Below are 72089 nucleotides of genomic sequence, written 5' to 3' on the forward strand. Positions count from 1 at the left end.
TTTAAAAGCAAATTTGGAATCATTACGCTGTGTATCACATTCATCCCACTTGCCGCTTTCTGAGAGTGTAGTTTTAATGACAATTTGGAAAATGAGAAATATAAATTCTGAAAAAATGTGTTTACTTTTCAAAAAGTTAGATAAGTAAAAAAAAAACTCCAACCCATTACTCAAAGAATTTACAAAGTGTTTTACATACATACAATTTTATGTATTCTTTTTTTTTTTAACCTAATATTATCTCTTTATCACGTTTGAGCTCTCCATAGTGTTAGGTTAGAGTGATGCTTATTCTTTCATTAAGAACATATATTCCAGGGGTGCCTGGGTGGCTCAGTCGGTTGAGTGTCAGACTTCAGCTCAGGTCATGATCTCATGGTTTGTGAGTTCGAGCCCCAAGTCGGGCTCTGTGCCCTCAGTGAGGAGCCTGCTTTGGATCCTCTGTCCCCTCCCTCATTCACACTCTCTCTCCCTCAAAAATAAATAAAACATTTTTTTAAAAAAGAACATATACTCCGATTTACTAAAATATTTCCATACAGTTGGATATTTCATTATTATTTTTAGCCCTCTTTTTTTTTAAGTTTATTTATTAATTTTGAGAGAGACAGAGACAGCATGAGTTGGGGAGGGACAGAGACAGAAGGAGAGAGAGTCCCAAGCAGGCTCCATGCCAGCAGCAGAGCCTGACGTGGGGCTCAAACTCACGAAGCTGCAGGAACATGACCTGAGCTGAAAGCCAAAACCAAGAGCACAATGCTTAATCGACAGAGCCACCCAGGCGCCCCTCGGTGTCTGTTTTTATAAGTGACACTGTAGTGAACACTTAGACACCTTTTTGAGGCATTTGGTGTACGTGGGTGGCATAGGGGCTGCCACCAGCCAGCTCCAAGGGCAGCACTCACACAGGATGTGCTGGCAGTCCCACCCTCCGGAGCTGCTCAGTGCAGAGGGCACCCCTTCCTGGGACTGTCACCCCGAGGCTGGGCAAACCACTTTCCCAAAGGCTGAGCTCATTAGTAAGGCTGCTGTTTCGTGTAAGGCTGGTTTCTCCTACTTTTATCAGCATGCATAATATTAGTTACCATTTTCATTTTGCTAATAATTGTTGTTTTAATTTGCATGTCTTTGTTGCATTACTTTTTATTATTTTTTTAATGCTTATTTATTTTTGAGAGAGAGAGAGAGACTGAGTGCAAGCAGGGGAGGAGCAGAGAGAGAGGGAGACACAGAATCCGAGGCAGGCTCCAGGCTCCGAGCTGTCCGCACAGAGCCCGATGCGGGGCTCAAACTCATGAGCCGTGAGATCGTGAGCTGAGCCGAAGTTGGATGCTTAAGAGACTGAGCCACCCAGGCAGCCCTTCTTTGTTGTTTTAATTTGCATGTCCTTTATGACCAAAGATGTTCCCTGGTTTCCGTAGGTTTACTTACCAGTTCTGTTTCTTCTTTTGTTACTTATATAAATCTAAGGTGAGTCCTTTATGAATTGTTTATGTGCTCTGCCCATTTCTTTATCCAATCAACAAAAACTTGTTGAACTTCTACTAGGTGGCGGGAACCGATGAAGTTACCATTCACAGCAGTGAGTGCCCTTCACTGAGCTCTCAGTCTAGCAGGGGATGCACGATAAATACATAAATAAGCAGAGTACATAATGCCAGACAGTGAAAAAGAGGAAAACAAAGCCAGAGTAGGGGACTGAGAGGGATAGGTGATCAGAGGCCTTTCAGAGGTGTGGCATTTGAGCAGACATCGGAATGAATTGAGGGAATGAGTCTCATGACTCCCAGGGAGAACATTCCAGGCAGGATATTTATTGTGGTCTTAATGTTTTCCTCACTGCTTGATAGGAACTCTACTTAAAGAGATAATGATGTTTAACTAACAAATTGCTGTCATTAAACTACTGTGTGGACCAGAGACCGCTTCCCCTTTCCCCTTTTTATACAGTAATTGGATCCCCAAGTTTTAATTGGGTACATGGCTGCCTAGAATTAATGCAATGTTTTCCAGCATCCTCTGCAGCTAGATGTGGCCAATAGGGTATAGGCAGAAAGGAACGTGCAGCACCTGAGAAGTATCTTTACAGAGAGCAAGCATACCCTTTTCTTTCCCTTTCATCCTTCCTCTGGCTAGGATGAAGATGTGATCCCTGGAGCTGGGGCAGCCATCTTGTATCCTGAGGTAAATGGTCGGACGTAGCAGAGCAAGGGACTAAAAGGAATCTGCATCCTTGATGGTCTTAGAATTGATATACCAGTCAGCTCTGGACTACTTACCTTTATACTTCATTTATGTGAGAAAGAAAAATAAATTTATTTTATGAAGCCAATGTTATCTGGGGTTGTCTACCTCTTGCGTCCAATTCCTAATGAGAGCTCTGTGAATTAGACTCTCCATATTTTAGTTTCTTGTATTGTCTCAGACTATGCCTCACCTGTGCCCAGGATACATCATGGTAGCTTTCACGTCACTGACTTTGACCATATTTCCCCAGCCTGCAGTGTGCCTGTCTGATTCATTACCACCTAATTGGGATCTACTGCTCTTGAGGGTCCAACTTCACCCCATCTCCAAGCAGTCTTCTCCAGTGTACAGCCTTAGTTGCTCTGCCTTTTTTCCTAACTGCCACAGCCGTGCTCACTATCCCACTCTCTGGGACCAAATTGCCTTGTTGTTTCCCAGGTTGAAGATCCGTTTCTGCCCAAGTCTTCCACATCTCTCCATCTGTCCTTCTCTGCTGTTCCACTAGTCTGCGAGACCCTCATCTCTCACATGGAGAACTGTTTGCACCCCCATAACTGATCTCCCGTCCTCTCTTTGACTTCTCGAATCCCTCTTCATGCACTGACTTGTGTGGGGCTTTTACAACAGACCAGAATGTCACCGCCTACCTGAAACTCTCCAACCCAGTAAGGCCCCGAATGGATGGCACCTGCCTCCTTCCGTGGCTCATCCACTGCCCCATTCTGTGGGCCAGACATCCTTCCTTCTCCCTCCGTGTCATGCTCTGGGGCCCACTTTCTTCCCGGACCCCCAGAGTCTGCGCGCACATTGTCTTCTCAGCCTTTGCTGTTCTTTCTGCTTCTTTTCTCTCATTAGGCTCCGCCCACCAAAAAGGCGCCACAGTCTCGGGAAACTCTCTCTCCCCTGGGACCCAGACTAGAGCAGGCCTCCCCATTGGACACTCCCGTGTCTCCCAGGTCTCTTCTTTCGTTTATTCTGCTCTTACACTGATGATGGTTTGTGCTATTACATTCGTGTGATTGCCACACTAGCCTAAAGTTTCACGAACACAAGGACCGTGTCTGTTTTGCACAGTAGTGTAAGCATCCAGGACCATTCCTTGTGAAACCGTAGGAAGTTGTAACTCTGTGTTATTATAATTTCATTTTGCAGAAATTAATACTGAGACCCCAGTAGGGTTGGTGCCAACATATATACTCATTTCTTTTCACCACTACCGCATGAAAACCACCCTAACAACTATCAAGTCTGATGGGATCAGAGACCAGTAACTGGCTGACTCCCTCTCTCAATGGGGTCTCTGTAGAGCTGCCGAGGGGCTTGTGCACCTTTAAGACTCAAGGACTTAGATCTCAGAATGGGATTTTGCAGTGTATGACAGACGCGGGGGGAGATACTTCTGGGCAGAAGTTCTCTGGTAACTTGAGAGTCAGCAGGAAGATACAAATTAGCTCAGAATTTCCCCACTCTCTCTCTCTCTCTCTCTTTAGTTTATTAATTTATTTTGAGAGAGAGAGCGTGAGCACGCAGCAGAAGGGGCAGAGAGAGAGAGGGGAAGAGAGAGAATCGCAAACAGGCCCCACACAATCAGCACAGAGCCTGTCACAGGGCACGAACTCACGAACGGTGAGATCATGATCTGGGCCAAAATCAAGAGTCAGATGCTTAACCGACTGAGCCACCACAGTGCCCCAGAATTTCCCCACTCTGTCTTAGGGCCTCTGAAGACCTCCCAGAACAGGACCTCAGGAGGTGACCTTCATCCCTTCAGTTCTTCATCCATAAAGTAGAAATCATAATATGAAACTCACAGAGTCACGTGAGGATCCCATGGGATACAGCGTTTGTTTGGAAGTTCTGAACGAACTCTAAAGACCTGTGTGAGTGATAAAAGCACCACTCACTTTGAGCACGAATGCTTCTTTCGTGCCTTATCCTGTCTGAAGATCCATCCTGGCCCTTCATCTCCCCTGTGGCGCTCCCCCATCCAAACCTCTTTCTCCTTCCTAAGTGAAAAGGCAAAAGCCCCCTGCATGTGCCTCTCTGGGGGAGGTGGAGGTCTATGTCCCAGCTCTGCTGGCCAAAATGTCCTTCTCACTATTATCGCCTATCATTGTTCAGTAATGGTCCCAGGATGAGGTTGATGCACACGGCTGGGTCACTAAAAACCTGAAGGTCACATGCCTCAGAGGTGTGGGGAGCCAGAAACATCGCTCTTACAGGAACCTTTTAGAGAGTTGTGCCCGGCTAGCATCAGATCCACCCACGTGTCCCCTCACTATTTTGAGATTATAACAGCTACCAAATCCATTAACTGGACTAAAAGTAAAAGCAATTGGAAGCACAAGTGCCTTGAAATGTTTAAGCACCATAATGCCGATCTGGCCTAATTACTGCTGAAAGTACGGTCAGAAGAGAACATTTGATCTCCGCCCCCTTCATGGCCCAGTACATTAAAGGAGAAATGTCAGATTTAAGGATTAAAAAAATATAATGTCTATGCCTATTGATAATAAAAGCTTGAATCTGAAATTCAGTTGTCGTAGGAAGCCACTAACAGGTCACAGAGTAATTATAGCACCTTAACTCCTGGCGTCAGAGCTCAGTCTGCTGCGGTGTCTCCACAGTGGGCTCCGGCTCCGGGGGGGGGGGGGCGGGGGGCAGGGCTCCTGTCACCCTGTTTGTTAGGTAAAAGGATGAACCGATGGGAGGGCTGATGTTTTATCATTCTTAGAGATGGAAGAAAATTTGGTAGGAGTCTGAAATTGTACTATTTTTAGACTGGATGGAATCATCTCCCTAATTTTGCTCCTGATATAACTGTTTTGAGAACTCAAGTCTCTCGAATGAAGTGATCTTTCCAGGCCATCAACAGTAGCAGCAACAATGAAAGTGATAATAATAGCTAATGCCTATTGACTTCTGTCTCAAGAGCTTTATACACACCAGGTCATGTGATCCTCACATTAACCTCATGAGGTACCAACTGCTATGGTCGCCATTTTCCAGAGAAGCTGAGTAACGCTGCCAAGGCCACAACAGAACAGGAACATATTTCATAAAGTGGTTCTTGACCTCCACTTACCACCTGAGAAAAAATGCACACTCCTCGAAGCACATAGTTGTGCACACAGTTTCAGGAACTTCCCAAATTTGCTGAAATCTAACCATAAGCCATAGGTTAAGAACCAGTGTGACCATATCTTTAGGCTCTGTAGTCAGACACACCTTGTTTCTTTCTCTTGCTTTAAGTATTGTTAATTAGAAGTAATACAGGAGTACATTTTCTTTCTTTAAAAAAAAAATGCTTATTTATTTTTAAGAGAGAGACAGCAGGTGGAAGGGGGTGGGGGACAGAGTTTCCAAAGCAGGCTCTGTGTTGACAGCAGAGATTCTGATGCGGGGCTTGAACTCGTGAACCATGAGATCATGAGATCATGACCTGAGCCTAAATTGGATGGTCAACTGACTGAGCCACCCAGGCGCCCCAGGAATACATTTTCTTTAGTGGAAAAACAAAACATTAGAGGTAGTGTCCCTTTGACCAATTCATTCCAAAACACTTCCGGGGTACCTGGATGGCTCAGTCAGTTAAGCGTCCGACTTCAGCTCAGGTCATAAACTCACAGTTCGTGGGTTTGAGCCCTATGTCAGGCTTTGTGCTGACAGCTCAGAGCCTGCACCCTGCTTTGGATTCTGTGTCTCCCTCTCTCTCTGCCTGCCCCCTGCTCATGCTCTGTCTCTCTCTCTCAAAAATAAATAAACATTAAAAAAATTTTTTTTAATTCCAAGACCCTTCCTAGAAATAACTATTGTTACCAGTTCATTTTATATCATTTTTCTATCATTAAATAGCCATCCATGTACCTATGGAAATTTCTTGGTATTGTCTATGTTATTGGGGCATTTATTCAAATGATATGATATTGCATCTTTTTTTCCTCTTGCAACTTGCTTTTTTTTCACTTAAGAATCATCTTCGAGGTTTTTTAGCCTATGTAGATCTGACACATTCTTTTAAACTGCTGCATAGTAATCCATATTATAGATGTGCCATAATTACCATTTGCTTACTAAGTGACTTTAGGTTGTTCCTAAATGTTTGCTCTTGCAGACAAAGCCACAGCCAACACTTTCATGCATACTGCTCAAGCACATGAGCAGATATCTGTCTAGAAGAACACCAAAAGTTGGCATTTCTGGATCACAGAATATGTACATTTTTAAAAACATAAAAGATACTACCACATTTTCCCTGGAAAATGTGGTGCCCATTTGTACTCCCTTCAGCAATGTACCAGACCCATATTTATCCACATTCAACCTTTTCTAGTACCGATCTTTTCAATTATTCCCACTCTGATGAATGAAAAAAGGTACCTTGTATTAGTTTGCACTGAACATCTTTTTGTATTTTATTGATCTTATGCCTTTTCTTTTGTGAATTACCTGCTTATTTATTTTGCTAACTTTTATGCATTTTCTTTTGGTCATTGATTTATGGGCGCTCTACTATATTCTGTTACCGAACAGTTACTAACTCTGTTACAAATATTTTCTCTCCATCTATTTCTTGTGATTGTAATTTATACACCTGGATTGGAGTGCTGGCATTAACATTTTTTCTAGATGACTTGAATACAGCTGACCTTGAACAATGTGGGGCTTAGGGGTATCAACCCCTTGTGCAGTTGAAAATCCAGGTATGTTTTGACTCCTCAAAACTTAACCCTAATAGCCTACCGATTTTTAAAAATTTTTATTTGAGAGAGAGCTGAGCCTGCTATGGGTCAATCCTGTGATCCTGGGATCATGACCTGAGTTGAAATCAAGAGTCAGACACTCAACTGACTGAGCCACCCAGCTGCCCCTAATAGCCTATTACTGACCAAAGTCCTACTGAAAACATAGTCAATTAACACATATTTTGTAGGTTATTTGTGTGTGTGTGTGTGTGTGTGTGTGTGTGTGCACAGTTCAAACTCTTGTTGTTCAGGGGTCACCTGTAAATACTTAGCCCTCCAAGCTATAGAGTCCTTATCTGTAAAATGGAAGTAGCATTCAGTTGTAGGATTATTGTTAGGATTAAATGAGATAATGACTATAAATCTCTTGGTCCTGGCATATAAGTGCTCAAAAGTAATTATTATGATTATTAATTGCTAATCTTTAAAAAAAATATTCTAGGTAGGAGCAAAAATAATGTCTACCTTCAACCTTTGCCCATTGGTTATACATCTATTTTCTACAGGAAAACAAAAATGATAGTGTGAAAGATCTTTTATTTATTTATTTTTTTAATTTTCTTTTTTTTTTTAAATATTTTATTTATTTCTAGAGGAGAGAGGAGACAGCGTGAGCAGGGGAGGGCCAGAGAGAGAGGGAGTCACAGACTGAAACAGGCTCCAGGCTCTGAGCTGGCAGTCAGCACAGAGCCCGACGCGGGGCTCAAACCCACGAACTGCGAGATCATGACCTAAGCGAAAGTTGGACGCTTAACCGACTAAGCCACCCAGGCGCCCCGTGAAAGATCTTTTAGTATGAATAGTAGAAAAAAAATCACATCTGATTTTGGTTTTATAACTTCTACAATAGGTACGTTTTCTTTTCACTTCCAGCCAATGTTGTAGAAATCAAATTGTTAGCACAGCAGGGGAAAGCTTGAATAGAAGTAAAATTCAGGTTTCATTGAAAAAATTTTAAAGCAAATTTACAAAAACATTTTTCAAAACAGCCTGGGAAGACTTCCTGTTTTCTTCTCCCTACTGTAATGTTACCTAGAAAATCTTTATTCTTAAAACTACCCATTTGTTCTGAAACAGTAAAGAGCTTCTTCTGTATCTGAATGATCATAAGACTCTTGTATGACCGTGCTCTGTAGGTCATACATCTTCTTACAAACTTGATTCCCCCCAACAAGCCTCTAGAATGGATGAGGCAGGAAGAACTATTTCTTCCAAACTTCTAAATGAGGAAACAGGGGCACCTGAATGGCTCAGTCGGTTTAGCGTCCAACTTTGGCTCAGGTCATGATCTCATGCTTCGCGGGTTCGAGCCCTGGGTCAGGCTCTGTGCTGAATGCTAGCTCAGAGCCTGGAGCCTGTTTCGGATTCTGTGTCCTTCTCTCTCCGTCCTTCTCCCGCTCATGCTCTGTCTTACTCTGTCTCTCAAAAAGAAATAAATGTAAAAAAAAAAATTTTTTTTTAAATAAATGAGGAAACAGAGGCTCTGAGGGCAAAACCATCTTTGACCTTCCCAGTGTGACTTGGGGTCCCCTCCTAGGTGTCTCCATCCCACCATTGCACATATCTCTATCAAACCAGGTTAAAATAATGCATATAAGCCTTGATTTCCTCCATGGGATGAGTTCATTATGAGCAGAAACTCTGACTTCTGTCTGTGCATTCGTCATAGCTGCCTGGCATGAACACATGGCTGGCTGGCTGATGGGTGATGGGTGAATGGATGAATGAATGTCACCTGAAAAGAAGTGGTACCTAGGTCTCCAAAAGCCATATCAAGCACTCCTTCTTTAGATGTATTAAAGAATTTTTTTTAAAGTCTTAAATCATCATAAAGTACAGTTGATTTGGGGGGGTTGTATATAAAGACTTCTATGAATTTATAAAATTCTATGAATTATATTATTCTATGAATTCTATGAATTATATTCTATGAATTATATTATATATTATATATCATATATATTATATGTATTCTATATATATATATATTCTATGAATTTATTCTATGAATATATATATATATTCCTATAGTCACTGCCATAATCAAGTGATAGAACTGTTCGATCATCACAAAAAACCTCTTTTATGTTGCCTTTAGAGTCACATCCTCCCCTACCCCAACATCTGGCGACCATTGGTTTGTTTGCCATCACTTTCCTTTTGTCTCTTGATAATGTCATAGAAAAGGAATTATACAGGATAAACCTTTGGGGACTCGTGTCTGCCAATCAGTATAATGCATCTGGGGTCCATTCAAGTTGTGTGTATCAGTAGTTTGTTCTTGTTTTTTAAATCACTGAGCAGCTCTCCCTTGCCTGTGCTGTGGGACATGTATGCATTCACCTAGAGAAGACAATTTAGGTTGTTTCTACTTTGGTTCAGTTATGAGTAAAGAATATATGACCACTGACGGACAGGTTTTTGTTTGAACCTAAGTTTTAATTTCTCTAGGGCAAATTCCCAGGAATGGTATTGCTCAATCTTAGGGTAAGCATGAGTTTAACTTTTTAAAAAATTGCCAAACTGTTTTCTAAAGAGGCTATATCAAGCATTCTCACCTTGGTACCAGACAGCCTTCTAAAGAAACCCTCTTGAGATTGGATCTTTCTTCCAGCCTTCCCTGAGCTCTAGGGCAGAGGAGGCAGCCACCCACTGTGGTATGCAGTAAGAAAGCTTCTCCTCATGGCTTTCGAATGCCTTCTCTTTCCCAGAACCAGATTCTATCTTTCATTCTTGTTAAAAACAGAAAACAAAAAAACAGACGATCAGCTTTGGGACCATGCTGGGCTCCTATCAGTCATATTCTCCTTAGAACAAACTACACTGGGGGCTTTCCCAAGTATAGACTTGGTTTAGGAAATGGAGCAACCTGGCGGCAGTTTGCCATCTGGAGAGAATGGGGGGGATAGTAGAGGGGGACCAACCTTGGTTCAATGTCTGGATCCAGTTTTGTTCACTTGCACTCTGACGCTTGGTAATGGGTCTGGGGCAACCTACCCATCATCCCTTCTTTTTTCCTATAGGGTCACTACTACTGGTTCTTTTCATGCAGCCTTTTGTGCTGCTGTGATTAGCACAGAAAAGCTAGATGCTTCTAGATTTAGATTCCATATTGTGGCTTCTTTCTTTAGGTCCAATTATGTATTCTTCCTAATGCACCACAGTGATGTGGGGGCAGGGGGTGCAAGACAGTCCTGATGTAACACAGACCATGAGATGGAAGATGTTTCTGGCCCCTAAAACTTGGGAAGAGGCACCACAGCCACTTAAAATAATCTATGTGTAATATTTCAAGCCTCATGCTCTTTGTTTTATCTGTGATTTTAAACATAGCCCTGGCAATGAAGCATGATTATGTCAGACCTCATGGTCACAAATTGTGATGCTATTTGAGTTGCTTCATTCTCACCGAACTTCATCAACACGGGAGGTGGAAAGAAGAGGCTCACTTTGTCTTTCTCTTTGTGAAATCTCGATACAATGCAGATCCACATTCTTCTAACAGGCCTTGGGCCGCCGCCATGGTGGCATCCGTCAGTGAAGCCCACCCTGGAGTTCCTCTGTGTGAAGCAGGGAGGGCCGCATGGGCCCCCACCTGCTGGTCCTCGTGCCCTGGACCTGGTTTAAGGTAGACCTGCCCCACCGGTCCCATTGTCTCACCCCCTCTGTTGGCCCCGTGCTCCTCCCTGATGGGCCCGCTGAGATGTCTTCATTTCAGGAAGCAAAATGCTGATCGATTTCACAACTCAGAGACTCCTATAGGCTGTGGCCCCTCCTTCCTGGGCCAGTAGGTACCACAAGGGAAGTTCTTTGCCTCACCCACCTCCTTACCTTTACTCTAGGGTTTCTAGACTAGGGAACAATGAGGAGGGAGGGCCAGGGTGTGGGATGGGGAGTGTCAGGAGGCCATGATAAAAAACCCATTATGGGCCAGTGGCCAGCAAGTGCTGACCCCCTGCTCTAGGGGATGACAAATAAGCCAGAGAAAGATTTCTGATCCCTATCATATCAGCTCTGGGTTACTTATATTTAGTCTGTTAGGTGAGAGAGAAACAAGTATCTGTCTTGTTCAGGCAGTTGTATGTGGGCTCTCTTTGTTACAGCCGTCCATCCTCTACTAGCTTGGCTCCTGCCCTTACTTTATTTTAAACTTGCACTTGAATGCCACCTTCTGAGAGGGAGCTTCCCTGACCACCTCATCTCAAATAGCACCTTCCCGCATCTCTGGCCCCTTGGCCTACTTGTTTGTTCCTATTACTGTGTAACATTAAACATTATATCTATATGATGCATATAGATATATAAAAGATATATCTGTATCTCCCAGTAAGTTCTATGACAATAAGGAAATTCTCCATCATAATGTTGTATTCCCACACCTGGAACAGAGGCATCCCATAGTAAGCACTCAATGAATATTTGATGAGTGAAAGATTGAAAAAACAGAATAACCTTAAAGGATCTGGAAAACTTGAAATATGAGGGACTAAAATTGATATCCAAACTTTTCTTCAAGAACTTTTTTTTGAAGTTTATTTATTTATTTTGAGACAGAGACAGAGAGAACACAAGTGGGAGAGGGAAGAAAGAGAGGGAGAGAGAAAATCCCAAACAATGTCCGTACTGTCAGCATAGAGCCCGCTGTGGGGCTCAAACCCATGAACCATGAGATCATGACCCAAGCTGAAATCAAGACTTCGACATTTAATTGACTGAGCTACTCAGGTGCCCCTCCAAACTTTTCTCATCTCTCTTTTGGGCAGTACTCTCAATGTAGGTCTATTTATTTTCTTATAAATTATGTAGGAATTTTAAAAAGATAAGATTAAAAAAAAAGAAATAGGACTTCCTAGCCATGAGCCATGAATTGTCTCTGTCCCTACTTTGGAGTCCACTGAATTCGAGGTGGTGATAAGAGAAAAAAGCTGAGATAAAAGTTGACACTGGGGATGGAGGGGAAAGACAGTTACCAACAGTGATTTATTGGCTCACCCGAAAGATCTCTGAAGGCATTGTCTTGCCTCAGATCTTTGCTGATGCTACCTCTCACCTGGGTGAATGGTTCAAGGAGTCAACTGTTCTTAACAATCAATGTAGAATCTGGGGGATTACCTCAGCCACAAAACAGCGAAAGCATATGCACAGGTTTTAGAACCAACAGGAACAATTTTATACTTTTCTTTAGTGGAGGAGCTTGAGGGTGAGGGTGTTCTTTTCTTTAATTTTCAAACTGTTTAGAGTGCACTGATGCTACTTTTCTTTTGAATAGACTGGCTCTCATTTATTTATTCAATACCAATCACATGCCAAGCACTGTGTTAAGCTGGAGGTTAAAATTAAAAAACAGACTGATGGTTGCCATAAGGGAGGGGGAGGGACGGGGAATGTGCAAAATGGGGGGAGGGGAGTGGGAGAGACAGGCTTCCAGTCATGGCGTGAATAAGTCACAGGGATAAATTCACAACATAAGGAGTACAGTCAGTGGTCTTGCGATAGTGCTGAATGGTGGCAGACGGTGGCTGTACTTGAGTTGAGCGCAGCATAATGTGTAAACTTGTCATGTCACTATGTCGTACACCTGAAACTGATGTGCCACTGTGTGTCAACTATACTCCAAAAAAAAAAAAAAACCCAAAACAAAACAAAACAAAACAAAAAGCAAGGGTCTCAAAACCTTGGAAGCATCATCTTCCTTAGGAATGGGGAGGGGGGAAGCCAGAGAAAAGCACAGATATGGAATGATTCTCGTTGCTTACAGAGCATTTTACAGGGCACGGAACATTCTAGAGCCTGACCTCGGTATTATTAGCATTATGGGAGTGATGAGCAGCTTCTTCCTTGAGTATTTGTCTTGCTATCCCCTTGGCCTCTTCCAGCTCCTGTGTTATTGGCAATTTGCCTCTCTTGCAGGAATCCAGCCTGCCCTTGCTTCTCGTAGCACTAAGAGGGGCTTTGTGATTAACATTTTCCACACTGTGTCGATGCTCTGGATGTCTTTCCTCTTCGCTTTATTAACACTGGATATACTAACACTGGGTGTTTTTATCTGCATTAATATATTGAGAAACAGAGTGTTACTATACTTCTTTCTTCCAGGACTCAGGTACGAGTCCCAGGGGGCTGGGTCAGAAGGCAGACTGTGGAAGTGATTATGGAATCCCATGCCGGGCTCCAGCCCTCCCTCCATGGCAACCCTGATGAGCTTGGATCACATCTGCACCCTTCACTCTAGTCTGGGGTGAGTGTTTTCCCAAGAGGATCCTCATTCCTCATGTAAATAGGATCTTGATGTGATTTTTCCCTACTCTACCAGGTGCATCTGAATCCTAGAGTAAACATCCATGGGAGCCTTCACAAACACATTTGTACACACAGAGTGTACTCTGTTTGGTTGAAATAGCATGGGCTTTGCAGTCTTCAAGATCTGGAATTGAAAGTGATTTCATCATGTTCTTGGTGTATGACCTAGGCCAAGTTACTCAAACTTCCTGAGCCTTGGGTTTCTTATCTTCATGTGACAGAGAAAGAAGTAAAGATATTAGATTATTAATATTAGCACTCTTCTACACACACACACACACACACGCACATACACATGCACACTCCACATTACAACACACTTGAAATGAGCAAGGACCATTGCCTGCTTAAATCAGGGCTCTGGATGGGTTCCATCAGGGTGAGAGATAGAGAGAAGAATTAAAGAAATCAACCAAGGGAGGCCAGATTATTTAAGACAGATACGAAGGGACACTGGTGAGCCGGAAAAAAGCAAATGGGAGGCTTTTTCATGGCCAATTACAAGGACACAGGAGCTTTGGGGTTGGGCCTTGGAAAAGGTGTCGTTTGGATCTTCCATGAAGTGGACACCAAAATGGAATTCAAAGTACAGGAGTTTACTGGGCGGAAACATGTGTAGACTAAAAAGGATAGGAAGCAGGAAGAGCCTCACATCTGTGAGAAAAGAGGGAAGGAAGGAGGATTGAATAAGAAGAGCTTCAGTCAGCAGTGCAGCTCTGCGGAAGTCTTGGCCAGGCTGATGGGGAGCCCAGGTCAAAGACTGCCCATGAGAAGAGTCCCCAGTTGGGCAGGAATGGCTGGCCGCTAGGACACCGGCCATGCTCAATCGTTGGCTGGGAGCAGCCCAGGGAGGAAGTGTCCACGCTGTAAATGTGATGGATCTTATAGGTGCAGCCCCTCAAAGCTGTCAGCTGTTACACTCACCACATATCACAGTAGGTTGTCTCCTGAAGCAAGATTAGAGAGGCGCACTCCACGTCTGCCACAGATGATGATGTAAAGATGGCTTCACCCTATACGTCATCGTGACTGCAGGATTGGTGGTCACCATTGCTTTGTTAGTATTCTATTACTGCCATTACAATTACTGTGCACTTAGTGCCTTAAGACAACACAAACCTATTACCTTATAATTCTGTAGGTGAGAAGTCAGATGAGAGTCTCACTGGACTTAAAAGCAAGTGTCAATAAGGCTATTTTTTTTTTTTTTCCTGGAGACTCTAGGGGAGAATCTTTGCCCTTCCAAGGTTCTGGAGGCTTATGGCCCCTTTCTTCCATCTTCAAACCTGGCAACATCAGACAGGGTTCTCTCTTTCTCTCTTTTTTTTAATACCTTTCAATGTTTATTTGTTTTTGAGAGAGAGATAGAGCGTGAGCAGGGGAGGGGCAGAGAGAGGGAGACACAATCTCTGAAGCAGGCTTCAGGTTCTGAGCCATCAGCACAAGGCCTAACATGGGGCTTGAACCCACGAACCATGAGATCATGACCTGAGCCAAAGTCAACCACTTAAACCACCGAGCCACCCAGGCACCCTAACAGCAGACAGAGTTCTTACATTTGATCATGTGGACCTTCCTTCTTTGGTCCCATCTCCCTCCTTGTCTCTCCATTTCTGTCTCTCTCTTCCACTTTTAAGGACCTTGTGATTATGTTGGGCCCACTCAAATAATTCAGGATAATCTCTCCACTACAAGGTCTTTAATGTAATCACATCGGCAAAATCCCATTTGCTGTGTGAGGTGACATCTTGGCAGGTTCCATGAAGCAGGGCATGGACCTCTTTAGGGAGCCATTATTCTACCTATCACAGTGGCTGTGGGTTTTCAGTTCTGATCACATGTCCCATCAGAAACACATTCCACAGAGCCAGCCATCTATAGAGAGGGAAGTGATCTGTGCAGCAAAGAGGTAAACTCCAAAATTGTTTTTTTTTTTTTATCAACTTGTACATTATACAGGAAGTTAATGATGGAAAATCTTTCAAGTCATTTCCTACAGATTGGTTTCCTTAGTCAAAAACTGGAAGGGGGGGTGATCAGTTTGAAGGCAGAGGTAGCTATAATGAAACTCCTTCTACGAAAAGAACAGAAATGTACCAAGTTTAGGGGAGTCTCTCATCTGAAGTTAGTTTTTTCTGTCCAACCCCTTTCTCCCACAGGGAGAACGCATAACTACCATCCACCAGAAACATATTTATGATGAAAGCTAAAGGTACTTATGCGAGAAGGACAATCTGGAAATGTAGTGAGCTTGACAAGGATTTAATTGTTTTGCTTCAGAGTAGTAATTTCATTCTGTGGGGAAATTCACGGATAGTCAGGATTGTGCCATGGTCCTCATCAATGTTCACAGTTTTATCAGCATCACAGAATTCATAATGGAATGCAAAGCTGTAAATGGGACACATGAAGAGAGATTTTTTTATCCCTGGCTTGCATCTCAGTCAACATCAAGGAATTTTTGCTGGGGGGCGGGGGAGGGGAAATGCTTTAGATATAAGAAATGTGAGAGGCTTTTTAGCCAGTGTTCAGCGTTTACAATCTACGGAGGAATTCATGCTGTGGTTAAAGCCTATGAATATAATGGATATAGAAAGGCTTTTAGCAAATCCTCAGACCTTACTGGGCACCAAAGAATTCATAATGAAGATGAAGCCTCTGAGTAGAATCTGGAAGGCCAGGCCTTCCACCAGGACACTAGCTTAGTGTAGAGTGACAGAATGCATATTGCAGAAGGGTCTGTGAATGTGACGGTTGTGAGACGTTCTTCAGACAGAGTGCAAACATCCAACAACATCACAGGATTCCATGTCAGTAATGAATGCAGAGATGCCTTTAATCGACATTGGCAATTCATACACTGAATAAACCCTAATAAATACAAAGAAGGTGGGCACTCCGTTAGCCAATGCCACTCCTCACTCATATCAGAGAATTCGGACGGAAGAATGAAAATGGAACTTATCTGAGTTATAAATGTCACTGACATAACATCAGAAAATTCACAGTGACAGGGACCATCTGAGTTCAGCACTGTCTTTTGCCGTAGCTCACGTTTATTGACAAGTAAAGAATTCTTACTGGAGAGATGTCCAAATCACAGAACGAGTGAGTAATTTGAAGACCTAGGCAGAAAACATGTGAAATGAGAGGAAATTCACTTATCTATGTGAAAACATGGCTTTCATTTTCATTTCACAGTAAATATTGGTAATATTTTGTCTTGGATTAAAAATTAATTGAGACAGGGGTTGAAAACAGACCTCAGTTCCCGCCTCAACAAGCAGAGAGGCAATTTCTTTGTTATAAGGAAAGCCTATCACATATGTCTTTAAAGGCTTTGACTTTCAATAACTTCTATGGTAGGAATCATTGATTAGTTCATTTTTCATAGATAAAGTTACGAGTCTGTATTTTAAGTGGCTCTGAAGAGACATCGAAGAACCAATCACTCCAGAATTTAACGTTTCCAGATGAGTGAAGGGAGAGGCTGCCATTTCCTGATGAGGAAGGGAAAAAGGAAGATGTGGGATGAGCCTGGAAGAGCCTGGTGACTTCAGAGCAGATGGTAGTCACAGTGGTGGTGAGAATTGGTTCATGGGGAGAAAAAATAAGGATAAGGGTCGAGATGGAGGTCTGTGGAATCTCCGGGAAATGTTTCCTTCAGTGTCAGAACCCACATAAAGAAGCTAGTGAGGCCACGGCAAATGGAAAGGAAAGGCCAAGGTCCTCAGGGGAAGACTGTAGTAAGATTTGTACACAATCCACAATGAACCTAGGGGTTTGAGGTTATGTGATTGCCTCCCTTGATGCTAATTTAATATACTGTATAAGGAAAAATAATTTTTGTTGAAAAATTGGAAAATTTTCTACAAGGGGGGTAAGATTTGAGAGTGAAGAGGAGAGCGGACCAGGGAGTTTCAGGTGGCTGAGAAGGTTTGGTGTTGCAGAGAGGGAGGAGAAGAAAGAGGTACGTGGGCAGGACTGAGGGGTAGGATTCTGAGTTAGAAAGAGGATGTGTGCAATGTAGTTCCTCCCTAGCATCATGTCCCTCCACGTCTTGCTCTCATCCCAATACAATGTTCCGTGAGGATTCATGTTGCCTTTGGTGCCATCAGGTTGGATTTATGCTTCTTGTTTTTTTTTTTTTTTTTAATTTTTAATGTTTTATTTATTTCTGAAAGAAAGAGAGACAGCATGAGCAGGGGAGGGTCAGAGAGAGAGGGAGACACAGAATCTGAAGCAGGCTCCTGGCTCTGAGCTAGCTGTCACCACAGAGCCCGACACAGGGCTCAAACCCACAATCTGTGAGATCATGACCTGAGCTGAAGTCGGCCACCCAACCAACTGAGCCACCCAGGTGCCCCGGATTTGTGCTTCTTTTAAGGTGGCCGCACTTTATTTGGGTTATGTGTAAAGTGGCAATACATCTACCTTTCGGTAGTAAAATGAATAAGTAAAACAAATCATATGGAATTGAATGACATACAACATATTGAGCACTTGATGCATACCTGACACTATTCAATGTTGTTGGAACAAAGCAATAAACAGAATATGTAGAATCCTGGCCCTCATGGATCTTATCACAAGATTTTATAAGTTATAAATATAGTTAAAATTATAGAAGTTCTCATTTTCCTTATCTGCCTTTTCTCAATCTCAGGGGGCATATCATGCAACCAAAAGGAAATGTTTGATCTCATTGCCAGCCGGATTTCACACCTGCTCAGATGAGCATTCTTCTTGATTGACATAATGATATTGACTAGTTATGATAATACTAATCTTGACTAATATTTGTCGCACGTACTTTAGTGTCCATGTGTTAATAATGTGCTGAATCCTCACAGCATACCTATAAAGCAAGTATCTGGGTTACCCCCATTCTAGAGATAAGATAATAAAGGCACCGAGGTCTTGTTTTGGCAGAAGTGAGATTTAAACCAGATGTTGGCCTTCAAAGCTGCTATTCTACCAAGACATCACTCTACCACGGGATTGAAAAGTCCCATTCCCTCCAGAGAAATAAGCATTATCTAATGACCCTGCGCAGGGAGCCCTTAATAAGTTAAATGTTGGACAAATGTTTGCTTTTCATAAAACAAACCTTAATGCCTTTATCTTTCCAAATGTGTGTAGTGCCGACTCAAGGCCATTCAGGGAGCCAGGGAACAGAGGCAGGCCGAGTAAGCCTTTATTTACATTTTGAGAAGAGTTCAGCATTTTTCTTGTCTACAGAATAATGCTAACACCTGTCTTCAGGGCTCATTTTGGGTACTCACTGCTGTTTGCTACTGCTGTTCCCAGTCCTTGGATGCCAAGGCCAAGTACTCCCCTTCATCTCAGAACGCTGAGACTTCCCTGGCTCCCAGTTCCAGACCGATATTTCTTTCCTCTGTTGATGTCAGGAGTAATTCTTCAACAAATTGTCATGTTGATACTTCATTTTTAAGTTTGTGGCCCGGGTTGATTTTTTCTACTGCCATATTAATTTCTCTTGTATGTGACATCCCTTTTTCTGGATTCATTTTTTTTCTTTTGCTTAGTTTTTTTTTCTTCCCATTACTCAAGGTCAATAGTGCCATTAATATCTTATATTAGAATAGTGCTCTCTGAATTACAAGTGTTTTCATTTATATAACTTTAATCATCTCGACGGCTTCATGAGATGTGTTTTTGCACATATAACGCAGACGAGAAAACTGAGCCTTGGGTATTTTTGGTGCTTTGTCTTATGTGACTGTAGTGGACATTTGTGGCTCCTTTAGCATCACTCCCTTTTCCTAACACCACCCCGACTTATGTTGGAGTCAACCTCCCCAATCCCAGCACGTGAGGTCCTTGTGAAGCTGAGTCAGCCAGTGGTTCCACAAGTGGACATGAGACTAATATACCACTGAAGCATCACTGAAAATTGGTCAGTGACCCCCTCAGAGCCAACCAACTTCGTCCTGGGAGCACCCTGCAGAATGGCCTTCTCTTTACTCGTCCCTAACTTTTGGGTGGGGCCACAGGAGATGAGAGGTGATGGAAAACGGAGTGGATGCATAAATGGGGACAGTCAGCTTAATAATTGGATCCAGCTCGAAGTTTCAGTTGAGAGGCCAGTACTCCTGGCTTACGCCAGTAAGCTGGGTTTCTGTGGCAATGTTCTGGTCATAACCCCCGTGCTCACTCAGCTCACTTGATAGTGTGACTAGTGTGTTTGCCCTGCTCAGAGCCACCTTCAGAGGCCCAGCTGTTCTGCCCCTCGGAATGCGCCTGGCAAGTCTGACTGGGTCACTGGGCCACTTTATTATGAAGTTACCCCCTCTGCCCCCACCTCCCCCAAGAACTTCCTGTTTATCCCAGCAGCTGCCTTTCTACTTGGCTAAGGATCTTCTCTAATATATTTCCAATGATAAAAAGCAGAGTTTAAAATGTCCAGCCTGAAAACCCAAGGTCATCCTTTTTTCATTTTGAGGAGAAGGGTGATTTTTCTCATTTTCGAAAACTTCCTTTATCCTTCCTAAGAACGAACAAATAATAGCTGATGGCTTTGCAGTCACATCTCCCCATTCCCTGAGTACCTTAGAATCAATGCCGTCCAGCTTGATTGATTAGAGTACATTCAAGTCTCTAAATACTCTCTGCCATTCTTTCTATTTGTAGATCCGAAGATCAAAGAGAAAACCGTAAAAGCTGCCGACCTTAAGATGATATTTTTTGTGGATTTCATTTGCCTTTTGTTTTTTTCTCTGACTTTTATTATAAAATTCATATAAATTTCTGCACCAATTTCAAATAAAGAACATAAAATTAAAAACATACTCTCACTCTCCATTAACCCACCTTTCCCAGCCCAACTCTCCAGAAATCATTGCTGTTAACAAGTTGTATTTGAATCTTTCCTGATTTTTGTATGCATTTCAAACATATTCTCTGAACAAAAGTGTGTGTGTGTGTGTGTGTGTGTGTGTGTGTATAAAAAATATTCTCTTTTCTCATTCAAAATTTCTGCTTCCTTAGGGTAGCAGTTGGGATTATTTTATACTGTTCTGCAATAGTTTTGATTTTTACTTAAAAATATGTGATGGACACTTTCTAGACCAGCATAAACAGGTCTACCTCGTTCTTTCCAAAGACTGCCTAATAGCTTATAGTCTATTTATACCATAGTTTATTTACCCATTCTCCAATTGATGAGCACTTATATCTTGTCTATTTTTTTATGATTGTAAACAATAAAGCAACAAATATCCTCCTATCCATATCTTTACACATTCATGCAACGACTTCTAGAGGTTCACCTCTAAAAGTGGGATATCTGAGTTATGGATTAAACACATATGTTTTTGATAGATATTATGAAATAATGGTCAAAAAAGCTTTATCAGATTATACTGCCATCAAGTGTACAAAAGTGCCTGTTTCTTAACATCCTTGTCAACACAGAGGTAATCAAGTTTTTCATGTTTTTGCCAGGTAATAGGTGGATAATGGGGCCTTGTTGCTATTTTAAATACTCTTCTTTAACTATTAGTAGGAATTTGCTCCTTTTTAATATTTACTACCCATTAATATTTCTTTAGTGGATTTCCTTAATATATCATTTGATCATATTTTTTTGAGTTGTTTGACTTTTTCTTAGTGATTTTGTAGAAACTCTTTATATATTTTTGTTCCTTTGTTTATGTCACATCCCTGAAAGATTTCAGAGTATTGGAGTATTTCTATCATGACCTATGATAACTCATTGTTTTCTAATTTGCCAAATAGAAGATTGTCTCCCATTTTTATGCAGTCAAATATGTCAGTTTTTCCTGATAGAGTGATCTTCTTGGTTTCATTTCATCATGAAGAAAATCAACTCAATCCATAAATGATTTTTCTCTGATGTATTTGCAACACTTTTTAGTTAATTTTTATTTTATATGATGTGAGGTAGGAACTTAATTTTAATTTAATAAATTGGTCCCCAGTTATTACAACATATTCTATTAAATACCAGTTCATCTTTTTTCTTTTGGCTTGAAATACCGTCTTTATCATATTTCCTAAGTCTGTCTTTATTTTATTTCTGGATTCCCTGCTCTGCCCCAGCACTAAAGTACTTGTGTATTCTGAACCAGCATTACATCACACCTATGCTCTAAGCTATTCAATATGTATACTATGTAGTTAAAAACAGGCTCTGAAATCAGACTGCCTGTGTCCAAATCCTGACTATACAACTTACTAGTTCCATGACTTTGGGCAAGTTACTAAATCTTTCTTGGTCACACTTTCCTCATCTGGAAAATGCGAGCAATAATAGTATCAGCTTCATACTGTTGTCATGGTTAAATGAGACAAGACAAGACAAGGCATGTTTGCCTGGCTCATTAAAAGTCCTGTGTTTCCAGGGAATTTCAACTCTGAGAGCTACCATATGTGATGTGTTCCTTTTGTGGATATATGTTTTTAAATCTCCATTTGTAAAACATAAATAAAATTCAGAAATATTAAGAAATTTGCATCATGTGTGATGTGGAGGAATCGTGGTTCTGAATTGTGTCTCATTATAAGACATGGGCTCTCTCCACTATATTTTCCTCCTTTTATACAGGCACTGTGCAATACTGATACTTGGTGGACTCATTTTCTTACGTTTTCTGGCCACGATATTCTTACTTTCAGTCCTCAGTGTCGGAAATCAGTTTTCCTCCCAAACCATTGCCTTTTACTCTCCCTTGAGCTCTCTGGCTTCTATGCTGAGGAAGGGTGCTTGTGTCAATGTTAGTTCTCCTGAAGAACTTCTTACCTACTAAAAATGTGGGGAAAAAATGAAACTCTAAAACATAGTAATTCAGGGGCACCTGGGTGCCTCAGTTGGTTATATGTCCAGCTTTGGCTCAGATCCCGGTCTTATCATTCATGGGTTTCAGCCCCACATTGGGCTTTCTGCTGTCAGTGCAGAGCCTGCTTCAGAGCCTCTGTTCCCCCCCTCTCTCTGTCCCTCCCCCACTTGTGTGCATGCATGCTCTCTCTTTCTCTCTCAAAAATAAGTAAACATTAAAAACATAAAACAGGGGCACCTGGGTGGCTTAGTCAGTTAAGCATCCGACTTTAGCTCAGGTCATGATCTCACGGTTCGTGGGTTTGAGCCCCGCATTGGGCTCTGTGCTGACAGCTAGCTCAGAGCCTGGAGGCTGCTTCGGATTCTGTGTCTCGCTTTCTCTTTGACCATTCCCTGCTCATGCTGCCTCTCTCTCTCTCTCTCTCAGAAATAAATAAAAAACATTAAATAAAAACAATTTTTAAAAATGTAAAATATAGTGATGCACTTTCTATTCTGGTGATTTTCATAACTGTATTATCAAAAAGAATGTTCACCATAGGCTATTGGCCACAGTTTAAAATTATTTTAATTCCACTGAATTTGAAAACGAGAGATTCCCAGAAATAGACTTGGTCAACATGATCTTGATTTGCTGTCTGCTCTGAGTTCCCAGGACATCCTATACCCTGCCACCCTATGCACTCTGGAAATTTGTTGGACATTCTCTTCATTTAGTTCCGGCACTTTTGAGATTGTTCCTTCCTAGATCAAGGATTCTACATATTAAAAACTCACCATGCAGAGACTGGTTAGATGTTCGCCAATCCAATTTTTCTTCCCAGACACATGGGAAGATTATATTCCCTGGCTTTCCTTATGGGTATGAGTTACACCCACAAGGTATATGTGGGTGGCGGCCAGTGAAATGTGGTTAGAGGTAATACATACTAATACGACTTCTAGGTCTAACAATGAAGTATACTGTGCATGATTGTTAATTTTATGTGTCAACCTGATTGGGCTGAAATGCCCAGATACGGTCAAATGTTATTGTGGATGTTTCTGTGAAGGTTGTTTTGGATGACATTAACATTTAAATGGATAGATTTTGAGTAAAGCAGATTGCATTCCATAAGAGTGGGCCTCAACCAATAAGTTGAAGAACCGAAGCTCCCTCAGGCAAGAGGGAATTCTGTAGCAGTTGGCCTCCAGACTTGAACCTAACCATTGGCTCTTCCTTGGCCTCCAGACTGGCTGCCTACTGTCCAGAGTTTGAGATTCCCAGCCTCCAGAGTTTGGGATTTCCAGCTTCCATAATTGCATGAGCCATTTCCTTAAATCTTTTTTGTTTGTTTGTTTGTTTGTTCATTTGGTTTTTTGCAATACACACACACATCATCTTGGCTCTGTTTTTTTCTGGAGAATCCTGACTAATACACTTTGCCAGGTTCCATGCTATTTTGTTCCTTAGCTGCATGGCTAGAGGCAAAGGTCTCTAAAGATGATGGAGCCATTTGATAAAAGGACTTTGGATCCCTGAGTCACCATTGAAGGCATTCTGCCCAGTAGCATCACCTGACCTCTATCAGACTTTATATGAGCTAGAAATAAATGTTCTTCCGTGAAGCCACTGAGATGTGTTACAGCAGCTAGAGTTACTTGTCCTGATTTAAACACTTATATCATTGTTGTCTAAAAAATCCAATGAGGGGCGCCTGGGTGGCTTAGTTGGTTAAGCGTCCGACTTTCGCTTGGGTCATGATCTCGCGGTTCGTGGGTTCGAGCCCCGCGTCGGGCTCTCTGCTGACTGCCAGCTCAGAGCCTGGAGCCTGTTTCAGAGTCTGTGTCTCCCTCTCTCTCTGACCCTCCCCTGCTCACACTGTCTCTCTCTATCCTAGAAATAAAATAAAAATATTTAAAAAAAAAAAAAAACCAATGAAAATGGCTAACTTTTCTGATGCCCTTTCTTGAAACTAGGAATTTTGCTTGAAAGATACCCTGGCTCTGAAGAACTACCACACTTGAATGATAATCTTAGGGCTAAATTGTATAATCTTAATAATCTTGTCATAGTAATTGTCATTTTCTACAATTACCTAATTGTCATTTTCTACATTGCCTAATTAAGTGATTTACAAAATTATTTTATGAAATTATTTAATAAGTATTTACAGAGTATCTACCAGATTCTAGGAACTGTTGAGTCTAGTGATCTTGTTCAAACATGAACAAGATATACAGAATGACTGCCCTGTAGAATATATAATATAGTGGGGGATTTAGGTCTCACAAAACCTGCAAATTCACATTATAATCTCTACTTGACAGATGAGCAAAATGAAGTATACAGAGGTTAGATGATGTTAAGTTCTTTCTTGTTAAGGAGACTTTTCTCTTTAACTCACTGAGCCGCCCTGGATGTGGGCCTCCAGTGAACAGTATGTATTTCTGGTTTCAGCTTCAAGTAGGATTTGATTCAGGAGGAAAGCATTGTTTACCACTGCTGGTACTTGTTTATTACTAAGCCCCTCCCCTTTCCATGCAAAATTTAGGACCCAGCACACTGTGGAAACTACAGGTTCCATTGCACTGATGTGCACATCCAAATGTACCATGAGGGCTTTTGTTTGTAAGCAACAGAAATTGAGTTTGGTAAACCAGGCAAAAAAGGGAGTCATTAGAAAGATGTTTTACTTCTAACAGAAATGATGGAAGATTTAGACAGCCAGTCAGAAAAAGTGGCAGGAAGCTAGGTTAGCACAAACATAGCTGTAACCACAGCTCGGGAACTACCTGGCTAGGCTACCACTGTACCCACTGGATTCAAAATTGCCAATTCTGGGATGCCTGGGTGGTTCAGTCAGTTAAACCTCTGACTTCAGCTCAGGTCTTGATCTCACAGTTGGTGAGTTCAAGCCCCACGTCAGGCTCTGTGCTGACAGCTCAGGGCCTGGAGCCTGCTTCAGATTCTGTCTCCCTCTTTCTCTGCCCTTCCCCCACTGGTGCTCTGTCACACACTCTCTCTGAAAAATAAATACACATTAAAAATTTTTTTAAAAACCAAAATTTCCATTCCTGTTATGCACACTGTCCCTATGTCTTTGTATCACCTTCTGGATGGAATAATTGAGTCTCAAAATCTGGGCCAGGTGTCCATGCTATAGTAGCCAGGAATCAGGGAAGGGAATTCCTTTGAATAGAAGGGGCAAGGTGTGCAGATATCTGGGTAATCAAAAGTAATGGATGCTCACCCCCATTGAGGAAGCCCCAGGTGATAGCGAGGTACAGGGTAAAGACAGTCACAGGAAACTCTGGGCATTGGTGACCCCAGAAGCCAGGCACTGGAGGACTTTAATTCTGGGGTAGAGGGGATTCATCAAGTTTGGGGCAGGTAGTAATCAGGATTCTGGGCTTCCAGAAATTTAAAACAAACTCCAATTGTCCTAAGCAAAACAAACAAACAAACAAACAAACAAACACTTGCCTAATGTAATTGCAATGTTCAAGAGTATTTTGGCTTTACATATGTCTTGATCCAGAGATTCAATTGATGATGCTAAATCCAGTCTTTGCATCTCTAAGTAATACTCTTCTGTGTGTTTGCTCTTCCTCGGGCTCTGCTTGGCAGCAGGATGGCTACCAGCAGCTCCAGGCCCACACTCTCCCGGGTTCATAATCAGCAGTAAGGAGTGGGTGCTCCTCTCCAGAAAGTTCCAGCAGAAACCTAATTATGTCTCATTGTCTTGTACTGGGTGACATGCCCATCCCTTAACTCATCGCTACGGTCAGGAGAATATCTAACTATAAAATACCAAGCACACGCCCACCCTAGAGCTGGAGAAGAAGTTAAGTTACCCATGGCACAAGGACAAAAAGTGAGGAGGGAATTGGTCCTTCAGAGAAAATCCAGAAGACGGCAAATGCATGTTAGGAGCAAAAGCTCGTCTGGAACAGGAACCCAGGCAGTTGTGGAACATGTTGGCTAGAGTGTCTCACCTCACAAATAAGCAGGGGTTTGGTCCAAGTGGGGCTCCCTTCTGAAAATCAAGGTGGTGATGCAGAAGGGACCGGGGAATAGAGCGAGCACACAGGGGGCTTACGGACCAGAAGCTGATCTGACAAGCCAGAGCAAAACAAATACTTCTCCTCCAAAACAAATTTCAGACTCCAGCTGCAGGTGGGTATCAGCTGACCGCCTTGTGAGCTATCAGCTCAGGGGCTGCATAGAAATGAACAACTTGGCTGCTGTGGACCTGGAGAGGCTGAGACCCAATCCAGTTCACTTGGAATTAATCCTCGCAGACATGGGAGGGCAGTGCAGGTAGCTCCATTGGCAGCAGTAGCAAACTATCTCTTCTGCCCAACCTCCCTGGTCATTTTGGTTATGTTCAGACTTCTCCAAATACCTCTGTCCTTCTGATTAATCTTGCAAATATCCTCATTTCTCCATCTTGCCATTTTTCTCTGTGGTGAGCTGGGTTTCTTGCTCCCCTCATTGAGCCCCATGGTTCTGACCATCACTTGTGTTGGCTCCCAGGCAACCAAATCTGAATGCAGGAATAAAGCACCAACCTCAGCCAGGATCTCACCTTTCATCTTTACTCACTCCTTATAATGGATTGCGTAGTATGTCCCCCCTCGACCAACCATGTCTACCCAGAACCTCAGAATGTGACTTTATTTGAAAACAGGGTCTTGGCGGATTCAGTTATATTAAGGGTTTCAAAGTGGCTCCATCTTGGATTTAGGGTAGGCCCTACATCTAATGACAGATGCCCTTATAAGATCTGGAGAGGACACAGAGACACACAGCAAAGAAGGTGATGTGGAAACAGAAGCAGAGATTGGAGGGGTGTGTCTATCCACCAAGGAGCACCAAGGATTACAGGCCACAACTAGAGACTAGGAGAGAAGCATGGAATAGATTCTCCCTTAGAACCTCCAGAACAAATCAACATTGCTTGCACCGTCATTTCAGATATCTGATCTCTAGAACTGTGAGAAAATATATTTTGGTTGTTTCAAGCCACGCAGAGGTAATGATTTGTTTAGGCAGCCCTAGAAAATTAGTTCAGACCCTGCTGTTGCTGTCATTCTGCATACAGATCCTGGGGCCCAACACCATGCAGCCAGTTAGTGGTAGAATGGGATTTGAATCTCGGTCCTTACAATGTCCAAATTAAGACTCTTCCCTTTACTTCTCTAGCTTGAAGCTATGGGGGGAGTGTGTGTGGGAACACCTGACGGAGGAAAAAAAAAATGAGGCAGCAGGGAGCAAAGAGCCTCTGATGCCATCCACTCTGCGCATAGACTTACTAGTTCAGTACACTTCTATGCTTCAGTATATTTCTACACTTCCTGCAAGGAAAAAAAGAGAGCTGTCTCCACCACCTGTTACACACAATGAAATGGAAAAATTCTGTGCATCACTCAAATTTTTACTTACTAGCCCCAAACAGCTAGGTAGCAGAATCCTCTAACGGCCATCAGGAGGTTTGTTTGGCACAGGTGTGCCCAGGGTTAGAGCAGTTGGCTTTGTGGAAGGAAAAAAAAATTAAGAGTGGTGTCTCAGAATGTAAAAAATCATATTACGTTAAATGATATGAATAGCAGTCAAGGCAAGAACACAATTATCTGTAGGTAGAATCACAAAGCAGAGACACACTGTCACTGTCTATATCAGGGTTTGTGGTTGTCTGCTCTCCTTCCTTTTCCAGGCAATTTAGCTGACTGTTGATCAGTCAAACACAATCGAGAGCACAGATGCTGACCCCGGCGTATTTAAGGAAAAAAAGTCGTGTCTTATACTGCTTGGGCCAGGCTGCTGCAGCAGAATACCATTGACTGAGAAGCTTATAAACTGTAGAAGTTTCTCTCTCACTGTGTTGGAGGCTGGGAAGTCTAAGACCAATTGTCAGCAGATCTGGTGTCTGGTGAAAACCCCCTTCCTGGTTCATAGATAGTTGTTTTCTCCATGTCCTCACAAGGTGGAATGGGTGAGGGCAATTTTGGGCGTACATTTTTAGGGGCACGAATCCTATTCATGAGAGCTTTACCCTCTTGACCTGAGCACTTCCCAAAAGGCCTGCCTCCATATAGCATCACGCTGAGGATTTGGATTTCAGGATATGAGTTTTAGGAACTGGCAATCATTTAGTCTATAGAAGATGGCATTTCAAATTAGTTGGGGGGAAATAGATTATTGTTACAATTCAACAATTCATATAGGAGAAACTAATTATATATTTCAAAAAAATTAAGTTCTATTCTTACCTTACAGCATACTTGAATCCGTGTTCTCGGTTAAAGAAAACAGGACATGTTTTAGCTAGTTTAAGCAGAAAAGGAAATTATTAAAAGATATTAAGCAGCCCCTAGACTCTCTAAGAAGGTCAAGAATCAGTTCTGAGGATTACCCAAAGTACAACACAGGAATAACCCAAAGTACAACACAGGGCAGCTGTAGAGGAGATCCCCGCCCCCCACCCCGCCCTCCACATTTGGGTACGAACCTCCAGACCTTAACGCTGTAGCCAGGAAGAAGCTGGCACCACCAGAACGTCTGCCATCACTACGGTTGAGATCCGGAGCTCTGTGCCACCACCTCTCCAGAATGGAATTGTGGAGGTAGGTCCCTACTCTGCTCATCACTGTTTTTTAAATTGAAATTCCACGTGGATGTTAGAGTGTGGGTCACATGCCTGTGCCCTATTTGCAAAAGCAGCTGAGCATCAAGTTTCTGGCTTCTACCGTAGGGAAGGAACAAACACATAAGGTGGAAACACTCTTCCCCCCTCAACAAATACACACACACGAAGGTTGTGTCCAAGTTGCTGGTCAGCCAAATATGTAATACATGGTCACTATACTACTTTAGAATAAATTCCAGGAATTAAAGGGTTAATGTAAAAAAGAGAGCCCTAAAAGGACTGGAAGAAGATATAGGCAAATATTAAACCAATCTTGGAATAAGGAAGGACTTTCTGAGCATGAAAGCAATAGAAGAAATCACAAAGGGACACATCAATAGATTCAATGACTTCAAAATCCAATCCTTACATCAAACAAACTATGAACAATTTGACTGATCCCCTCACGGTGTGTGCCTCTTTTAAAATATGTACATGCATGAGGCCAAAGTCATCTAAATAAAATATGTTTGGAAGGTTATCAGAAATCACATAATTTGAATCCAGATGAAACTGTTTCAGACCTCTCAGGATTGCCTAAAAACTAGCTCTGTTCTACTCCAGAAAATCATTCAGATTTCTAAGGAAGAAGCTTTTGTTTTCCCCAGTCTCTTAAGAATTGCTCTTACATATTTGGAAAGATTAATTATTTTTATTGTCCAAATTACTTTCTGTCTTTTAGAGGAATTTAAGTTAATCCATGTCTAGACTTATGAGATTCTTTTAATTAGTAAGAGGAATGACTTGGGTCACAATCTAGACTTTTCCTGTAGTTCCCTCAGCAATGTTTACAAGGTTATTGCTGAATGTATTACTGCTAAAGTGGAGGCTGACGTGGGGCAGTTAAAAAGAATCCTCTTTATTTCTTTTCATTACAGCTACTGGAGAATGTTTGGACTCGGCTCTTATGGCTAGCTACGTTCTGACAATTGCTTTTTACTGGCAACATAAAATATATTGCTTTTTTGATTTCCTGTCAGATTTTAAATGTACCATTCAGATGATAATAAACTTAATCTGCAAAGAAAATGAAGAGAGGAAGAGGAACACATCAGGGTGTTGACACAAAGATGTGCTGATGTGTGTAATGCTAGTAACCTGAGCCTGAAACCAGCACAGACATAGGGGCCATACCCCCCAGTCTGTTCATATCTTCCCCCCTCTGGGGTGGGTGAGGGGATGAACAGTACTCCAGAGCTAGCAGGGAGACAAAGAAGTCTGATCAATATGATCTTAATTGTTTTGGACTTTGTGTTCTAAGGTTAAGCAAAAGAGGGTTCTTGTAAGCAGATATGAAAATTAAGGTCTATTCCTAGTCAGTGCCTTTCATTTTTTGCATTCTCACTCTTGTAAACCTACTGATACACCCATTTCATTGAGAGAAATGAAAAAAGTCAGCACTTCATTCTGGCACTTATATGCCGAACACTTTGAATGGGTAACAGGAAAATAATTTTGCTATTGACAACCCTTTTTCAAGATGATGGGTGTGGTAGATGAAAGATGGTACAGATTCTTTGCCCCCCCTCCCCTAATGTGGTTAGCTCTAGCTTTACCAGTAGAAAGTAGTGGACATTTTTCTGTAGAACATATAAGCCTGTGCCTTAAGAGAGCTTCAGCTTCTGCTTCCAAGTGCTGGGAATGCTCCCTCTGGGAACCCAGTTGCCACACTATGAGAAGCCCAAGCAAGTGGAGAGGCCGCATGGAGGAGGATTGAGTTGCTCCATTTCTGAGGGCCAGCACCAACTACCAGCCATGTGAGTAAACCATCTTCGAGGTTTCAGCTTCCTTATAACTATCAGGCTAGCTGAAACCAGGCAGAGCCGGGGAAATACCAGGCTGAAACTAGTCAACATAAAGAACTAGAAGAAGAATGCTTGAGTGGCTCAGTTAGTTGGGCATCCGACTGTTGATTTGGGCTCATGTCATAATCTCATGATTTGTGGGATGGAGCCCTGCATCAGGCTTCATCAGTCAGTGCAGAGCCTGCTTGGGATTCTCTCTCTCCTTCTCTCTCTGCCCTTCTGTCACTCATGTGCATGCGCTCTTTCTCTCTCTCTCACACAATAATAAACTTAAAAAAAAAGAACTGGGAGAGATAATAAATGTTTGTTGTTATATTATGTCAGTAAGATTGGGGGTAGGTTTTTTTCTGTGGCAGTCTATAACCAAATAAAGGGTTCTGCTAAAATAAGGGAGGATCTTTGTTTGCTGAGCAGTGTCTCAAGTTTGAATGTATTAGAATTCAAAGCTGACTTAGAGCCAAAGTAATATGGTAATAAAAGTTGGAGAGAATTACAGCTGAAAGATCTTGGAGGGAGAGAGATTCTAAATGTTGAGAGTGTGGAGTTTGGGCAATAAAGAGGACAGAAAAGAAGAAAGACAAAGGGAGAGAAAGACTGAGAGAGAGAAGCTCAAACCATCACCCCACATGACCCAGCCCCTCTTGAGGCAGGTTAGCAGAGAAGGGAGCTAGGGGAAAAATATGAACTCATTTGCTATGGTGAGTGATATATAAAGCACTTCTTTGTTGCCTATACACAATCTTCAGTAAAGTCTACGTTGCTAACAAATGCTTCTGTGCAAGTGTTTTCTTTGGGGAAAACTAAAAAGTGATTTGAGTTCTGCACACAAGCGTCTGGGAACCAATCAGACATGGTGGCTGCCCACAGTTACCCAGGAGCCTGAGGACAAGGAGGAAGGGCACACTGGCATTATTCAATGTCTCATCTTGTCAGCAACCCTGCGAGACAGGTATCATTCAGCTCATTGGCAAATGAGCAAATCAAAGCATCGAGATGTGAAGTAATGTTTCCAAAATACCGCAGCCTAGAGGGGACAGCAGTGGGGATCATGCCCAGCTCCATCCTAACACCATTGCTTGAATTCTTTCCACCCTACCTTGTTTTCTGTGTCTCTTCTCATCTTTTACTATTCAGATAAGCAATTGTCAGACTTAAAAAAGGGTTTCATGTGATTTTTGTACCTTGGTTTCTTAAGCTTTTTACTCTCTGTAAGTGTGGTGCCCAAATAGCATTTAAATGCTATTTGAGAAACTGTTAATCTAATGGTCCTGTGCATAGATACTGGAGCCAGATGACCTTCGTTCAAAGCTCAGGACCTTGGGGGTGTTATGCTGAGCGAAATACGTCAGGCAGAGAAGGACAGAAACCATATGTTTGCACGTATAAGTGGATTAGGAGGAACTTAACACAGGACCATGGGGGAGGAGAAGGGGAAAAATAGTGGGGGAGAGGGAGGGAGGCAAACCATGAGAGACTCTTGAATTCTGAAAACAAACTGAGGGCTGATGGGGGTGGGGGGGAGGGGAAGGGGAGTGATGGGCATGGAGGAGGGGACTTGTTGGGATGAGCACTGGGTGTTATATGGAAACCAACTTGACAATAAACTATTAAAAAATAAAGCATAAAAAATAAATTTTAAAAAGCTCAGCTCTAACACTTACTGGCTTTGTGTTATTGGGCAAGTTCCCCCACCCTTCTGTGCCTGAGTTTCCTCATCTGTAAAATGGGCATGATGTTTTCACCTCTTCAGTTTGTTCAGAATTTTCAATGACTTCATGCCTTAAGGTCTTATTTCCCTAGCACATAGTAAATGCTTCACAAGTATTAGCTATTGTGATTATATTCCCTGCACCGTTTCAGACCCTTTCTGAAGATGGAAGACTAATTTTTCTTAATTATCTTGGAGCTTGTTACTGGTAGTCTTGGTTGGCATGGGAGATGAGAGGCTGCATGCCCTCCTCTTGCAATGAGCCTGCACTGCCTGCTCCCTGATGTGGTCAGGTTGTGTCCATCAAGTGGGGGGTTCTGTACCAGGGTGGCAACTGTGAACCAATGAAGAAGTCCGCTTAAGACTTTCTTTTCCTCTATATTGAATAACAATACATAAGTTTCTCCAAAATTGAAGGAGGCAAATACATATCAAAAGAGCAAACAAACAAGCTTATTAAATAAGAACTCTAAGGTACAGATTTTTGGATGACACTAATTTTCCTTCATTAAAGGAGAAGAGGCAGTGACTTTGGTTGACAAACCTTGCTTAAGGACATTATTTGTAAAAGACATAAAAATACCGATTTGAAGGGGCACATGCACCCCGATGTTTATAGCAGCATAATCAACAAGGTCCAGCTTATCACTTATTTCCTACATAGATTGTGTTTTTGATGTTGTATCTACAAAGGCATCACAAATCCCAAAGTCATCTAGATTTTCTCTATGTTATTTTCTGTAAGTTTTATAGTTTTGTATTTAATTTCAGTCTGTTATCTATTTTGATCTAATTTTTGTAAAAGATATAAGATCTGTGTCTAGATTAATTTTTTTGCAAGTGGATGTCTAGTGTCTAGTACCATTTGCTGAAGACACTCTTTGCTCCATTGAATTGCCTTAGCTCCTTTGTCAAAAATCGGTTGACTGTATTTATGAGGGTCTATTTCTGAAATCTTGTTCGGTTAAAAACAAAACCTTCTACTCTGTAAAAAGAGTGTCAAGAGAATGAGGAGACAAGCCATAGACTGGGAGAAAATATCTGCAAAAGACACATCTGATAAAGGACTGTTATCCAAAATATACAAAGAACTCTTAAAAGTCAACAATAAGAAAACAAACAACCTGATTAAAAAATGGCCAAAAATTTTAACAGACACATCACCACAGAAGATAAACAAATGGCAAAGAAACATATGTAAAGATCCTCTACATCTTATGTCATCAGAGAAATGAAAATTAAGATAAAATAAGATACCACGACACACCTATGAGAATGGTCAATATCTGAAACACTAATAACCACAAATTCTGGTGAAGATGTGGAGCAATAGAAACTCTCATTCATTATTGGTAGAGGTGAAACATGGTACAAGCACTTTGGAAGGCAGTTTGGTCGTTTCTTATAAAACTAAACATACTCTTACCATACAATCCAGCAACTGTACCCTTTGGTATTTACCCAAAGAACTTGAGAACTTATGTCCACACAAAAACTCATACATGGGTGTTTATAGCAGCTTTATCCATAATTGCCAAAAGTTGGAAGCAACCAAGACGTCTTTTAGCAGGTGGATGCATTCAGCAGGTGGATGCATAAAGAAACTGTGGAATACTCTTCACTTAACCAACTGAGCCACCCAGGCGCCCCCCATGTGGAATACTATTTAGTGTTAAAAAAGAATGAGCTATGAAGCCATGAAAAGATATGGAGGAAATCTAAACGCATGTTACTATGTGAAAGAAACCAATCCGAAAAAAGTTATGATCCAACTATATGACATCTTTGAAAAGGCAAAACTATGGAGATGGTAAAAAAATCAGTAGTTTCCAAGAGTTGGTTAGGTGCGGGGGGTGGAGGGTGGTGGAAAGAATAAGGCAGAGCATAGAGAATTTTTAGGGCAGTGAAAATACTTTATATGATATTATAATGATGGATGGATGTTATTATATATTTTTACAAACCCACAGAATGTACAATACCAAGAATGAACCCTAAGGTAAGCTGTGGACTTTGGTTGATTAAGATGTATTAATGTAGCTTCATCTGTTAAAACAAATGCACCATTTTTGTGAGGGTTATTGATCATAGGGGATACTATACATGTTGGGCAGGAGATGTATGGGAAATCTCTACACCTTCCTCTCAGTTTTATTAAGAACTTCAAACTGCTCTAAAACCAAGAGTCTTATAAAAAAAATTAACAGTGGCCATCACTTGATGGGATTTCAAGCACGCTTAACTTTTACCTTTGCCCTTTGCTGTATTTTCTCATTTTAAAAAAGAAAATGCTTTGCTTTTATTATCAATGGAAACAAGAAAGCCATTTCAAAGGAAAAAAACCTCAGATGTCAATATTAACTTGGGATTTATGGATTCAGCAGAAAGTTTCAACTTTAGTGATGGTCTTTGCGGTACTCCCAGTTCAAGCCGTCTGTCCTTGGTTGACAGAAAGAGCACCTACTCATAGCCCTTAATGATGGTCCCTCCACTTATTGGAAGCCTATTGTTGTTTTTTCCTCTTTCCTTGAGGAAAATTACCCCAATTTTGTTAGCCTTTTCTCTTAGTGCCAATTTTCCCAACCCTTTCATCATGTTAACGCTTCCCATTGGCAACCCCACCGACTAGAAAAAAGTGACATCAAAGCAGGTTGAGCACATCCTGCAACAGAAATTTGAAGAGTCTGAAATAAAATCTTACCACATCACTTGTGGTCTGAGAAAGGGCTAAATAAGACCTAGTGCCTGAATAAGGCTCTGGTGGCCTCCAGCAATGCCTCTATTGTTACCACACCTTTAGCTGTTACCGCAACCTTCCCCCCACCCCCAGGGCAGGCTTATCAGGAGGCCCTGGGACTGGAATGCTCCAACACAATTGTTCTGCCTTCACAATAATAGTTCTGGGGCCCCTGGGTGGCTCAGCCAGTGGGGCATCTGACTCTTGATCTTGACTCAGGTCATGATCTCATGGTTTGTGAATCTGAGCCCTGTGTTAGGCTCTGCACTGACCATACAGAAACTGCTTGGGATCCTCTTTCTCTGCCCCTAAGCTGCTCACTCTGTCTCAAAATAAGTAAATAAACTAAAAAAAAAAAAAAAGTTCTGATTATTGTATCATTAATAATGACCAAATGACCATATTGTTCCCTTATTGTGACTGCTATTACTACAGTCAATTCTCATTATTTACAACAGTTATGCTCACTAGAGCTGTCGACGACTTTAAACTAGTTGATACGAAACCATTATTCCCAGGGGAAAAGAAAGGTTAGGTACCTGCAAGACCCCTGTCACGTCATTTCCATCAATTGATGAATACATACCTTATTTCATGTGTGACACGTGCATTTTTGAAACTTAGCTGACACCTGTAGTTTTTCTGCAAGGCTCATCATAGCCTTCTCGCACTTAGGCACACTAGAAAGCACTTCTAGGACTGTTTTCAACAGAGAAATCACTAAAAAAGAGGGAAAAAATAAAAAAAAAAAACCCCATACCTAAATAGAGACTGTAAAAGGCCACTTATTTCAGGTAGGAGAACTGGATGAAGAAGGCAGAGCAATGTGTTGTTGGACCTCAGCTGGGACCGTGTGCATCAAGGTCCCCCCTGACTTAAAGAGACAAATACATATCAGAAGAGCAAATAAACATGCTTTCTAGAAAAGAATTCCTTTGTCTAATTTTGCAATTAGTTCAGAGTTTATTGGCTACTGGCACATACCCCGACGCACAGTTAAGAGCTGGACCCGAGGCCCAAGAATCTGAAACAGCTGAAATTTTCATCTCTGATTTTGGAAACTATCTGAGCTACCCATTTTTCAAGCACACACAATTTCCCAGAAAAAGGAGATGCTTTATACAGCGAACTGTGAGAGAAACCACCCAACAGGGTACAGTCACCCTTAGGCTTGGCTTGTGATTTCATAGGACTATTGGATATGCCAAGAGGTTGGCTTGATGCTTCAGGACCACCCATGTCCCTGGTCCTGTTCATGCCAACTTGACTAGGGCTCCCTGGTTATGCCAGGACTCATTATCACCCACACACTGACCGGGAACTGGATTGCCCATTCCAAACCAGATGTATTTTCTTTGTTCTCTTTTAGAGTGTATTTTAGTCTCTCTAGGGCACTTGCTATTGAAAGCTCTTCCCAGGAAATAGTAGGTAGCCTTTCCTGTTTGGCAGTGTTCATACAGAACTGGGTTTGGGGGTGGCTGAAATGAAGTAAAACCTAAACCCCATTTTCATTTCAAGCTTTTAGTTTAAATGAGTGAAACACTGCCCACAAAATGAAAGCCCCTCCCGCCCAGCCTGGAGGAAATGGTAAGTCCAGGTTAGTTTTCTAGCAAATTCTTTCTCTTGTCAGGGCCTCTCTTGTAAAGCCATTTGTTAATCTCAAAGAGAAGTCTGAAATCATTACTTATTTGCTGATTTACAGTTTAGAAACAGCTTGGACCCCTTTCTTCTAGAACAGAATGAAGATCTTTCTTGTGGAACATTTAGTTTGTCAAGCTTCCACAGATAACGTGAAAACTTCACTCTGAAGTTTTTGCTTCACATTTTAATGGTAAAGGAACGAAGGTTTAAACCTGTGGTATAATTATACCTGTGGTATAATTTGCCCACAGCAGTCCAGTTAGTCATGGGGGAGAATTAGAAGGAGAACCAAAGTTTCTAAGACCAGGAATAGGATAAGAATTTTTTTTTTTGACCCAGTATCAAAAGAATGATAAATTAGACTACATTAAACAAAGAAACAACAACAAAATCCTTTTACATGGCAAAGACACTATAAGCAAAACAAAATTTCAAGAACCTCTACATTTCTGGGGTCCCTGGGTGGCTCGGTTGTTTAAGTATCTGTAAGGCCACAAGTCTAAACGTCTAAACCAAACTGACTCCATGACAGGCTTTAAGTTTCCCCTCTGAACTAGAAGGCCTGAGTTTCAGCTTCCCCGAAACTATCAGGCAGTTACACGTTGCCCAAGGCAGGAGAAACCCCCCTTGCAACACCCAATCAGGAAAGTCCAGCGACCACCCTCCACATTACTAAGGGAGAGGCCTGGAGATAGAAACTATAGATAGGACCCTGTTACCTAATGTTAAAGTTAACCCGTTAGTCACCGAACAAGACCCTAGGCTCGCCCTGTGATTGGTTGAATTTAAAGGTACTCTAAATGTTGTAATTGGATCCCGCCAAAAGTAATGAATACTCTAGACAACGTGTATGGTCAAACCCGCTGTCAATGATGTTGAACTATTATGATTGGATCACTGTTCCCATGTCACAACTTCTGTAACTCCCCCATCTCAAACCCCATAAAAACCCTACTCTGCCCTTGTTCGAGGCTCTCAGCACGGACCCATGCGCTGGTGAGGTCTGTGAGCCCGAGCTTAAGCCCATAATAAAGCCCTTTGCCTTTGCATGCGTGACTCGGTCTCCCTGGTGGTCTCTGGTCAGTGAGGATACTGCGATCTGGGTATAACATATCCATCTTCAGCTCAGGGCATGATCTCGAGGTTTGTGGGTTCAAGTCCCACCCCGTGTCAGGCTCTGTGCTGACAGCTCAGAGACTGGAGCCTGCTTCGGATTCTGGGTCTCCCTGTCTCTCTCTGCTCCTCTCCCACTCATGCTCTGTCTCTCAAAAATAAATAAACATTAAAAAAAACTTTTTTAAAGAACCTCTGCATTCCAAAGTAAGGTACTAGATCATCTATGCAGGACTTGACGAAGACATTTTGAAAAACCTGCTTTGTGACCCCCAGTGAATGATCTGGAGAGTCAACACTGAGGAAAGGTGTATGTGCCATGCATTCTGTCTTCCTTCAATAAGGGCAGAGAGGAGAGCATTGCCAGCCCACCTTATGCCCAATTCAGCAGGTTGCAAGAGAGCCTGGCATGGCCCTGGAGTTGGAGGAGTACCTGGATTTACACTTGACCTACTTCTGAAAAATTCTACAGGCAGGTGGCTGGGTAACGCAGCCTTAAGTGGCTGAGTAGAAAGACCCACACGGGGAACAAATTGTACTTTACTGCTGGGGGCACAGATGTTTCCGAGGAGGCCAACTGGGGGACAAATTGAAGGGATTCAGCTTGAAGTCATCTTGGACTCCAAAAGAACTTTCTGGAAGGGTAACGTGACCCCCAACAAAGGAGTGGACAGCCAGAGGAATACAAGTTTAGGAAGAATTATAAGCGCCAATCTGCAGAGCGCCGGGCGTGGTGGTGATGAAGGAGCTGCAACCACATGGGACATTCCCAGAGGGGGAATCCATGAAAGTATCACTGGAGGAAAGAATCAGCTTGAGAATTTCCATACAGTGGAGACAAGGCTATACATTTTAACTCCCAGGTACACAGTTAGACCACGTTTCCCAGCTGCCCTTGCAGTTTGGTGGGATCTTATGACTGGGTTCCAGCCCACAGCACGTAGGCAGCCGAGGGGGGGGGGGGGGCAGACACCTTCCCAGCTGAGGACACCCCACAGGATCCTCCATGATTTTCTCTTCCCACCAACAGCAGAGCAGGATGAGGCCCTAGAAAATGGAGAAGCCACAGACTGGAAGAAGCATGGCTTTGAATGACTGTATGGAACTGAGTCCTCCCTTCCCACATGGCTCAAATGCTGATCCACGTGGCCCGGGTCATGGGTAAAAAAACAAATGTTCACTGTTAAGCCACTCTAACTGGGGGTCGTTTGTGATTCCAGTTAATGTAAATCTGACAAGTACGCTCTGACACCTAGAAGACACCATTGCCAGATCGTACCCGTGACAAACAACTAAAGCTTTTCTGTCCTTACCTCTCTTTTTTACCCGCTCCCGGCCCAGCCCTCTAACTTGGGAGAAGTCAGAGGTTGACTCAGCATGGGGCAGGGAGGAGAGGAGCCTAGAAGGGAAATAAGCCCCTTCCTCTACTGCAAATTTCCAACTTGTGTTTGGGGAGAGGGGACATCCTTAAATAGGCTAAGAATAAGATAATTTTAAAAAAATTTTAATGTTTATTTTTGGGAGAAAGACAGAGAAAGAGCATGAGCAGGGGAAGAACAGAGGGAGAGAGGAAGGCACAGAATCTGAAGCAGGCTCCAGGCTCTGAGCTGTCAGCACAGAGCTCGGCGCGGGGCTCGAGGTCATGAACTGCAAAATCATGACCTGCTGAAATAAAGACCTGCTTAACTGAGCCACCCAGGTGCCCCTAGAATAGGACAATGTTAATATTACCTCAGACTAGATATTCAGGCTCATAGAACAGGGCCAGTGTTGTAATAAAAATCACCAAAGACATTTTTATTATCTGAAGTGTCCGGGGGAAGAAATATGAGAACAGCTTGCGATTTCATCCAGGGGCAGAAAAAAGCTAGCCCCACGATCAGAGACAAAATAAAGTGTTTATTGTTCCCTGTTAGAGTCGAGCTCATTTAACACCAAGGTCAACACATTTAGATTGTTTCCAGTTTACTGATAGAAACAGTGCTTCAGGGGATAACCTTGCACATAACATAATTTGACAGGCATGTGAATCTAGCTGTATGATGAATACCTGTAAATGGAATGGCTGATTCAAACGATATATGTGTTGACATGTTGACAAATATTACTAAATTGCCTTCCATAAAAGTTGCGCTCTCATTTACCACCCACCAGTAATGGGTGAGGAAACTGATTTCCCCACACCCTCAGTTATAGACTTTTGTGTTCGTTTTCTGAGGCCACCGTAACAAATTATCACAAACCTGATGACTTAAAACAAAAGAAATTTAGTTTTGCACAGTTTTGGAGGTCGGAAGATGTTGGCTGGGCTGGGCTCCCTTCAGAGGGTCTGGGGGAGAATCTTCCTTCCCTCTTCTGCTTTTGGAAGCTCTGGGGGGTTCGTGGGCATCCTTGGCTTGTGGTGGTGTTAGCCAGTCTCTGCCTCTATCTTCACAGGGCTTTGTCCTCTTCCAGCTGTGTAACGTCCTTCTACCACCATCTTTTTTTTTTTTAAGGTTTATTTATTTTTGAGAGAGAAAGAGAGAGCATGTGTGCGTGAGCAGGGGAGGGGTAGAGGCAGAGAGAGAATCTCAAGCAGGATCTGCACTGTCAGCACAGAGCCTGACGCAGGGCTCTATCTTGCGAACTGTGAGATCATGACCTCAGCTGAAGTCCGACGTTTAACTGACTGAGTCACCCAGGGGGCCTCCTCTCCCTCAATTTTATAAGGATGCTTGTCTTTGGATTTGGGGCCCATCTGGATAACTCAGGATGACCACTTCATTTTGAGATTCTCAACCTAATTTATATCTGCAAAGACTGGTTCCCCAAGTGAGGTTAATTTCACAGGCTCCTGGAACTGGGTCATGGGCACATCTCTCTGGGAGCCACCATTCAACCTGCTCCAAGTTTATTAAAACTTTAGAAAATCTTTCCTAATCTTATAGATGAAGAAGTAGAATCTCTATATAGTTTTATATTCCTTCCTTCTTAAATACTCTTTTTCCTCGATTTCCACGACGCTGGTCCCTCATGTCCTTTCCTGGCTGTCACTTTTCAGTCACATTTGTGGATCTTCTCCCATGTCATCATGTCCCTCCCCAGGATGTCCCCTTCAGGCCCCTTACCACCTTCGTGTCCATGCTGTTCTTCCATTTTAGCTCAGCCAGCCCCGTGGTTTTAAATACCATATTTATTTGCCCACGTGCCTACATGTATACCTCCTGCACCCCAGACTACATGTCCAGACACCCCCTTTCCATTCAGATGCTGTGCTCTGTCAAGCATATTGGAGCACAAGGTAAAAGAAAACATGTGAGCCCTTATACATGCTTATCAAAATATACTGCATATTTTGAAGCAAGTATAAAAGGCAATAGAAGTTCTACATTAAAAAATGACAATATGTAAAGCTCTATGTTGCCTAATCCTTTTGAGGGCCATCAGTCAACCCTCATTAAGGGGAACAAGGGGTTCCATTGGGAACCGTAGGCTAATGCAAATGATTGTTCCTGTTGCATAATAATGAAGGGCCATAGACAAACAATAACAGCCTATCTTTAAATTTTTGATATTTTGTTCAACATCAAATTTTTTGTGTTAATTTTTAGTTTTTAATGTTTATTACTTTTGAGAGAGAGAGAGCACATGTGGGTGGGGAGCAGAGAGAGAGAGAGAGAGAGAGAGAGAGAGAGGATCCGAAGCCAGCCCCACACTGAGAGCAGACAGGTGGATGTAGGGCTCGAACTCATGAACCTTGAGATCATGACCTGAGCCGAAGTTGGCTGCTTAACTGACTGAGCCACCTAAGTGCCCCTAGTTATTTTTTAAGCATATTTTCAAATATTATTTATCTTGATTACTGACTCTTTTGGTGCCCCTTAAATTTTCTGTCCAAGGAAAATGTCACAGTTGCTTCACCCTGATTCTGGCCCTGCTTGACAGTACAAAACCAAACTCTCAATTTCCTGCCCCACTCCACTCCACTCCACCATGATCTCAAACCTACTCCTGTTCATCTCAGTAAATGTTAGCTTGTTCTCCCAGCTGCTCAGGTCAAAACTCTGAATCCACTTCGATCCTCGCTTTCTTCTATCTTCCATATTGACTCCGTCACTGTGTTTTGTCAGCTCTGTCTCCAAAATTACCCACAGTTTGACCATTTCTATTCACCTCCTCCATTACGCACAGTCTAAGCTAACATTGTCTCTCAACTATATTACTCCAAAAGCCTCCTTTCTGATTTTTCTGCTGTTACCCTCCATGCTTCCCAGCCCATGCAGAACAAGATCCAAAGCCATTCTATGTCTGACTAGACCCTAAATGATTCAGGCATCCACTCTCCTACCTCACCACCTCTCTGACTTTATCTCCATCTCCCTTTGCCCACTCCCCGTCCCCATGCTCTAGCCACACTTACTGTTCCTCAAGTATGTCAGTGTTTCAGCGCCTTTGCACTTGCTGTCCCTGCCCTCCACCCCCACCCAGAAGTGTTCCTACAGATATCCGCATGGCCAGATATTTCACTCCATTAAGATCTCATTTCAAATATCACTTTATAAAAAAGGTCTTCGTGACCATTGCTTCTAAAATAAGGCAATCCCTCTCCTATTCCCATTCTTCTCTATACTATTACCTGACTTTTTTTTCTTCATAATGACCAATAGCCACCTAATGTAATGTGTACATTCCTTTATGTATCTATGTATATATGTATGTATGTATTTATGTCACCTCCCACTAGATTGGAAATCCAAGAAAGCAGAGAGTTTCTATTACTCAGCCATATATCCCCAGTGCCTAGAATAGGATCTGGCTGGGAGTAATATTTTTGAGCTAATACACTTGAACTTGGCTCCTACTCCTAAAAGGTAGTTAAATATTTTATCGTTAGTTTTATCTCTAGCTACCCAGATGGCCTATTCAAGTTTATTCTAGATGTCCCTCTCTCTCAGTAAGCAAGATCAGGTCTTTCTGGTGTTCTTCCCCTCTCTTCCTTCGGGCAGTTAATAAACATCTGATGATGATAATGATTTTCCTCATTAAATCAGGAAGATGTGGTATCAGTAGATTGACAGGTGACTGAAAGTCACCCTGGGGAATCATGCTGATTGGTACTCCATAGGATAGAGGTCAAAATGATTTAGTTCTTATTAGATGAATGGAAACATTTTAAAGCTTGTTTATATTGCTTGTTGATTATTCCCACCGAGCCTTGTCATTAACACATTGGAGAAAATCAATGTAATTCAAAGTCACCTTTACTAAAAGAGAAAATGATCTATCAAGAATAAAAATAGGGGCACCTGGGTGGCTCAGTCAGTCGGTTAGGTGTCCAACTTCAGCTCAAGTCATGATCTCACAGTTCATGAGTTTAAGCCCTGCATTGGGCTCTGTGCTGACAGCTCAGAGCCTGGAGCCTGCTTCAGAATCTGTCTCCCCCTCTCTCTGCCCCTCTTGCCCTTACACTCTGTCAGTCTCTCTCTCTCAAAAAGAAATAAATATTAAAACAATTTTTAAAAAGAGTAAAAATAAACTTCAAAAGGAACACATGAGACAAATTTTGGGGAAAATGAATGGCAGTAATCCAGGTTGTGAAAGGCTTGACTAGACACAGGGCAGATGGAGGCTTGGCATCTTAGTGCAATTCACACTGGACCAAACATTGTCGAGAGATAGCAGCTGGCATGCGTTGGGTACTTGTAGGAGACTGAGCATTGTGGAGTCCTATAAGACAAGTCAGATTATCATCCCCACTTAACTGATAAACAAACTGAGCTTCCCAGAAGTTAGGAACTTGCTCCAGTTACACCTAGCCTGGTACTCAATGTACACAAGGAAACTGAGAAAGCTGTTTTATCTGGAGTGAGAGCTTTGGGTCCCAATTCATGGTCTCTATTTTAGAAAAAATTCGACACAGCCTGAGAAGGAGCCAAGAAAATGATTTAAAGAATGGAACCGTATGAAGAAAGCTAAAAGCCAATCTACTTATGGTGAAGGAGGAGAAGGGTTGAAACAGTATTTCCTACACTTTTTTGCTCTCAAATGTTTTACTTTGCAACTGAGAAAAAAACAGGCTGATTGGCTATTTGAGTTAAACATATGAATGGGTGTACAATAGAAAAGGGAAGGGTAATTGCAAGATTTTAAAAATTGCCTTTCGTTTTAAAATAAACTGTCCATCCACACATTTAGGGTAGTTGGAGGAGGGAGGCAAATGCCATTGAAATAGTAGTTCTCTATAAATGTTAAATTAAAAAATGTTTATTTACATATTTTGAGAGAGAGAGAGTAGGGAAGGCGGAGACAGAAAGAGAGAGGGAGAGAGAGAGAATCCCAGGCAGGCTCTGTGCTGTCAGTGCAGAGACCGAAGTGGGGCTGGATCTCAGAAACCAACAGATCATGACCTGAGCCGCAATCAAGAGCCAGATACTCAACTGACTGAGACCCCCAGGTGCCCTGGTTCTCCATAAATTTTAAATTACAAGTGAAATTAGGGTCATAATGTACTAGTAGAATTGCCATACATTCTTGATAGTTTGGTCATTGCTCTTGTCACACTGGGTGGAGCTATTTGTTGAGTGTTTTTCCTATTGACCGTGAGCATCATTAACAGTTTCATCTACTTTTTTCCATATCTGTAGTTCCAGCCCCATATTGTTTGTTGATTTTACTTATAATAAGTAATGGCCACCATTTTTTTCATTAATTAAAGACAAATTTGACCCCCTCAAAAATATCTGTTTGTGAATTGGAGTTGAGCCAGAATGTATTATTTTTTTTTAAATTTTTTAATGCTCATTTGATTTTGAGAGAGAGAGAGAGGGAGAGAGAGAGACAGAGAGAAAGACAAAGCATGAGCGGGGGAAGATCAGAGAGAGAGGAAGACACAGAATGGGAAGCAGGCTCCAAGCTGTCAGCACAGAGCCCGATGCAGGGCTCAAATCCATGAATTATGAGACCATGACCTGAGCCAAAGTCAGATGCCCACTTGACTGAACCATCCAGGCACTTCCAGAATGTCTTATTAGTTAGCACTCTGCTAGTTGTAAGGAGCAGAACTTTAACTCAAATTGGCTGAAATGAACTGTGGATCCTGTAGTAGTTCACAAAATTAATGCAAGTTTTGCAGGAATCATAACAGCTTCAGGAGGATCTTGGGTTGGCACTGGACCCTAAATGATCCAGGACTCTACATTGTCTGTCATATTTTCTGGTCTTTCTGTTTGAAGATGGGCTTGTTCTGTTTTGTTTTGTAGGGAAAAGGGCTACAGAAAGGCCGAGTTGCAGGGTGAAGAGGGGATCATTCTTTCCACAGAGGAATGGCTGAGTGAGCAGAGAAAGGGTTACAAGGGAGCTATCACTTTATTGGAAGGAGATGTGTTCTCTACTCAGAAAAGATGTGCTAAAGGAGCAAAAACAACAGTCACTTCAGAAACATTTTGTTATTTGGGAAAAAATACTGTATCACTAGGTAATTACTGAGCTTCTAAGGCATGTCGCTGAAGGTTGGGAACAGTAAGAGTTTGAGACCCAGTGTCTTCTCAAGGAATTCACAAATCATTTGGGAAGGCTCAAGGCCATTGCACACGTGGACTCCACCTTCTCAGCCTTCAGACCCCAGCTCAAACATTGGTTTCACTAATATCCTCAACTAGAGCCATCCCTTTGTTCTACATTCTTATAGAACTCTGTCCCTGTCCTTAAATCAACTTGCATTTATACATTTGCTTGTGTGCCTTTATGAGTTGGCATACTTCCCCTGGAGTGTAAGCCCTGTGAGAAAGGGACCATGTGGATTTAAGGTCACCATTGTATCATGCATTTAGAATACTTAAAATAAAAGATGGCTGTAATTGCTGAAGATATCACCACGAATAGCCTATTTGAGGAATTGTGAACACAAAGCAAAGCTAAGAGCCAAGGACTGAGCCTTGGGTAAGGCCTACAGTAAATCAAACAAGAGGAAGAAGAGGCGCATGATGAGCCAAATAGAGATGAGCCCAAGGAAGGAGATCTGGCTTACCTAGCGTTGCTCTAGTCAAGACAGGATAAAGTTTCCATGAAAATTGATGCAATGTTTACTACAGTGAATCAGGAAAAGAATAAGAAGTTTTGAAAAGCCTCCTAGACTTGTTCTAGAAAATGAGACTCAACCAACTGCCACAATCCCTCTTGACCCAAATTGGAACTGGTCTCCCCATGGGTTAGGGAAAGTTTTTCCACTTAGAAGAAAAGCCTGAGCACCTGGCCTTGACCTGAGGGACTTTGCAGCCTTTAAAGAAAATGAATAATTTCAAAGCTTCTGCTTGTTATTTATTTTGTTAAAGGTCATAGGTTGGGATTTGCTTCTGGTGGAGAAAGGAGTGAGCAGGTGTTTAGCTATGCAAAGAAGAATGCAAACTTTTACACTGGAATTGAGGAACGGACACAGTGAGCAGACAGCTGAGATTTTTTGCTCTGGTTGCACAATTAAACCACATGGGGAGCTTTTCAAACACAGCCATATCCTAGCGCCAATTCAGAACACATGAATCAGAATCTCAGCAGGTCGAGACCAATCACTGGGATTCTTAAAAAACTTCCCATGTGATTCTAGTGTTTAGCCAGGATTGAGCATCACTGAACTAAACTGTCTTATATGATGAAGAGATGAAGAGAAAGCATAGTTTTCCTAGGGAGCAGGAATTAAAAATGACTTTTATTAATTTTTTAATGTTTTATTTATTTCTGAGAGAGAGAGAGACAGTGTGAGCAGGGGAGGGTCAGAGAGAGAGGGAGACCCGGAATCTGAAACAAGCTCCAGGCTCTGAGCTGGCTGTCAGCACAGAGCTCGATGTGGGGCTCGAACCCATGAACCGTGAGATCATGACCTGAGCCGAAGTCGGATGCCCAACCAACTGAGCCACCCAGGCGCCCCTATGACTTTTAGAAGCTTAGCCTTTGCATGAGGTTAGAGATGGGAAGTCAGAAATCAGGAGAGAAAAAAGGTGAGAGTGAGTCTTTGATCTGGTTGAGGAATGGTCCCTCTGCAACATGATGGCAGGCTTAGGACTAAAGGGGTAGACAGCTAATATTGGCTGTCTACCCCCCACCTGCCTGCCACTCACATTTCCCCCACTACTTCCATAAAAAGACACAGCCTGTGAACTTCAGGATTTTTGGTACCCGACTTATGACTGATATCATGTTTATTTTAATTTTATTTTATTGTGTTTGATTTTTAATTTTCATTTTTTGCCTTCTAAGATAATTCCTCACTTGTGTTAGCAAGGCCAAGATAATTCCTCAAACTTGTGTTAGCAGGGCCAAGGGGGAATGAGGGAAGGGGCTGTGTCTACACTTGGCAAGAGTGTAAGCGGTGTTGGTAAAGTTGGTAAGTGGTGCCCAACAGAGCAGCTAGGTGCAACCATCTTGATAGAGATGACAAGCACCCTCTCTAATTGTCAGCTATATCTGCCAAGACTCTGGACTTCTCATAATAATGCAGAATGAGGGTGAAAGATTTTATTTGTACACAGTTTTTAACAGTAATGCCAAAGGGCAATCGATTCAATCTGGGGCAAGAACGTCAAGGACCAAGGAAAGATTTTTAGATGTGGCATTCAGATCTGTGGGGACATCCAAACCACAAGTTTCCGAGGCACATCGTTAGGGTCTTATAAACAGGGTCTGTGTGTGGTGTGTATGCTGGGGATGGTGGTGAGGAGAAAAAAAGAAGCAATGGTAGTATGAGTATTCAAGCAACAGAGGCATTGCTGACACCCAGTTAGGGCAGAGATTTGGCAATAAAAAGGAGAGAAATGGAATCTCAGCTAGAGCAGGTTACAGGGTCAAATGATGATGCTCTTATGTGTTTAAGACAAGATGCAGGTGTGCGCACTTCAGTAGAAAGGAAGAGGCACCGAAGGGAATTAAACATGTTGGACGAGAAGTGCATAGGGGCGCCTGGGTGGCTCAGTCTGTTAAGCGTCCGATTTCAGCTCAGGTCATGATCTCACGGTTTGTGGGTTTGAGCGTTGGGCTCTGTGCTGACAGTTCAGAGTTTGGAGCCTGCTTCGGGTTCTATGTCTCCCTCTCTCTCTGACCCTCCCCTGCTCACACTGCCTCTCTCTCTCCCTCTCTCCCTCTCTCTCTCTCTCTCTCTCAGAAGGAAATAAAACATTTTTTAAAAAGTGCATAAATGCGATACAGAGTAAGACATTTTTAGGTGACTGGTCTTGACATTTCAGATTGTGTCATTCCCATGAGTTAAACACTTTTGAGGGTTTCCTTTGAATTCAGGTATGTTTACTTATTTTCAAATTGCTTACATATGCCATTGTTACATACCTTTTAAATTGTGCAAATTGGATCTTTTAAAATGACATAAAAATAAAATAGTATTTTAAATAGTTTTATTTATGCACAAATATTTTGAATTAAAAATTACGTATATCCAGCACTATATATTATTATTATTTTTTAATGGTTTATTGTCAAGTCGGTTTCCATATAACACCCAGTGCTCATCCCCACAAGTGCCCTTCTCCATGCCCATGACCCCCCTTCCCCTCTCCCCCACCCCCATCAGCCCTCAGTTTGTTCTCGGCATTCAAGAGTCTCTCATGGTTTGCCTCTCCCTCTCCCCAACTGTTTTTTCCCCTTCTTCTCACCCATGGTCCCCCATTAAGTTCCTCTTAATCCTCCTATACATCCAGCACTATATATTATTAAATGTAATGATGATATTTTTAGTGGCAGCGAAGTGATTGAATATGCTTCCCTATTTATGAAAATCTTGACTTAACATTTTGTAATATAGCAATTCAAAGGTCTGGTTCTAATTCCAGCTTATTTTGATACTTGATTTTTGTGTCTGTTAAAGCTGAAAAAGACACTGCATAACGATATGTAGATGTGACTCGAAGTAGTGTACCATTGGCTTTGCTTACCAAATCATGTTCCTCATTTTTCATTCCCATCCATCAATTATATGAAGGTTCTTACTGAAATTTAGCTAGGAAAGTTCCATCTTTCCTGATGTCAATCATTCGTTCTTGCAAATTCACTGTAATCTCTATATTTTTAACAAATGGGTTTAAAAAGCATTGAAATTCTTTGGAAAAAATTGTAAATAGGTCATGAGGGTATGATATAGAGCCTGGCAACTATAGCTAATGATACCATATTGCATATTGGAAAGTTGCTAAGAGAGTAGATGTTCTACGTTCTCAATATGAGGGAAAATAGCATGTGTGATGATGAATGTTAACAAGACTTATTGTGATCATTCTGCAATATATGCAAATATCAAATCATGTTGTATATCTGAAACTAATATATTGTGTGTCAGTTATTCTTCAATTAAAAAAAGGAAATGAAAAAAATATTTTTTCTTGAGTGACAACTTACAGTAAAATATACTAGTCTTAAGCTCAAAAGAGGATTTTTAAGTAGAAGAAAATTCAGTTTCCAAGTTTCTAAGTGTGCATATATGGCTGCTTTTATAGGTACCAAACACAAGTTGCTTGCAGCGGCCACATGAAATAATTGTGGAAAACTTCCAGCATCAGTTTTTGTACTGACCCTTCAGTAGCATAAAAATATTTTTAAAAGCAATGGCTTTTTTACTCATCATTAAAAATCACCTTTACCTTGAAGAAATTAACCATACCAAAATATCTGGTAAGCACTAGTTAGCATTCTATTGACATTTACTGGCCATCACAGGAAAAGTCAGCAGATCTGTAATACTTATGATTTTTGTTAAAAAAAAGTAAGAGTATCATCTTTAAGTTTGACAATGATTTTACCTTGAGATAACTGCTTTGTCTGTGGGGCGCCATATTGTCTACTACTGCTGCCGTGACAAACAACAATGGTCATATGGTCAATGGCTCATGGGTCCAGGCAGACTCTGCTTCTCTGGTTGGGGGTGACTGAGCCTGGCTCTGAGCTGCTTCATACGAGCCCAGACTGATGGGCAGCGGCAATCTAGGGAATATTCTCATGGCTGCAGCAAGTGAGCAGGGATTGGCTAGTGCATTTTAAGCCTCTGCTCATGCAACGGTGTCTAACATCCCATCGGGCAAAATGAGTCACACATTAAACCCAAAGTCAAGAGTGGAAAGAACAGCCGGCCCACCACAGATCCTTGTCAAGGGTATTAAAATGTAATTTTCAAGCAGAAGAATGAAGAATTGGGACCAGTCATGCAGTTCACCACAGGTTCCCAAGATTTTTGTGGTCACTTCTCATCTTGATAAAACATATTATACAAACCACCACAGGGAGTGTTATTTTTGTAACTTTTGCCCGGAATGTCTTTATTTATTTCTATGAAGGCTCTTACCCCATCAGGAGTTACACTAACACAGCTTTTAACTAAGCTGAAACTTTCTTCTTTTTATGGGAAACATTTTCTATTGAATTCTTCTACTGGACACTTTCCCTGCAAGGTTCTCATGCACACACAAAAATCCTTCTTCTGTTCATTAGTGAAACCCAGCCCTGAAAACTGTCTAGTTGAAGCATGCCCACAATGTCTGTGGTTTCTTCCAACAGAATAACAAACTCCCAGGGCGCCTGGGCGCGCAGTAGGTTGAGCGTCTGACTTTCAACTCAGGTCATGATCTCATCACTCGTGAGTCTGAGACTTGCATCAGGCTCTGTGCTGACAGCTCAGAGCTTGGAGCCTGCTTCGGATTCTGAGTCTCCCTCTCTTTCTGCCCCTCCCTCTGCTCACGTATTCTCTCTCTCTCAAAAATAAATAAACATTAAAGAAAAAAAAAGAATAACAAGCTTCCCAAACTGTCTAACTTGTACTGATACTTATTCAATTTTGCAACTGTTTTTTTAAAATATAATTTCCAGCATTATCGTCTGACAGATAAATATGCATTTGTTTTTAACCATATGGTTTTCAATCTATTGTCTGAGCCATTTTCACCACCATGGGAAGAACAAGTGTTCCCACTGGCTGGTGGCGTGTGGTTTCTTTGGTTTCAGTACGAAGACATCTCATACGAGCATTCTAAATGTTTATCAGTCAATTCAGTGAAATGTTGAAGCATACTGGATTGATATCACAGTATTTTAAATATTGCTGAAAAGTAAGTAGGAGCTCTTTCATATTTTGTCTGCTTGATTTTCTGGTTTGTTTTAATGTGACTTGGTGTACTATCAAAGGAGAATACCCACAATATCTGAAAAGGATATTAAATTACTCCTTCCTTTTCCAGTTACCTATCTATGTGATGCTGGATTGTTTTCATCAACCACAAATAACATGGCACAACAAATTTAACTCAACAGTAGATTGAAGAATCCAGTTGTCTTCTGGATTTAAGCCAGACACCAAAGGAATTTGCAGAAATCTAAAGCAATGCCTCTTTTCTCACAAATTTTTGTTTCTGAAAATGCAAGGTTTTTTTTGAAATTTGTTTTTATATTTAGTTTTGAGAGAGAGAGACAGAGACAGAGTGTGAACAAGGAAGGGGCAGAGAGAGAGGGAGACACAGAATCTGAAACAGGTTCCAGGCTCTGAGCTGTCAGCAGAGAGCCCGACATGGAGCTCGAACTCACAAATGGTGAGATCATGACCTGAGCTGAAGTTGGATGCCCAACTGACTGAGCCATCCAGGCACCCCAAAAATGCAGTTTTAAAAAATGTTTATTTATTATGAGAGGGGAAGAGATGGTGGGGTGGCGGGAGAAAGAGAGAAAGAGAGAGGGAATCCCAAGCAGGCTCCATGCTGTTAGTGCAGAACCCAACACAGGGCTGGATTTCATGAATGGTAGGATTATGACCGGAGGTGAAATCAAGAGTCAGATGCTTAACAGACTGAGCCACCCAGGTGCCCCTGAAAATGCAGTTCTTTCAAATAAAAATATTTAGGTTAATTTATGATGGATTTGTTACTGTGACTGGTACTTTATTTTATTTTTTAATAAGTAAAATAAAATAAGTGTGAGCGGAGGAGGGCCAGAGACAGAGGGAGACACAGAATCTGAAGCAGGCTCCAGGCTCAGCTGTCAGCACAGAGCCCGACACGGAGATCGAACTTATGAACTGTGAGATCATGACCTGAGCCAAAGTCAGATTGGACACTCAACCAGCTGAGCCACCTAGGTACCCCTGTTACTGTTATTTTTAAATGGATTAATAAGCGATCTTTTTTGGTGGTATATATATATAAAATAAAATGTAGCATCTTAGCCATTTTTTAATGTACATTTCAGTGGTATTAATAAACACTCATATTGGTGTACAACTATCACCACCATCCACTTCCATCCATCTCCAGAACTTTTTCCATATGCGAAATGGAAACTCTATATCCATTAAATAGTAACTCCCCATCCCCTCTCTTTCCAGTCTCTGATGACCACCATTCTCTTCTCTGGCCCTAAGATTTTGACTACTCTAAGGACCTCACATAAGGGGAGTCATAATAACGTTTACTTATTTTCTGCCTACCTTATTTTACTTAGTATAATGTCCTCAAGATTCATTTGTGTTGTAGTATGTCAGAATGATCTGATTCATCCATCAGTGGAAGCTTGGGTTGCTTCCATGTTTTAACTATTGTGTATAATGCTGCTATGAACACGGGTATGCAAATAACCCTTCAACACTCTGCTTTCAATTCTTTAGGGTATATACTCAGAAGTAGGATTACTGGGTCATATGGTAATTCAATTTTTAACTTTTAGGGAACTGCCATATTGTTTTATATAGGAATTTTATCATCTTATATCCCACCAAGAGTGCACAAGAATCCTGGTTTCCTTTTTAATTTCTGTAGAATCAGTAGTAATGTCTCACTTTCATTTCCAATTTTAGTAATTTAAGTATTCTCTCTCTCTCTTTCTTTCTCTCTCAGCTCATCTAGCCAAAGGTTTGTCAATTTCATTGATTTTTCTCAAAGAACCAACTTTTAGTTTAGTTGATTTTCTCTATTGTTTTTCTCTTCTTTATTTTGTTTATTTTCCCCCAATCTTTATTATTTCCTTCCTCTTTCAGCTTTTATATAGTTTGTTCTTCTTTATTCTAGTTCAGTTATTGATTTGAGATCTTTTTTTCTTTAATGTAAGTGTTTAGACTATAAATTTCCTGCCAGCACTGCTTTCTTTATATCCCATAAGTTTTGGGATATTGGGTTTTCATTTTCATTTACCTGTAAGTATTTTCTAACTTTCCTTGTGATTTCTTCTCAGATCCATCAGTTGTTTAAATGTGTTGTTTAATTTTGACAAATTTGTGAATTTCTTATTTTCCTTCTGTTATTTATTTCTAACTTCATCCTGTTGTGCTCAAAGAATATATTTCATAAGATATCTATTTTTTTAAAGATCTTTGAGACTTAATTTTTTGCCTCATATATGGTCTATCCTGGAAAATGTCCCATGTGCATTTGAAAAGAATTTGTACTCTGTTGTTGATGGATAGAATATTCTGTGCATGTCTGTTAGAGCTAGTGGTTTCTTGCGTTGTTCAAGTCCTTTATACTCTAACTTATCTTCTGTCTGGTTGTCCAATCCATTATTGGGAGTGAGGTATTGAAGTTTCCAGCTACTACTGTAGAATTGTCTAGTCTATTTCTTCTTTTAATTCTGTTAGTTTTGGCTTCATATATTTTGATAGTCTGTTATTAATTGTATAAATGTTTATAGTTCTTATCTATTCTTGGTGTATTGAAACTTATGAATACATAATGTCCTTCTTTCTCTCTCACAACCTCTTCTGACTTGAAGTCTTTTTGTCTGATATTATTACAGCCACTCCTGCTCTATTTTGATTACTGTTTGCATAGAATATTTTTTTCATCTTTTCACTTTCAACCTATTTGTGTCTTTGGATCTAAAGTGAGTCTCTTCATTTTTCCAAAAAAGACATCCAGATGGCTAACAAACACATGAAAAGATGCTCAACATCACTCATCATCAGGAAAACACACATCACAACTACAATGAGATACCACCTCATATCTGTCAAAATGGCTAAAATTAACAACACTGGAGACAATAGGGGTGGGCGAAGATGTAGAGAAAGGAGAACCCTCTTATGCTCTTGATGGGAATGCAAACTGGTGCAGCCGCTCTGGAAAACAGTATGGGGGTTCCTCAAAGAGTTAAAAATAGAACTCCATACAACCCAGGAATTGCATTGCTAGGTATTCACTCAAATGATTAAAAAATACTGAATTAAAAAGATACACGTACCCCAATGTTTATAGCAGCATTATCAACAAGAGCCAAATTATGGTGAGAACACGCCCATCGACAGATGAATGGACAAAGAAGACACGGTATATGTATACAATGGAATACTACTCAGCCATAAAAAGGAATGCGCTCTTGCCATTTGCAACGATGTGGATGGAACTAGAGTGTATTATGCTAGGCAAAATAAGTCAGTCAGAGAAAGACAAACACCATATGATTTTACTCATATGTGGAATTTAAGAAACAAAACGACCATGGAGGGAGAAGAGGGAGGCACACCAAGAACAGACTCTTATATAAGGAACAAACTGATGGTTACTGGATGGGAGGTGGGCAGGAAGGTGGTTGGGGGGGGTGATGGGTTAAACAGGTAATTGATATTAAGGAGGAAACTTATTGTGATCAACGCTGGGTGTTGCATGTAAGTGATAAATCACTAAATTCTACACCTGAAACAAATATTGCAATGTATGTGAACTAGCTGGAATTTAAATAAAAGCTTGGGGAAAAAAAGAACTATAAAAAATTTTAAAAATAAAAATAAAGCGAGTCTCTTGTAGACAGCACATAGTTGGATGAGGTTTTTTAAATCCACACTACCAATCTTTGTTTTTTGATTAGAGAATTTAATCCATTTACATTAAAAGTAATTACTGATGAGTTACTTAATTCTGTTATTTTGCTGTTTGTTTTCTTTGTGCCTTATAGCATTTTTGTTCCTCATTTCCTGAATTACTGTGTTTATTGACTTTTTGTTTTTAGTGATTTCTTGTAATGAAGTGTTTAATTCCCTTCTCATTTCCTATCGTGTATATTCTATAGCTATTTTCTTTGTGGTTACCATGGGGATTTCATTTAATATCTTAAAGTTATAGCGCTCTGATTTGAATGAATACCAGCTTAGTTTAAATAGCATACAAAACTCTACTCCTTTACAGTTTCATTCCCAACTCTTTTGGTTGTTGATGTCAGAAAGCTACATCTTCATACATTGTGTTTCCCAAAATGCAAACTAATAATTGTTTTATTTTGATTTTAAATGAATTAGACCCTTAAGTTGTGTAGAAAACAAGATGTGGGGTTCTAAATCAAAGTTATAATAATACTAGTTTTTATAATTGCCCATGTATTTATTTTTAATTTGACCTTTATTTCTTTATGCAACTTTCAATTACTGTCTAGTGTCCTCCCTTTCAACCAGCAGAACTCCCTTCAGCATTTCTTGTGAGGAAGGTCTAGAAGTAATGAACTCCCTCAGCTTCTGCTTATGTGGGAATGTTAAGTTCTCCTTCACTTTTGAGGGACAGTTTGCCAGATATGGGTGGACGGGTTTTTTTTGGCTTTTTATCGGTTTGTGTGCTTGTTTTAGCACTTTAAATCAAAGCAGCCATTGCCTCCTGGCTTCCTAACCTTCTGATGAGAAACCTGCTGATAATCTTACTGAGGATCCTTTGTATGTGATAAGTTACTTCTTTCTTGCTGCTTTAAAGATTCTTTTGTCTTTCAACTGTCTGATTACAGTGCATCTCAGTGGGGGTCTTTTTAAGTTTATCCTACCTGAAATTTGTTGAGTTTCTACATTGTTTAAAATCAGGCTTTTCATTAAATTTGGGAAATTTCTGTCATTGTTTCTGCAAATATTCTCTCTGCCTCTTTCCCTCTCCTCTTTAGTGGTGTCCCACAACTCTTTTAGGTTCTATTCACTTCTCTAAAATCTTTTTTCTATCTTTCTTTCTATCTTATTTTTTTCTAAAATCTTTCTTTGTAATTTCCATTGTCCTTGCTTCAGGTTGGCTGTTTCTTTCCTCTGTCTTCTCATAACAGCTTTTGGATTCTTCTAGTAAATATTTCATTATAGTTATTGTACTTTACAGCTCCAGAATTTCCTCTCTCCCTTCCTTCCTTCCTTCCTACCTTCCTTCCTTCCTTCCTTCCTTCCTTCCTTCCTTTCCTTTTCTCTCTATTGATATTTACATTTCATTCATACACCATTTTCTTGATTTTCTTCAGATCTTTCTTTTGTCTTTGAGCATCTTTAAGATTGTTTTCAACTCTTTGTCCAATGCATCTGTCATCAGGTCTCGGAGACAGTTTTTTGGTTTCTTTTTTTCCTTTGAATGGGTCATATTTTCCTTTATCTTTATATGCCTTGTGACTTTTTTTCTGTAGAAAACTGAACACTTGAATTAAATAATGTGGTAACTCTGGAAATCAGATTCTTCGCCTTCCTTAGGGTTTGCTTGGGTTTCATTTTGTTTTGCTTTGTTTTGATTGCTGTAGGCTATTTCTGTGCCTAGGATCAGCCTGAAGTATAAACTTGAGGCCTTATTAGGACTAAACCTTTCCCTGGGCTTGTGATGATATGATGGCATTTCCAATTTCTCCTATATATGTGATAGCTTTTGAATGTCCTAGTGTTTAATGTCTGGCCCCAAAAGGAGGAAAAAAGAGAAGAGTGAAGGGAGAAAACAAAGGCTCTAGTCATTTAAATCCCCTGGAAGTCACTTGGGCTGGATGAGGCATGGAGGGAGGTGCAACAGCAGGAGCTGTCCACCTTTGTGTTTGCACCTGTGGGATCAGAAGTGGCCATCAGCAATTAGAATTCAAAGCCCTGGTGTTTGGAGGACATGGTTTTTATTGCCCACTGGCTCCCACAAGCAGCCTGCAAGCAGTTCCAGGAACACGTGCATGGTCGTGTGCCTCCAGAGTGGGGAAGTGCCTCAGCTGTTGCTGAGCTAAAAGCTAAAACTGATCCAAGTTTACCATCCGAGACTTCCCCTGGAAGTTGCAAGTCTTCAACTGACTCCAGAATTCTAAAATAGCTACGTTAGACCGATTCTACCAGTGTAATTATTGTCTGGGTGGAGAGACAGATTCCTGACTGTCATCTTTGCAGGACCCTCCTTGCCTGCTTGATTTTTAAGGCTCATGTAAATTGTGCTGCCCCCAGGCTATCAATAAGCAATATCCAAACCCCGAGATACATTTAAGGGGAGGGTCATTGTTTATGAGAATGGACATAAACCTATATTTCAAATAGGCTTATTAATATTTGCCAGGAATATGGCCACCTTCTAACCATATCGTTTTTTTAAACAATATTTTAGATCAACACATGATTACAAAGAGGTTGTGTGAGTAGTCACAAAATAACAGCTTTGTCTTTATGGTTTATTTGCAGGTATCTTTTGTTGTTGCTTTGTTACCATTGTCTTGTTTCTAAGGGTTGGTTTGATTGAAACATGAGCACACAATCTGTAAATCCACTTCCTACGGCTCAAATCCCTGCGTTCCAAATTGTTGAAAAGTGAAATGCCCGGGGCGCCTGGGTGGCTTAGTCGGTTAAGCGTCCGACTTTCGCTCAGGTCATGATCTCGCGGTTCGTGGGTTCGGCCCCGCGTCGGGCTCTGTGCTGACTGCCAGCTCAGAGCCTGGAGCCTATTTCAGAGTCTGTGTCTCCCTCTCTCTCTGACTCTCCCCTGCTCACGCTGTCTCTCTCTCTCTCTCTCCTAGAAATAAATAAAAATATTAAAAAAAAAAAAAGAAAGAAAAGTGAAACGCCCGAGACTACATGATCAGCCCCTCTGAAACCCTTCACCCAGGATACCTCCCACTTTGAATGTGCAACATGGCCAAAGAAGATGTGGAATAAATGTGGGCAAGTTTTTTTCTAAATAACGCTGAAGCATTATTTTATTTTGATAAGATAAATACATATAAATAGAGCTTCTAATATGGATTCCATAATCCTATATTGGAAACTGCTAAGTTAGGCCAATAATTACATGATGGTAAGGCCTCAAGAAGCCTGCTTCTCTTTCTTAGCTCTCTGACCCTGTAGTAGATATCCTTCACAAGCTGGCATTTTCCATAAGGTGAGTAATTTTTGGTCTAGTTCTAAGGGTTTAAACCTTCTTTTTCAAAGGTTATCTAAGTGACCTAAACAAAATATAATCTGTACAGTGCAATATAGAAATGTCATGAATTTTTTGTGGTTGGTTAAAATTTGTACCTCTGAAAATGGGCTATGGCTTTTCTTTGCTGTCTAATGGCAGAACCATTCATTTTGTTATAATTAGCTCTGGCAACATTGAGAGAGCCATTTAAAATTAGTCATTTTTTCCTTTCTGGGCTTAATAGACACCTATTTATGCAAAGACAGAGAAAGGATCTTTGCATTTCCAGGAAACAGAGAAAATCATGGGACTGTGCAAATAGTGGTCTCAGACAGCACAGTGGCTAACAGAATTTTATGCCATTCAGGAAATGGGAAAGCAACATGAGCAAGGTAAAGAGCAAATTATGAATGAATTTCTTTTTCTAACAGACTGTCCAAGGAATTAGACAGAGAACATTAAATCCCATAAGAAGAATGAAGAATAATTTGACCTGTTGAAATAGTAGACTGAATCACTGGGAAATGAACAAAGTTGATCTTTAGCCATCCAGCCTCTCCCTTTATTAATAATCATCTCTAATATTTTTACAGCACTTTGCAATTTACATAAGCTTTTCTTGCCGGTGGCGCCCTCCTTCTTCTATTCTTCCTTGGTCCTCATGGGCTTTCATCAAACCTGATCAACTCATTTCCAGTAAGCAGCTTCAAATCTTTTATGGAACAAGGCAGGGTCAAATTGGGGAAAAAAATCACTCAAGCAAAGGTAAAAATGACTGATAATGTTTAATGCGTGACCTTTCCAGAGGCATTTGTATTTTACCAGATGATAAGGTCTTAGATGAATCTGTAATTTTATAAATCAGGCAGCAAAAGAGGCTTTCCGGGGAAAGGGAGGGCATAGGACTTGCAGTGTCCTTTTTGATATTTCTGCAATGAAAATATTTAGGAAGTCATTTTGTCCTCTGGCAAGGTATTCCTCTCCCTGAGTCTATAGATCTGATAGCACATATTTCTCAGATTAGTTGAATTTAATTAATTAGAGTCCAGATTTTCATACCATCTAAAAATATAGACTCTCAGAATTTTAGGAATCGAAAGAATCTTAGAGTTATTTTAGCCAAACCTCTTATCTTGTAGATAAGAAAATTGAAGAAAAGAAATTCTAAATCATTCGATTGTTAAAGCCACAAGGTCCAAGTGCTTTAATAATCATGAAAGCTGACGATACGAGGACTAAACATTGAATTGATCAAGAAAGTATCTTGAAATGTATTATCGTTTTTTAGACACAGGCCAAGCACAGTATGCTTGCGGTATCTGTTGTTGTTTTTGTTTTTTTGATAAATCTGCTCTTTGAGCAAGAGTAAGAGATGTTACTGTTCCAGTGCCTATTGTGGTGTTGGTATAATCTGGTATAATCATTACTTTCTGTCCCTAGATTAATCATTATTACTTGCACTAAACTTTTTAATTGTCAATACATTCATGAGATTTAATATATAGCAGACTACTAGAAAAGTCAACAGATTCTTTTTAATACTGGGTTCTTTTGTCACATTACCAAAGATGTCCTTCCTTAAGATACAATATAGTTGAGCTGCTGGATTCCTTGTTAGCTCTACACCGTTATAGATTTTGATGGAAAATCTTTAAAGACCATGTTGGCCAGCCACAGTCAATCTTTTCAGATGAGACACTAAGATCCAAAGAGCCACATACCTAATTTGTAGCAGAACCAGAATGAGAGCCTCAGTCCCCTGAATCTGCATCCAGATCTCTGTCCACCACGCCACGGGGCACCATTTTACTAGCCCAGAAGTCTCTGGTAGCTCCAGAAAAACACTTGTCCCATATACTTCCAACCTAGAGAATACTGACTAGCATGATTCCTTTGTTGTAAATCCAATTCTGAAAGAGGAGAGGAGGTGAAGCTATTCTCCCAGGCTTCCTGAGATCATGGGAAATGTTCACAAATGATGTGTGAGCCTCTAAGAGTTCGATTTTTCCATTCAGTTCCCTTTTGTTTTGCTTGGCCTTATGAGGAAGGAAAATGTGTAACTGAGTGATAAGTCAATAAAATCTGAATTGGCTTTTGTTTTATATTTCCCTCATTAAGTATTTCCATTTTGTGCTTAAAATTCAGAAGCTCATCTTAAAGAGCAAAAGTTAGATTCAAGATTAACGTCAAAGAATTTCTGGGAGAACTGACTGAGAAACCAAGATCCTGGTCTTTGGAGGAAGTGTTCTTTCTGAGAAAAGCCTGATGAGTCATGCTGGTTGTAAAAGTTTCTAATCGGCCATGAAAATTGGGCATTTACAATTCAAAGATTTCCTTGGCTGCATCTACCCTGAATCATCTGGAAGAAGATTGGAAAAATCAAAACACAAAAAACAAAACCAAGCAGTCAATTGTCTGGGCATTTTGGCTACATAATGACAATCACGTAGCTGTTTGCAAGTATGAAATGACTGCCTGAGGTTTTTTCCCCCACATTTTAATTTAAATTCCAGTTGGTTAACATACAGTGTAATACTAGTTTCAGGTGCACAATATAGCGATTCAACACTTCCATACATTACCCAGTGCTCATCACAACAAGTACACTTCTTAATCCCCATCACATGTTTTATCCATCCCCACTCCCCTCTCCAGTGACCCCTGTTTGTTCTCTCTAGTTAAGGTTGATTCTTGATTTCCCTCTCTTCCTACACCCCCTGCGTGCTTGTTTCTTTTATTTCTTAAGTTCTACATGAGTGAAATCATATGGTATTTGTCTTTCTCTGACTCATTTTGCTTAGCGTGATACTCTCTAGCCTGAGTTTCTTATCCTCCGGACTTGCAGTAATGGACACCTTCAAATTCACACCTGTATTAGCATCAAAGAACAATTTATTTCTACCTGGAATATAATTGGAAATTAAAGGCGCAGATTTTGATGATTACTAACTTAATGAAAAAACGTCATTTAGTTGGATATGCAATGCACAATGCATATGATCAAAAATTTGTTGGAAGGAAAATATCAGCTATCCAATGCAATTTTGCAATCGGAAGCCAGCATACCGTTGGCATGATGTCGTATATTTTAAACATAAATGCTCAATAAGACCATTGTTGGAGAAGTTTCAATAGAATGGCAGGGCCTCTGGAATGCTAAGCTCTGGGTTCTATCGATAACTAATAAGAAGGAACATTTACACATAACTTGCAGTTTCAAGGATTCACGCTCATCTAAGAGTTCAGCCAGGAATACCTGGTGCCTAGAAAATGGGAGAGAAAAAAAACACACAAATGCAGGAGAGTGTACCAAATGAGGGAGGTCTGTTCTTAGCCACACCTCTTCACCGGTCTTCAGGTTTACTGCTCACAGCTACCAAACATCTAACCAAACGCTAGCAACTTGAGCTTGCTTCTTCACACGAGCAATAGTTACCTTTAAGCTTATATTAATTACTGGGATGATGAATATAATCTGATGTCAATGACTAAGTAATCTGGGCCAGATTTGTCAAATGTCAGTGCCTCCGAGATGCCTTCTCTGACCACCCCAGTCCACATATCGGACACCTCTGTCCACCACAATATTTTGGTTTTCTGGAAACAACCATGATTATCTAAAATTATCCTTTCTTTTTCTTTCCTTCTTCTTCTTCTTTTTTTTTTTTTTAAAGTTTGGTTACATGTTTACAGTCCATTTCCTTGTAAGCATTGTAAGGTCAGCTTTCTTGATGATCCAGTTCACTGGTGGATAGAGCCTGGTGCATGAAAGACATGGAATAAATATTTGTTAAATGAAAATCCCAAAACCAAAGGCAGATGGACTTAATTATGTCTTTTTCTTTCCTTTGGAATGAAAGCTAATTTCCAAGTTGCTGTGCAAGGCAGAAACTCCTCTAAGACAAAAAGAGAAATTGGAAAAAGTTAGAAATGACTAAAGAACAAAACTGAATAAAACAAAGGGAACCAGATGATTGAAAAATAAAGAATAAAATTAAATGATTATTAATTATTATTAAATGATTTAAATGATTTTATGGGCAAAAATGCAAAAGTAAGCAAAATGATTAAAAAGAAATAAATTTGGCAAAATAAAGTAACGTATTGGGTGGAAGGTTTAAAATACAGGGTTGGGATTCACTGCAGTTGATCCTCAGGAATTAGAACCCCGGATGAATCGTAAAGGCAGAGGATCCAGGTCTCCTTGACACCAAAAATAAGAAATCGGTCATTGGAGACAGCCCAGATTGAAACCATGGAAAGTGTCAATAATTCTGAATTGAAGGTTAAAGGAAATAAACATGTAAATGTCTTAGCACTGAAACTGCTTCTTAGTGAGTGTTCAAAACCCTCACCTTTTATTTTGTATTTTAAATCAATCAACAGGGTGCTCATGAGCAAAACTGTCTTGCCTCCTTTACTGCATCCCATCAGCCACCAGGTCGCTCCTGATGTCAAAGGAGTGGAGATTTGTACAGAATGTCAGCAACCTCCGGCAGGCAACATTTTGTACCATCTTTCCCCTTACTGTTGGGCATTTGAATTTGCACTACAACTGTGCCCCTGGAATGGAAAAGGAGAATTAATATGAGTAAGGATTCCACTTACAAGTTCTGTACAAACACATGCAACCCATCATCAAAGGCTCGTCTCCGTCCTGTGCTATATTTTTATCATAATCTCTACCTACTTCAGTTATGGCTCTTAGCATCTGCAGCTGTGTTTATAACCTTTTCTCCTGGAGGAAATTCTTCCAAAGAAGAGGTTTGTCTAAGTTATCGTTATGGACTAAGTTGTGTCCCCTCCCCATTAATTCATAAGTTGAAGCCCTAACTCATAGTGTGACTGTATTTGGAAATAGGGCTTCTGAAGAGGTAATTAAGACCAAACGAAGCCATGAGAGTGAGACCCTAACCCAATAAGACCAGTGTCCTTATATGAAGAGTTTACCAGGGATCCACACTCACAGATGAAAGGTCAAGTGAGGACATAGAGAGAAGCAGCTATCTAGAAGCCAAGTAGAGAGGCCTCAGAAGAAACAAAACCTATCAACCCCTTGATCTTGGACTTCTAGCCTCTAGAACCATGCAAAATAGATTTCTGTTATTTAAGTTACCCAGTCTGGCATTTCTGTCCTTTCTTATGGTGCCCTTAGCCAATAATACATTTATCTATGATGGAAATGGAAGACTGGCACTCAGCATCCCTTCCAGCTTCCTTCCAGTGTGCCTTCTTGTGCTGTTGAGGCCAGGGAGCTTAGGATACTCTCTTCCAGTCTCAAATGTAAATTAGTTTCACCAATTATTGTGCCAAAGGAGACTGGAAGGTGGAAGTGAGGCAGGGCTGTCTTCAGGCTGCTGTGGGTATTGCTGGGACAACTAGTGTCCAGTCCCAGCTTGGAGGAGGCTGTGAGGCAGTTTTTGTGGTGATCCAGGTAGACTCTTGATTGCCAGATGGCAGGTAAGGCAGTGTATCCTCAAACTCAACTGTTCCTGAACGGGGTCTTCTGATTCTTCCACCCCTGATGGTAGCAGAGGCAGTGGCCACCTTGACAATGTTCAGAGAGTCATTTCTGGAATCTTGGTCTAGATGTAGCTCCTCAAGTCTTTCCCCCTGTGTCGTAAGTATTTAACGACCTGTAGAAAATCTCTTTCTGCTTAAGAAAGCAAGAGCGGTGTCTGTTTTTTGCAACTGAACCCAAACCTATGTAGTCTTTTCTGTGTCTTTGGCCTTGAGCACAATGCCTGGCATATATAAAAAGTAAACAAATCCTTATCGTTGTTGTTTAAACCAGTGGTTCTTCATCTTTGATGGGTTTATCATCACCTGTAAGCCACTAAAGAACATGAAGGCCCGGACTCACTGAGGGAGAATAAGTCCCTAGTCTTTTATTTTTATCAAGTTCCTTAGGAGAGTCTAATGACCACCAAAGTTTGAGAAGCTCTGGTTAAAAATGTCTCAGGCATACCAGGACCAGCCATTTTCTAAGCACAGTGATTCTTTTTATTCTCACATAGACCTTATGAAATCAGAAGTCATATTATCCTCATCTCTTAGATGAGAAAACTGAGGCATAAAGAGCCTTGGGAAAGTACCCAAGATCACACAGCTAGTAAGTAGACATTAAGATCGAAACCCAAAACCCAAAGGACTTAGACCATGAGTCCCCAAGCTCATACCACTATATTCTTATGCTTGAATTCTCTCCTTTCTGAAAATCCTAAAGATGAATCCCATTTAAATTTATATCAGTTTCTTCCAAATAAGTTTTAAAACATAACAATATACCAGTCACTCTGGTCAGGTTATTTAGTTAATAAAGGAAAATATTGGGGTAACAAAAATCTTTTTAGCCAAACAATAGTCTCTAGAGCAGATGCCAAAAAACTTCAAAGTCTAATAAAATTTATTTAAATCCAGCAATAGCTTGAAGGAATAATTGCTCTCAGATATAAAACTAATAATTCCTGAATTTTATTACTATCTTTGAAGTGAAGAATAGCAAACTGACCCTTAGGTCCCTCCATTCATTATTAGATAAAACATTATACATTTTCAAGAATAGATCAAAATAGTACTATTTAGCTGCAGAGTCCCACATTCTTTTTTTCTTACTAATTGTGTTTCTTACATTTTCAAGGTTGCATCTCTAAAATTTAATAAAATCTTATTATTCTTCTAATGTCTAGAAATTAATAATGTAGAGGAAGATATTGGAAATTGTTCAGAGTACTTCTTATAGAGATGTGCAGATGTACAATGAGTAAAAGGAAAATATTCTCCCCTTTTAAACTTTATAAACTCTTTGGTCAGTAGAAGTTCTTAATTTTGAATTTATCATTATTAAATGAGAATATTTCTGAAAACTTCTGAAGTTGTCATTTTTAGCAGTTGTTGGGATTGTGAGACAAGCGTGGGACCTAAACATTTTTGAGGTAAATTACTCTCATTTACCCCAGAGAGGAAATGTGATGTAAAAGAAGCTGATTCCAAATTGAAGCTCTGTTATTATGAACTTTATTGTGAATTTTGACAAGTTATTTAACATTTGTCTTATTTTCTTAATCTGCAAAACTTAGAGAAAACAACAGCTACCTTATGAAGTGTTACAAGGGCTAAAGGAGATAATACTAGTTTTTTCCCCCTCCATGTTGAATCTCTGCAGCTCTGGATAGAAAGAAAGAAAGAAAGAAAGAAAGAAAGAAAGAAAGAAAGAAAGAAAGAAAGAAAGAAAGAAAGAAAGAAAGAAAGAAAGAAAGAGAAAGAAAGAAAATGAAAATGAAAGAAGTGAATTAAGAAAGAAGAAAATGACAACAACAAACCATAAACACCAAAAATAACATTCTGGAATCATGGGAGAGCATGAGATGAATTATCAGAGAATTGGGTGTGAACTTGGAGTTCTGCCTCCATTTTGCGTGATGTGAAGTAATTCTCTTAATTTTACTCTTGGAAAGAACAAATTCCACTCTTATCAAAAGGAAAGAAAATTTTTGACTTCCCAGGTTTGTTCTAACAGTCCATGTTGCAAGAATATAAAAAGTAATTCTTAAAATTTATAAAAATGTTTACATCTTTACTCATATATTGAATACCTTAAAATGTGCTCTTCAACTCTCTACATTTCCTATTCACTTTATTTATTTGTATTGTCAAGTGAAGTCATTCCAGCACATGAGTCATTTGAGATGGAAATATTTATCTGGTGTAATGTGTCAAAGATATTCTTTTAAAGTGTTTCCAGTATGCTTAGATATTAAGTCACACACACACACACACACACACACACACACACACACACGGTCTACCTAAAATACCAGTGTGAATCACAGCTTCCCCTCCCTTCCTCCTTGGGGCTGAAGTTTGATTTTACCACTTTCCCTTTCCCTTAACAGAAGTGCTATTTGACATATATATCATGTTTAGTTCCATGAATTAAACTTGTATTATTTTGGGACTCTGGAGAGAATATCACACCTTATTTGGGACCCAGAAGAATGGATCACTGGACCCAGATGCCAGGAAAGGGGTCCTCTTCAAGGGACTCTAGACCTAGTTCAAGAGGCTGGGCCACAAGAGTGGAGTCTAAGTCAGCAAGGACAAACCAGGAACAGAAGAATAAGGCAGCAAGGTAAAGGACCAAAGAGCACCATAAAACAGACAATCAAAATTGAAGTGTGGTAGAGTCAGGATATAAAGGGAGACAATGAGGGGTCAAAGTAGAATAGGACTCTGTGGATGAAGTATGACTATGACAAAGGCTTTTAAAGAATGATGTTAACAAGATGGGTACTTCTTGTGATGATTAATTTTATGTTAAGCTGGCTAGACTACAGTGTCCAGTTGTTTGGTCAAACACTAATCTAGATATTACTTGTCAAGGTTTTTGGTAGATATGGTTAGCATCTACAACCAGTTGACTTTAAGTAAAGCAGATTGTCCTCCATAATGTGGGCCTCATCCAATCAGTTGAAGACCTTAAGAGCAAATATAGAGACTTCCTGGAGAAGAAGGTGTTCTGCCTCAACACTGTCACTTAGAAATATTGCCTTAGGGGCACCTAGGTGACTCACTTGGATGAGCATCCTACTTTGGCTCTCACAGTTCATGAGTTTGAGCCCTGCATCAGGCTCTGTGCTGATAGTTCAGAGCCTGGAGCTTCTTTGGATTTTGTGTCTCCTTCTCTCTCTGCCCCCGCCCCGTCTCTCAACAATAAGTAAACATAAAAAAAATTTAAAAATATATAAATCTTGTCTGAGTATACTGCCCTATGGATTTTGGATACAAGACATCAATTCTTACATAAATTTACAGCCTGATAACCTGCCCTATAGATTTCATATTGTCCAGTTCCACCATGTGAGTTAATTTCTTAAAATAAATCTATCTCTATCTCTATTTCTATCTCTATCTATTTCTTATTGGTTCTGTTCCTCTGGAGAATCCTACTGATAATATATCTGTTGTCATTCTTCTTCTCTAATGAAAAAAATAAAGTTTGGAAGACTCTGCTTCGGGTTAAAGCTGTAAGACTCTAGTCAAACAGTTCCACTTGGAGAAAATTTGAAGTCCTCATTCTTTTTTTGGCCACTTCAGGCATACCTGCTACATTCCTGGCATCACATGAAGTCCTAGGGATATGCCACGCTCCCCCAGAAGCAGATCCTGAAATAAAAATTTGGGGGTGATCTCAGCAAACACATGTAGCACAGTAGGGAAGTGAGACAGGGCAGGGAAGAAAAAACAGGGTATTTTCATGAGTTGGGGTACAGCTATGTACCAGGGAGTGTGCTGACAACCAAGGATAAAGTGGTGTATTAATTTTATAGATGTCACAGTATTTAAAACATTTATATATTGAAATAAAGGCATATTTTGGAGTACTCCCTTAGTGTCATGAATATTTTAAGTAAAGCATGAGAACTGAAGGATATTTGAGCTGGGAAACATTGTTTTAGTGTATCTTTGTCTTTTTTCTCTCTATTCTCTGTATCAGATATTTAATTCAATTTCCTTTCTTTGTGTGTCATGCCATAAGTTTATTTACAAACATGCCAAGTATGTTGAATTCAAGAGTTTGATCCATTTTCAAAGAAACTGTACTTCTTAAAATGTTCCTCTTCCCATTTCATGGATTAATGGAAATGTCCTTATTTATTAAATAGTTGGTGTCTTACTATAAAAAAGGAGGCAACAAATCCAGATCCAAAGTACACAGTCAGAATAATTAGTAGCTGCCACTTATTTTTCACTGAAAATGGCAAATTCTTCTCGAGCCCTCCTCATAGCGCCTCCTACAAACCACAGAGGTTGGGAACCTCTGGATGCTCTGCCCCAATATGGTGCTGATGGAAGTTCTGTGAGAGGCGTGGAGACTCAGGCATGGAGACCCAAGATGGAAGAAATGGTGGCACCACACCAAGTCCTCCTTTCCTCCCTCAGCCTCCTACTTAAAAGACATCCCCTTGTCAAGATACCCACTGTGTTTCTGGCTCCTTGGTTTTGCTCTTTGCAACACACAGAGTGTGTGTGGGTCCCTTCCGTAAGAGCCCTCCTGTTCATGAGCACCTGAGTGGGGGCTGCTGGTTATACACTAGACTTCCATGCTCTGTTCCTAGATGACTAAGCTTATGACATACAGTTTTTTATCTTTCTAGGTATAGAACGTAATCCTAATTCTCTGTATGCATCCAGATGGACAAATTCTACCTTCCCTGGCAGACAAGGACAGGCAGCAATGCCACTTTCAATTTGATCTCAAGTACTTAATATCACAGCTGTTCTAGTCTCATATATGTACTTGCCTTGTACATGTTGCTATGCATTCAAGAAAACTGGAAACAAAAAAGAATGCAGATGGTATGTGAGTTTTCCAGGAGATAATGGAGGAAAGGCCATAGAAAATAAGAAAGAACAATAAAAAAATGACACATCTTGGAGTGGAAAACGTGTGTGTGTGTGTGTGTGTGTGTGTGTGTGTGTGTGTGTAGTGTAGTTTGGCTGGAGAAGGTGAGAAAGCAGAGCTATGATTAGAGAATTCAGGACAAAATGAGTCAAATAGGTCTTGCTCTACTGTGTTACCTGAAACCTAAGAAAGTGTCTGGAGAAACGAGGCCATCCATCACTTTGCAGCAGTACGTGTCTTTTGCTCCAAGCAGTTCAGATTGTATGAGAGAGTAACTTATTTACAGTGCTCACTTCTGCTTGTACAACCAGAGAGAATAACCTAGAATTCCAGTAGAGTGACTTCTAGGTACAGGGAAGTGATCACTGAAAATCATTTATGAACACGCTGTTGTCTTCACAAGTCATCAACTTCTGTCTTTTCTTTTTTTAAATAATAACACTTGCAAAAATTCTGTTCTTGTCAAATAATCTTTTACCCATAGACCTTATTTTGCAAATGGGTCAACATTATTTATTTTTAATGTTTAAAATGTCACCATAATGCTGACAAAAATGCCACGTCAATAAATACTGTAATTTAGATTCCAGACTCTGAAGATCACAAAACCAACACAGTGAATGATAAGTGATCTTGATATTGTCCAATTTTACTTTTTTTTTGGAAGGGAACTTTTTAAATTAAAAAAAATTTATTTTAATTTTTAAAATTCAGTTCCTCTTTATTAAGCATCTGATTATTATAGCTGCTAGCTACAAAGCAATATCGCAAATTTTGCTTGAAGTATATTGATGACAAGCACATTCAGAATGCCCAACCTTACTTTAATTTAATTGTGGTCCAGTTGGCTCAAATGTCAGTCAGGAATGCTCACTTACAAGTGTCCATATCACAATGCCAATTGGACACCGAAGGTATTTTGGACAATGCAGTAAAACCAACAAGCCATTCTTCTCTATCTTTCTCCCAGGATTGAGGATAAAATATCAGATTATTTCTTGCTACTCTCTTGTGGCTAGAGGTAGTCAGGTGACAGGTGACACAGCTTTGGGTAATATGACACATGGGAAAATCTTCTAGGGGGCTTCTTGGAAAAATAGTCTTTTCTTAAAAAAGAGAGATGTACACAGTCATTGAGAACTCTTTTGTCTTCTTCCTGCCTCCCCTTGCGGACAGTGGTAGAACAGTGTCATATTTGGAACTGCAGCAGCCACCTTAAAACAGAGTCAGTTAACCGAATGGTGAAGGCCAACTACGAATGGCAGAATGGGAAAGAAGGAAGGAGCTTAGAGTTTTGATGATGTTGTTGAGGCATTAAACCAACCTTCGAACCTTTCTTCAGACTTGTTGGCAATAATAAATAGTCTATGATTTAAACCACTATTACTTGGATTTTTTTGCATGTATTTTATATTTAATATGAAGCCAACACAGTCCCTGAGATTGTTCATGAAATCAATAGCCCCAATCCTCCCCGCTTACAAGAAATAGCCTGGCACCAGCAGTAAGAAAGATGGAGAAATGGAGTATAGTGTAGGGGCATAAAAAATTTTCCTCTTCCATTCTAGGTTCTTTGGCTGGTCTAATAATTAAATTGATATGAGGCTAATTAATGGGAGAAAAATAAACAAAATATCATGGATACCAAAAGTCCACAAAAGATATGAAGACTCAAAGGGCAGCTAGGTAATTGAGGCTTACATAACATTTTGTGCTAAGGAAAGGGGGGGAATAGCATTCACAAGGAGGCAGAGAAGATGTTTAGGAAACGAAGTTTGTCCTAATATGCAGATCTTAGAGAGAAAGACATCTCTGTTATAGCTGTCTTCCTGGTACAGGTCCCCTTTCCAATATAAATTTAAGTAGTTGAATACAGGGCTTTTCCTGAATCTGCTGGGGTTTAAATGTCTTTAATTCGAAATAATCTTTATACCGAAAGACATATTTTGTGGTAGCAAAATTTGCTTTCCTGCAATAGCATGGTCTGATATTCTGCTTGGATTCAGAAGCCAGATCTGACCTCCTTGTCAAGAGTGGCGGCAAGCAGAATCACAAGGGGCTTTGTTCTTGAGGGCTTTTGTGAGCCTTGAGGTATAAGCATCTCTGGGCTTTTGCAGCTTTGGGAGTACCAAGGAGCAGCACCCTGGACAGTAGCTTTGAGGCTCAGATATCACCAAAGCAGGCAGGGCAGATCACGGACTTTTTCCTAAGCATATATGTGCTACTTCTTGAGGATTCCCAGAAGTATCAGGAAGAGACTTTGAAGAGGATCCTGAGATCCTGTGCTAACACGTGGGGGCTAACTATCTGGTGACAGATAACTGGGATCACAATGAGCTCGTCTGTTACCAGACAGGAGGCCTGTGGCATTTGTGGTACAGGCAACACACAGAATACTTTTTATTTATTTTAAGTAGATTCCTGACAACATAAAATTAAATCTATTCTGCAGGTACAGCATGCTAATAGCAGTGTCTCCTGAAACAATAGCTGAAAATGCTTTCATTGTAGATGGTGCAGTTTAGGCAAGCCTCATTTTTGCGTTCGGCTCATAGGGTGTTTGTTTTTTTTTAAGTTTAGTTTTTTATTTTTGAGAGAGAGAGAAAGCATGGAAGGGTCAGAGAGAGAGGGAGAAACAGAATTACAAGCAGGCTCAACACCATTAGTGCAGAGCCTGATACGGGGCTCAAACTTACAAACACACAGGGTGTTTATGATGTGGTCCTCATCTTTGCTCATGTGAGGCTACTGGTCAGTGGTTTCCTCCCACCCTCTTACCCACAGTGAAATCTGTCACAATGTTATATGCAAAATAAATCAAGGCAGAGCAGATCTGAGAAAGGCAGGCTGAGCCCAGAATTTTATACATGTTGGCCCAGAAGTGCCTTTGCTTTGAATTTGAGGGGATTTTGAGTAGAATTCAATCTGCTTTTACTTTTGTTTCTGTTTGTATAGTTTTAAAAAAGTTTTAACATTTATTCATTTTTGAGAGTGATAGAGACAGAGCGTGAGCAGGGGAGGGGCAGAGAGAGAAGGAGACACAGAATCTGAAGGAGGCTCCAGGCTCTGAGCTGTCACCACAGAGCCCGACATGGGGCTCAAACTCATGGACAGCAAGGTCATAACCTGTACTGAAATTGGACGCTTAACTGACTGAGCCACCCAGGTGCCCATCTTTGTATAGTTATTTAAAAAATGTTTATTTACTTACTTTGAGAGAGAGAGAGAGCAGAGGAGAGGCAAAGAGAGGAAAGAGAGAATCCTAAGCAGTCTCCATGCTTTCAGCACAGAGCCCGATGTGGCCAGATCCCACCAATTGTGAGATCATGACCAGAGATGAAATAGAGAGTGCGACATTTAACCGACAGAGCCACCCAGACACCCCCTGTTTGTATAGTTTTAACTACTCAGATGAGATTGGATTCCTTTTGCTATTCATCTGTTAGGTTGGATCATAGTTCACTCTAAAGTATAGATGGTGCACCTGGGTGGCTCTATTAGTTAAGCATCCAACTCTTGATTTTGCCTCAGGTCATGATCTCACAGTTCATGAGTTCAAGCCCAGCACTGGGCTCTGTGCTGACAGCTCAGAGCCAGGAGCCTGCCTCAGATTCTGTGTCTCCCTCTCTTTCTGCCCTCCCCCTCTGGTGCTCTCTGTCTCTCAAAAACAAATAAACATTCAAAAAATTAAAATAATAAAATTTCTAGAAACACAGGTGGGAGTCTAAAGGGGCCTGTCTACCATTGTAGCTCTTTGTGTACTGGCCTCACTATCTCTTTGAGATCAAGAATTTCTTGGGAGAAAGGACCAT

Source organism: Hyaena hyaena, unplaced genomic scaffold, assembly GCF_003009895.1.
Source record: "Hyaena hyaena isolate Hyena2069 unplaced genomic scaffold, ASM300989v1 scaffold_114, whole genome shotgun sequence".
Taxonomy (NCBI): Eukaryota; Metazoa; Chordata; class Mammalia; order Carnivora; family Hyaenidae; genus Hyaena; species Hyaena hyaena.